Genomic DNA, 72,089 nt, shown 5'->3' with positions numbered 1-72,089 from the left:
CTACATCAGGGGGCACCACACGAGTGTACTCGTGAAGACCCAAGCAGTCAATGAATACAATGCTGTGCACGAGTACATGTACACTCATTGCTACTAAAGACTGGCGTATAGTGCTACATTCACTCTGGCATATAGTGAACACTAACTTGGAGTTGCAGCTGCTGTTGAATTTCACTCGTCTGTTGCACAGGTCTGTGCGGTTTTTTTTTTTTAGAAAAAACTGGGATGCATGTGCTGAATTATTTTGCATATTTTATGCATGAAAAATTGGCAGTGGTGTTGCCACCGAGTTGAGCATGTATTTTGAATAACTCTAATACCCAATGTGTAAGCTGGTGCCACTATTCACTTACACTCACTGTGTGTACTTTAGACAAGCCACTTAACACTTCCCCTCACTTTGTGTGCGCCTGCCTCTATACGCTTACACCCATTGTGTGTACTGCTGCTGCTTGACACTGTCACGCGTGCCTTCCAGTAGTGTCTTCCACCTAACAAAAGATATTCTGCCATTTGTATATACAAAGGACGGCTCCTAGTTAATACTGTCCTCGTCCTCTACAAGCAGGGGAACTACAAGTGACAGTCCTGCCGCCAAGGAGACATTGGGCAGTGTAAAGACACTGTGGGAGTGTAGTGTATCTGGGACACCTTATACACCATGGTCTCAGTCAGTGACGGGGAAGTGTCGACGCGCAACGGAATATTACGTGAAGTGCAAGCAGCGGGTTTAACACTTAATGTGTGGCGTTGTCACCTAGTGCAGAGAGGAGGGTGGTGCTGCGTGGTTGCAACCTATTTCTCTGCATGCATGTTCTGCACTCGGGGAGTTACCAGTGTGCATTCTGATGCAAGGTTGCCTGAAGAGCAAGCAGCAGCAGCAGTGTTAACTCATACTGTGAAGAGTAGGGTGACGTCCTAATTATTTTAGAACTGTGTTGAAGTTAAACATTATCTGCTTTATTGTTACTTACCTTATTGAGAGGTAATCACTGTGGGGAGTGAACTGGTGCGCGGGAGAGGCTAATATTGTTATATGTTGAGAGCGTGGCTTTGTTAAGTGTTCTGAAGTGTCTGGTGGCTTTGTTAAGTGTTCTGAAGTATCTGGTGGCTTTGATAAGTGTTCTGAAGTATTTGGTGGCTTTGTTAAGTGTTCTGAAGTATCTGGTGGCTTTGTTAAGTGTTCTGAAGTATTTGGTGGCTTTGTTAAGTGTTCTGAAGTATTTGGTGGCTTTGTTAAGTGTTCTGAAGTATCTGGTGGCTTTGTTAAGTGTTCTGAAGTATCTGGTGGCTTTGTTAAGTGTTCTGAAGTATCTGGTGGCTTTGTTAAGTGTTCTGAAGTGTCTGGTGGCTTTGTTAAGTGTTCTGAAGTATCTGGTGGCTTTGTTAAGTGCTCTGAAGTATCTGGTGGCTTTGTTAAGTGTTCTGAAGTGTCTGGTGGCTTTGTTAAGTGTTCTGAAGTATTTGGTGGCTTTGTTAAGTGTTCTGAAGTATCTGGTGGCTTTGTTAAGTGTTCTGATGTATCTGGTGGCTTTGTTAAGTGCTCTGAAGTATCTGGTGGCTTTCCTAAGTGTTCTGAAGTATCTGGTGGCTTTGTTAAGTGCTCTGAAGTATCTGGTGGCTTTGTTAAGTGCTCTGAAGTATCTGGTGGCTTTGTTAAGTGCTCTGAAGTATCTGGTGGCTTTGTTAAGTGTTCTGAAGTATCTGGTGGCTTTGTTAAGTGTTCTGAAGTATCTGGTGGCTTTGTTAAGTGCTCTTATGTATCTGGTGGCTTTGTTAAGTGCTCTGATGTATCTGGTGGCTTTGTTAAGTGCTCTGAAATATCTGGTGGCTTTGTTAAGTGTTCTGAAGTATCTGGTGGCTTTGTTAAGTGCTCTGAGGTATCTGGTGGCTTTGTTAAGTGCTCTGATGTATCTGGTGGCTTTGTTAAGTGCTCTGAAGTATCTGGTGGCTTTGTTAAGTGCTCTGAAATATCTGGTGGCTTTGTTAAGTGTTCTGAAGTATCTGGTGGCTTTGTTAAGTGTTCTGAAGTATCTGGTGGCTTTGTTAAGTGCTCTGAAGTATCTGGTGGCTTTGTTAAGTGCTCTGAAATATCTGGTGGCTTTGTTAAGTGTTCTGAAGTATCTGGTGGCTTTGTTAAGTGCTCTGAAGTATCTGGCGGCTTTGTTAAGTGCTCTGAAATATCTGGTGGCTTTGTTAAGTGTTCTGAAGTATCTGGTGGCTTTGCTAAGTGTTCTGAAGTATCTGGTGGCTTTGTTAATTGCTCTAAAGTATCTGGTGGCTTTGTTAAGTGCTCTGAAATATCTGGTGGCTTTGTTACGTGTTCTGAAATATCTGGTGGCTTTGTTAAGTACTCTGAAGTATCTGGTCGCATGCCAAAACACTGGACAAAATGGCCAGGTGTTCAGGACAAAATGGCCAAGTGTACAGTGTAACAAACTAGGTTTGTTGTAAGAATTATCCAGAAGGTTCCAGAAGTCTCGTGTAGGGACCTGACCTCAACAACGCGCATTCCTCTGGGGATTAGCAAATCTGAGTCACAAAATGGCTGGCATCTTTGTTCATAGTTTCGTATAATGAATCATATTATTGTATTCACTTATTTAGAGAAATTAGCCTTTATTCATTTTGTATTCAAATTGTATTGTGTAGTATTACTGTTTATAATATCAAGAGTATTCTAATTATTAGGATTTTGAGTTAAGTCACCATCAGTGACGTCACGAGCCAGAACTAGAATGCATCGTGGAGTGACCTGGCGGTCATAGGTCAACAGTTTCCACATTCAATAATTCTCAAAGGTCAAATAGCCATTTTGTGATCGGGAATAGCTCTTCCTTGAGATGCTTGAGTAATTTAACTTCAGTTAAAATTATTCAACCAATCTGGATCATTCAGTGCAACAGAGGTTAGTTGTTAAACTTAAGCCTTGCTAGTAACTTGGTAAAACTTAGTCTATGCGGAAGGATACACTGTTCTGGTCTGGGTAGGACTAGCCAAGCAGGGATCAGTGTGGTTTTAGTAGCAGCTCGGGCAGGTGGCCTTCCATCATCGGCCCCAAGACAGCACCAACAGCTAGCTGGTCGCCCAAGGTAAAGTTGCTCAGAGGTTATAGTTGGGGAATAGTTCAACTCATTGCCATTCAGGGAGTGTTCAGTCAGGGAGTGCCAACTATTTAGATTTTGCTTAGTTTTGAATAAATTAATTAGCTAGTAATTTGTCTTTTCATTAATTTCCATTTTTGTATATTTATGTGGATTTGTCCGTGTCACGTGGGGACCACGAGGCCGAGTTGAATTGGGCGCCGATTCTAACACCGAGTCATAATTCAGTATTCCCATTGATTTTTAATTCCACACTTAAGATCCAAGGTTATATGTTACTAGTGGGGATCAAGCCCCAAAGTTATTGATTAGCATGATCGATCCAGACCTCGATCATTGCTCAGTGTAACTGGTCTGGTGGCGGCGGCAGAAAGGCGACCCTAGGGTTTTGCTAGAAGCCTAGTCCACGTCATACGGGCTGTAGAATCTCAAGTCGGTAAATCGTCTTGAGACCACGTGGCGCGGGGTCGGCTCAAGTGAAAGTTTTGGGGTCCCTTGGTAGAGAACAAAAGTAAGAATACGGGTAGAGGGAGAGTAAAGGGAGAAAAGAACATTCCAGAACCCCCCCCCCCCGTGTTACAGCAGGACAAAATGGCCAAGTGTACAGGACAAAATGGCCAAGTGTACAGGACAAAATGGCCAAGTGTACAGGACAAAATGGCCAAGTGTACAGAACAAAATGGCCAAGTGTACAGGACAAAATGGCCAAGTGTACAGGACAAAATGGCCAAGTGTACAGGACAAAATGGCCAAGTGTACAGGACAAAATGGCCAAGTGTACAGGACAAAATGGCCAAGTGTACAGGACAAAATGGCCACAGTCAGGAGCGTGCAACTGTGTCCCACGGAGCCACTACTGTGGCTCTTAGCAGCCTTCACATACTGGTAAGAGGTGTAGTGAGGAGGTCTCTCTAACTCCTCCTGCTCCTCCTCAGGTAACTGGTGGAGTAAAAGCACCACACACAGTTCACAGTAAGTATGAGATCGTGGGCAGTGAGCGTGGGAGTCACAGTACCTCACCGTAGAAAGTGGAGGCTCCTGATTCGCGATCCAGTGTGGTTGTTGGTAGCCGGAAGTGTTGTGTCGTGAGGAGGTCTGGGACCATGACACAGGTGTGTGTATGGTCTGGGACCATGACACAGGTGTGTATGGTCTGGGACCATGACACAGGTGTGTGTATGGTCTGGGACCATGACACAGGTGTGTGCGTGGTCTAGGAACATGACACAAGTGTGTGTATGGTCTGGGAACATGACACAAGTGTGTGTATGGTCTGGGAACATGACACAAGTGTGTGTATGGTCTGGGAACATGACACAAGTGTGTGTATGGTCTGGGAACATGACACAAGTGTGTGTATGGTCTGGGAACATGACACGAGTGTGTGTGTGGTCTGGGAACATGACACAAGTGTGTGTATGGTCTGGGAACATGACTCAAGTGTGTGTATGGTCTGGGAACATGACACAAGTGTGTGTATGGTCTGGGAACATGACACGAGTGTGTGTATGGTCTGGGAACATGACACAAGTGTGTGTATGGTCTGGGAACATGACACGAGTGTGTGTATGGTCTGGGAACATGACACAAGTGTGTGTGTGGTCTGGGAACATGACACAAGTGTGTGTATGGTCTGGGAACATGACACGAGTGTGTGTATGGTCTGGGAACATGACACAAGTGTGTGTATGGTCTGGGAACATGACACAGGTGTGTGTATGGTCTGGGAACATGACACAAGTGTGTGTGTGGTCTGGGAACATGACACAAGTGCGTGTATGGTCTGGGAACATTACTCAAGTGTGTGTATGGTCTGGGAACATGACACAGGTGTGTGTATGGTCTGGGAACATGACACAAGTGTGTGTGTGGTCTGGGAACATGACACAAGTGCGTGTATGGTCTGGGAACATTACTCAAGTGTGTGTATGGTCTGGGAACATGACACAGGTGTGTGTATGGTCTGGGAACATGACACAAGTGTGTGTATGGTCTGGGAACATGACACAAGTGTGTGTATGGTCTGGGAACATGACACGAGTGTGTGTATGGTCTGGGAACATGACACCAGCTCACAAGCCTGTCATAAGAATATTTATCGATGCCAAGAAACGTTACCTGACAGGGCGGACATCGTCACAAGAATTTTGTGGCATAAAATCTAGTGAATGTTTAACACACTGAAGGAAGAGTCTGAGGCCGGTACTTAACACAGAGAAGATGGCCTTCTTGGAAGGACGCCAATAACACTTTACAGGACGTTAATCACCACCATAAGAGGAGAACTTAGCAGCTAAAGCCTGGAGAACTGGTAGATTAGCAGCGAACTCAAGAGGACTGAAGACAAGGGAAGAAAGCTTGTAGAACGTAAGGTAAACAACGCCATCATAAAGAACAGAAGGTTAACAAAGACAGTCTGGGGAACAAAATAATAACACGGAACACGAGGATAACTGATACCACAGAGGCGGAAGAAAGGTTGATAGAGAGATCGCGTGTAGAGAAGACATTCCCAGAGTGTTGGGATGTGTTCTGGATGTTTGGTGTCCATGTTTTAGCTTCAGTTACTCGGAACAAGAGGTTGCAAGTAGCACGGGTTATGGTGAGCCCGTAATGGACTTACCTGGCACAGGAGCTGGGCAAGTAGCACGGGCTATGGTGAGCCCGTAGTGGACTTACCTGGCACAGGAGCAGGCAAGTGGCACGGGCTATGGTGAGCCCCGTAGTGGACTTCAGTGGATTGCTGAGTCCACCAGCCCTCTGGCTAGCACACTCCCACAGAGGAGTGCCAAGGTCGACCCATGTACAGTACTTCCCTGCCGCCTGTTACCAGTCACCAGTACCTCATCACCTCCCAGAACAGCAGACGACAAGATGGGTAACTAATATTAATGCGAGGGTCAACTATTATGACTTGGAACCTGGATCATAGATGGCGCCGAGGTCCGTCATAACTTTACATAACAATTCAGCCAGAAAATCAGTAGGAGCCATTATGTGGATTCGAACCACCGCACTGGGAGCTCCAAAGCACTTGGCTTTAAACCTCATTGATACCTCAGGATAATGTGATTTCTTTGCGCGTATTTCCAATAGTATCGTGCCATACTCCGGGGTATAACATGCCGACCAACACCCCGTCATTTCAACGATTGAGACTTAAACAGGAAAAATATGACCATCATTTCATAATATCTTTCGATTTTTATTTACAGAGAGACACGCGAGGCAAGAGTCGCGTCGTAAAGGTACTTTATGTCTTCACAAACTGCTGCCCCGTCTTGAAGGATGTGTGTATAGCCGCCCTGATGTGTGGTGGTAGGGGTGGTGTGGTGGTGTGGTGGTGGTGGTGGTGGTGGTGTGGTGGTGTAGTGGTGGTGGTGGTGTGGTAGTGGTGGTGTGGTGGTGTGGTGTTACGGTGCCCTCTCCTATCTCTTTCGTTTGCCGGCTTAAAGAGTCATATCAGCTCTCCCTACTGATTCTCTGAGGTTCAGGGAGTCCAATGATATATGTGGCGACCAGACCGGCTGCCAGTAAAGGAAAGGAAGTTACATTATAAGTTGCAAATAAAGAGAAATTGGCGCCCTGTTATAAAATGAAAGAGTATCCCCTAATGCAGATATGACCTTTTGGAAGGGACACTAGCTGATCGCGGATTGGCCGACTTAGGTCGCGGGCGACAAATCAGGGCCCGCCATGACGTCACTGAGTGCCCCGGGCGGCGCCAACGTCAGAGTTGATCCGACCTTGGAAGCGACAGGACGCGCCTCGGTCTGCTCTCAAGGATTAGAGGCTCTACAAGCCTTATTCAGTGGATTAAACTAGCCATCGCAGCCCACCATAAGTGATTGGAGACCCTGCGCTTCTGGGAAGCAAAAAGGAACCAGGTTCATTGAGCAGAGAAGTGCCAAACTTGGAAAATAGTCGGCGACGACTCTGGGGCGGCGCCGCTGGACGTTGAGGTCTGGAAGGTGCGGCGGGCAGGCCTAGCTGTGACCGGGTCACATCCACTGAGGGTCTTGGAAGGACGACACCGTGCCTAGGACAAGGAGCAACGCCTTGTGGAAGGAGCGAGTGTGGGAAAAATAGTGATTAGCTCAGCGCCCATCGATGAACCAGGATTGGGGCAGCTGAATCTTAGGGATTGGAACGGCGACGACGCGAAGGCTCCACGACACCTGAGGACCTGTGGAACGTCCTGGATCGTCAAGGATCGACCCAAGGAAGCGTGGGAACCTCACACCATCGAGGGACAGGCGTCGTGAGCCAGGAATGTAAGGTAGATCATTTTCCCTCCCATTACCCCTTGTGTGAGTAGGCTAGTTAGGCCACAATAGTTACTTATGTATGTAGCAGCAGGACTTTAATACTTTAATAGTAGAATAGGCTGCAGGGCAGCTTGTGTCCAGGACTGTCAGAGGGGACAGTGTGTATGGATGGCAGGACAGTGAAGGAGAGGCGCCGACGTGGTGAAGAGGCCCTCCTGTGAGAGTGTGGGACTCCTGTCTTTCTGCTCAGTTGAAGGAGTGTTGGAGGTCGTGGAAGAAGAGGCTGACGATCTCCAGACTTATTATCCATATTTCCATATTCATGTATTACTTGTGATTGTGTGTGTGTTCATGTAATTTGCATCAGTAAATTCACACATTTTATCACTGTGTTAAAGTATGCCTCCATTTATGATAATTCTCTATGAGCATACACGAAGGTTATCATAGTACCACCTAGGGGACACAACGTTCTCTATAGAAGTTCTTATTGCCTGGAGGGTGGTAAAGACAGCACAGACTTACATAAAAGCGTACCCTTAGCCATCCGATCAGTATCGGTGCCTGAATGGTGGCAACTATTAACGTAGTGGCTAGAGAGAGGTAAAGCCACACAGACCTTCCTGGGAGAGTACCCTGGGCCAACAGTCTAGTAGCAGTTCTATGGGAGTAGCAATCTTCTGGCTACAAACAATATATAATACACCCACTGAACTGCATTGCTGGGGTGTAGATATAATAACCCAGCTGGCGACCTTGCTAAGAAGAAGATAGAGAAGACAGGCGGGAAAGGAGTTCCTGCAACCTTTTTTGTCTGGCAGGCAAGACTCAGGGAGGTTATGGTTATAAGGTAAGCCTGAGTCTTCCTTCACTCCCCCACGGGTCTAGGCCGGAACTGTTAACAGCAGTTTCCCCGTGTTTGACTGAAGGGCTTCCAGGGTGAATCAGTGGCACCCCTTTTGTGGTGGAAGCAAAGACCTGCGGAGGTGGGCATTGTTGGTCCTCTCTTGTGTGACCAAGGAGACTCCGGTGAATCCCGGGAGTCGGAGGGGCTGAGTATTTGGGCCTTTTGAGCCCCTAGCAGCCGAGTGTTAGCAGAGCCCCGGCCCACCACCCACCCCCACGTGACAGTGGTGGTGGTGGTGGTGGTGTGGTGGTGGTGGTGAAGGTGGTGTAACAAACTAGGTTTGTTGTAGGGAATTATTCAGTATAGATTCTCATAGACATGGGGACCGCGTAGTTTTGAAAGTTTGGAGTCAGACGGTAGTCGACCTGACTCAAGCAGAGAAAGGTCATCCCTCTAGGGATTAGTGGTTAAATTAAGATTACAAGATGGCCGCCGCCTTTGTCTTAAAGCAACATATATGAATTGTTTAACAAAATTCGGTAATTTGGAGAAATTCAAGTCTTCATTCAAAATGTAGTCAATAATATTCCTGTTCAAGTATCAAGAGTTCTCAATTGTCGGAATAATGAGTAAGCCATCGTCAGTGACGTCAATAGGAGAGGACTAGCCTCTGATGCGATGAATCTTGACGACCCTGGGTCAAGGGTCACCAAAGACCTCCATACTTAGTAATTCACAAATTTCAAATAGCCATATTGTAATTGGAAATAGCCTTTCCCTAAGATGCCTGTACGACTACCATCAGTTTATTAGAGTTCAACCATCTGGGTTGTTCAGTACAACAGAGATTAGTTGTTCAATTTAAACCCTGCCTAGTAAACTAATAACCTGGCTGATTGATACTCCTGATAGGAAGGAGAAGGAGAAGGACTGATAGGAAGGAGAACACGCTGGACCTCATTTTCACTAATAATGATGAATTGATCAGGAACATAATGATTACAAATACCTGTTACTCAGATCACAACTTAATTGAAGTTATGACAACCATGGGGAGTAGACCTTCAAAACCAGTCCAGATTCCCGGTGGAGGAGATTTCAGCAAATTCAACTTCAATAATAAACAGATAAACTGGGAGCAAATAAACCAGGACTTCACAGAAATAAACTGGGAAGAACAGCTAGGAAATGCAAACCTGAACCAGTGCCTGGAAAAAATAAGCTCAGTAGCACTAGAAATATGTTCAAACCACATACCTCTAAGAAAAAAGAGGAAGAGATGCAGATTGGAACGGGAACGTCGTTCACTATATAGGCGAAGAAAACGAATCGCGGAACAACTTGAGAGTCGCACCCTATCTCAAGAACGGCGAAGACGGTTAGGTAGAGAAATAGAAACAATTGACCGGAAGCTACAAGAATCATACAGAACCCAGGAGAGGCAAAGAGAGCAAAAGGCCATCAGTGAAATAGAAAGAAATCCGAAATATTTTTTCTCCTATGCAAAATCAAGATAAAAAACCACATCTAGTATCGGGCCCCTGCGAAAGGGAGATGGAACTTTCACCGATGACAACAAAGAAATGAGCGAGCTACTGAGGACGCAGTACGACTCTGTTTTCAGCGAGCCATTAAACACACTAAAGATTGATAACCCAAATGAATTTTTCATGGATACGATACCAACATCAAATCATATATCAGACGTTACCCTATCCCCACTGGATTTTGAAGAAGCCATAAACAGTATGCCTATGCACTCTGCACCAGGCCCGGATTCTTGGAACTCCATATTCATAAAGCACTGTAAAAAAAACACTATCGCAGGCCCTCCGCATTCTGTGGAGACAAAGCCTAGATACTGGCGCTATTCCTGATATACTAAAAACAGCAGAGATAGCACCACTTCATAAAGGAGGAAATAAGGCAGAGGCAAAAAATTACAGACCGATAGCGCTAACATCGCACATCATAAAAAATTTTGAGAGAGTGCTAAGAAGGAAAAATCACAAAATACATGGAATCACAGCAACTCCATAACCCCGGACAACATGGTTTCAGAACAGGGCGCTCTTGCCTGTCGCAGTTGCTGGACCATTATGATATGGCATTAGATGCTATGGAAGACAAACATAACGCGGATGTAATTTACACAGATTTTGCAAAAGCTTTTGATAAATGTCACCATGGTGTTATTGCGCATAAAATGCGTTCAAAAGGAATTACCGGAAAAATAGGCAGATGGATCTACAATTTCTTGACCAACAGAACCCAATGTGTAATAGTCAACAAAATAAAATCCAGCCCATGAACCGTGAAGAGCTCAGTCCCCCAGGGTACTGTGCTTGCTCCAGTACTTTTTCTCATCCTCATTTCGGACATAGACAAGAACACAACCTATAGCACTGTATCATCCTTTGCAGATGACACTAGGATCTTCATGAGAGTAGGCAACATAGAGGACACGGCGAACCTCCAGTCAGATGTAGATCAGGTCTTTCTATGGGCTACAAAAAATAATATGGTGTTTAACGAAGATAAGTTCCAGCTCATGCGCTATGGAAAAATGAAAATATAAAAACGGAAACCACGTACCAAACTCAGGCAAATCATAACATAGAACGAAAAGGCAATGTAAAGGATCTGGGTGTACTCATGTCGGAAGACCTTACCTTTAAAGAACACAATAAAGTAGCCGTCACAACTGCAAGAAGAAATGACAGGTTGGATAACAAGAACTTTTCACACTAGAGATGCTATACCGATGATGATACTTTTCAAAACGCTTGTGCTCTCTAGAGTGGAGTACTGCAGCACAATGACAGCACCTTTCAAAGCTGGAGAAATTGCTGACCTGGAGAGCGTGCAGAGATCCTTTACTGCTAGAATCCACTCAGTAAAACATCTAAACTATTGGGACCGACTAAAGAGCCTAAAACTGTACTCCCTTGAGCGCAGGCGGGAGAGGTACATAATAATTTACACGTGGAAAATATTAGAGGGGCTGGTCCCAAACCTGCACACAGAAATAACATCACATGAGACCAGAAGACATGGCAGGATGTACAGAATACCCCCGTTGAAAAACAGAGGTGCAACTGGTACTCTGAGAGAGAACTCTATCAACATCAGAGGTCCGAGACTGTTCAACACGCTTCCACTACACATAAGGGGCATAACTGGCCGACCCCTCACAGTGTTCAAGAGAGAACTGGATAAACACCTCCAAAGGATACCTGATCAACCAGGCTGTGACTCGTACGTCAGGCTGCGAGCAGCCGCGTCCAACAGCCTGGTTGATCAGTCCGGCAACCAGGAGGCCTGGTCGACGACCGGGCCGCGGGGACGCTAAGCCCCGGAAGCACCTCAAGGTAACCTCAAGGTAGCTCTCGCTAGTGATGAGGGAGCTAGGTAGACAGTGTGGACTAGGCAGCGACTGGGGGAGGGCAGCCATCTTCACCTCTCCAGAAGATCAGTACTCCATCAGCTGGTTGCATAAGGCAAGGTGCAGTTGCTAAGAGTTGTTATAGGTAAATAGTTCATTTCATGCCTCAACAGGAAGTGTTCAGTTAGGGAGTGATTTTATTTAGTTTTCGCGTAGATTTTGCATAAATAAATAATTAGGTTGTTCTCTGTATTTTATTATTTCCATGTATAATTTTGCATGTCCTTGTCACGTGGTCTCCACGAGTCAGAGTTTACTTGGGTCGTAAGCGTAGCAAAGTAAGAGCTAATATATATCCCCTTGTTTCTGTAATTCCCACACTGAACGTAGATTCATCCCTCCTTTCCGAGTAATTTGGGGGATCAAGCCCCAAGGTTTTAATGATTGATTAATCGGTCCAGACCCCGATTAATTGACGCTTCAGGTTAATAGTCTGGTGGTGGCAGCAGAAGGAGATCCTTGAGTTTGCTAGAAGTGTAGTACAGCGTCACGGGGACTGTAGAATCTTGGCCGATCGAATGGTTAAGACCACGTGGCGTGGGGCTCGGCTAGAGTAATTCTGGGGTCCCTTGGAATTAGGTTGAAGTAAATATAATACGGGTGGGTAAAGGACGGAGGTAGAGCCGATACCGCCCCCCCCCCCCGGGTTATAATGGTGGCAGCGGTGGGATACGAACCCACGCCTCCGAAGAGACTGGTGCCTCAAACCAGAGCATTTCAACTTTCAGCCTTTCAATCCAAACTAGAGTTTCACATCCTTCTGACCATGCCGTAGCTCAGTCGATTAGGGCAGCGTCTTGGATGTTCTCGGACACAGGTTCGAATCATCGTCATGGCCCTTGTGGATTTGTTCATTTGATGCATCACACAATTGTGATTTCTGTGTGTAATCCTACTAATTTGTAGAATTAACATAAATTAATATTTTCCTATCTGCACGTCATTTACCAAATTCTTCCCACATAGAGGGACAGTATTGCGTCAGATAATACCCAGCAGAGGTATATATATTGCCAACATGCCAGAGAATTTAATAATATTCTCGCCTTTTGTCAGTATTCTTTACCAGAATTAATACCTGACAATATAACAACTAGTGATCTAATAACAATGAGTTATCAACTAAAGGATCACTATATAACAGTTTATCTGTTATCTTAAACTAACATGGAGGAAGCAGAAATTCTCTCCATTTCTCGATTAATAAGAACACTGTTCATATTGATTATTATTTGACGAGAATATAAATAATATAACTATCTATAATTGCAACCCTATTCTCATTAATTTATTAAGTAGAGCAATTACAAGGAAAAGAATTTTCCGTTTCTACTGAAATATGTTTGTGCGTGAGACGGGTTGAGGGAGGAGCAGGGAAGCTTGGCCACGAGACACTGAGAAGGCCACAAGTACAGAGAGAGAGGTGACGTTGTCGCAAGCTACGCGATCGGCCATTGTTATTAATCGGCCCCGGAGTGCATAATTACTCCATCAGCGATCCAAGGATTACGTCGACGGACAACATTTACGTTAAGTGGTTTAGTTTGATTGTTCTGAGCTCTCAACATGTAAACGTTACCCTTAGTTCGTCGTAACACCACGCTCCCTCCTCTAAACACAAGTACGTTCCCAGTGAACCTAATTTACCCCTTCTATTAACCCATAGTGACAATCTACTGTGTGTAAACAAGTTTTACACCATATTGAGTTTCCAGAGTGTGTTGAAGCAGCCTGAGGCGAGACAAATTCCCACGCCACGCTAGCAGGTCCTGTGTTCCAGCAGGTTGTAGATGACGCCGTCGCCCAACCACACTACCATTTACTGTCACAGCTAGGCAGCCGATATTTCGTTAATTTACTAATTAACTTCTCATAAATTGTTGCGATTTAATAGTATCTCAAATTTATATTTCATTTACGTGAGCTAGGAATATAATCCTATTTCTTATAGCATCAAGAGCCTTTAGATAGGAACAATTTTCTTGTCTACCATTTATTACTATATGATGTTGTCATTAACCAAATTATTGAATACTTATACAAATTATATTTCTTAGTAAACTTTACGAACCCCTTCCGAGGAGGAACCAGCCTCAACTAAGTGTACTAGGAGTAATTCAGCTTCTAGTATTAACCCCCACTTGTGAAGTTTGGGAATGTTCAACTCTTGAATAATAATTATTCTTACAGTCCATTAATGTCCAACAAATAATTCTGGATGATTATATTATCCACAGACACTGGTATCTCAGTCCATTTTATTACACTAGTTATCTGTTTCCCTCTTCAGTAAAAATAAGGTGGTCCTTCGAGTAATTGGATTCAATCAAGTAAATATCATTATATTAAGAGCTAGCTTTCCTTCACGACAGGTGGTGTGGTGGTGGTGCTGCTGGTAGTGGTGGTGAAGGTAGTGTGGTGGTGGTGGTGGTGGTAGTGTGGTGGTGGTGGTGGTGCTGCTGGTAGTAGTGGTGAAGGTAGTGTGGTGGAGGTGGTGGTGGTAGGTTGTGGTGGTGGTGGTGGTGAAGGTAGCGTGGTGGTGGTGGTGGTAGTGTGGTGGTGAAGGTGGTGTGGTGGTGGTGAAGGTAATATGGTGGTGGTGGTGGAGGTGCTGGTAGTGGTCGTGAAGGTGGTGTGGTGGTGGTGGTGAAGGTAGTGTGGTGGTGAAGGTAGTGTGGTGGTGAAGGTGGTGTGGTGGTGGTGGTGCTGGTGCTGGTAGTGGTGGTGGTGAAGGTAGTGTGGTGGTGGTGGTGGTGCTGCTGGTAGTGGTGGTGAAGGTAGTGTGGTGGTGGTGGTAGTGTGGTGGTGGTAGTGTGGTGGTGGTGGTGGTGATGCTGGTAGTGGTGGTGAAGGTAGTGTGGTGGTGGTGGTGGTGCTGCTGGTAGTGGTGGTGAAGGTAGTGTGGTGGTGGTGGTGGTGGTGCTGCTGGAAGTGGTGGTGAAGGTAGTGTGGTGGTGGTGGTAGTGTGGTGGTGGTAGTGTGGTGGTGGTGGTGGTGGTGAAGGTAGCGTGGTGGTGGTGGTAGTGTGGTGGTGAAGGTAGTGTGGTGGTGGTGAAGGTAATATGGTGGTGGTGGTGGAGGTGCTGGTAGTGGTGGTGGTGGTGAAGGTATTGTGGTGGAGAAGGTGGTGTGGTGGTGAAGGTAGTGTGGTGGTGAAGGTGGTGCTGTGGTGGTGGTGGTGCTGGTGCTGGTGGTGGTGCTGGTGCTGGTGGTGGTGCTGGTAGTGGTGGTGGTGAAGGTAGTGTGGTGGTGGTGGTGGTGAAGGTAGTATGGTGATGGTGGTCTTGGTAGTGGTGGTGAAGGTGGTGTGGTGGTGGTGGTGGTGAAGGTAGTGTGGTGGTCGTGGTAGTGGTGGTGAAGGTGGTGTGGTGGTTGTGGTGGTGAAGGTAGTGTGGTGGTGGTGGTAGTGGTGGTGAAGGTGGTGTGGTGGTGGTGAAGGTGGTGTGGTGATGAAGGTAGTATGGTGATGGTGAAGGTAGTGTGGAGGTGGTGGTAGTGTGTTGGTGAAGGTAGTGTGGTGGTGGTGGTATTGTGGTGGCGGTGAAGGTTATGTGGTGGTGGTGGTGAAGGTTGTGTGGTGGTGGTGGTGAAGGTTGTGTGGTGGTGGTGAAGGTAGTGTGGTGGTGGTGGTGAAGGTAGTGTGGTGAAGGTGGTGTTGTGGTGGTGGTGAAGGTTGTGTGGTGGTGGTGAAGGTAGTGTGGTGGTGGTGGTGAAGGTAGTGTGGTGGTGGTGGTGGTGGTGAAGGTAGTGTGGTGGTGGTGGTGAAGGTAGTGTGATGGTGGTGGTGGTGGTGGTGGTGAAGGTAGTGTGGTGGTGGTGAAGGTAGTGTGGTGGTGGTGGTGAAGGTAGTGTGGTGGTGGTGAAAGTAGTGTGGTGGTGGTGGTGGTGAAAGTAGTGTGGTGATGGTGGTGGTGAAGGTAGTGTGGTGGTGGTGGTGAAGCTAGTGTGGTGGTGGTGGTGGTGGTGGTGAACCTAATGTGGTGGTGGTGAAGGTAGTGTGGTGGTGGTGGTGAAGGTAGTGTGGTGGTGGTGTTGCTGGTGCTGGTGATCGTAGTGTGGTGGTGGTGAAGGTAGTGTGGTGGTGGTGGTGATGAAGGTAGTGTGGTGGTGAAGGTAGTGTGGTGGTGGAGGTGAAGGTAGTGTGTTGGTGGTGGTGGTGAAGGTAGTGTGGTGGTGGTGGTGGTGAAAGTAGTGTGGTGGTGGTGGTGGTGAAGGTAGTGTGGTGGTGGTGAAGGTAGTGTGGTTGTGGTGGTGGTGGTGAAGGTAGTGTGGTGGTGGTGGTGAAGGTAGTGTGGTGGTGGTGGTGAAGGTAGTGTGGTGGTGGTGGTGGTGGTGAAGGTAGTGTGGTGGTGGTGGTGGTGGTGAAGGCAGTGTGGTGGTGGTAGTGGTGGTGAAGGTAGTGTGGTGGTGGTGGTGGTGAAGGTTGTGTGGTGGTGGTGGTGGTGGTGAAGGTAGTGTGGTGGAGGTGGTGGTGAAGGTAGTGTGGTGGTGGTGGTGGTGGTGGTGAAGGTAGTGTGGTGGTGGTGATGGTAGTGTGATGGTGGTGGTGGTGAAGGTAGTGTGGTGGTGGTGGTGAAGGTAGTGTGGTGGTGGTATTGGTGAAGGTAGTGTGGTGGTGGTGGTGGTGAAGGTAGTGTGATGGTGGTGGTGAAGGTAGTGTGGTGGTGGTGAAGGTATTGTGGTGGTGGTGGTGAAGGTAGTGTGGTGGTGGTGGTGAAGGTAGTGTGGTGGTGGTGGTGGTGAAGGTAGTGTGGTGGTGGTGGTGGTAAAGGTAGTGTGGTGGTGGTTGTGGTGGTGAAGGCAGTGTGGTGGTGGTGGTGAAGGTAGTGTGGTGGTGGTTGTGGGACATTTGGGGCTTGAATCTAATTATTTAAATATTAATATAGTAAATTAAATTACGAAGGACCACCCGCTTTTATAGTAAAGAGGGAAACTGAGAAATTATGATCATTTGATAATTCCTAGATGAACCAGTAACTATGGATAAAATACTAGAGAATATGATCATAGAAATAATTAATGGGCTGTATAATTAAATGAATCAAACCTCAAACACCTACATTGGGGGGTTATTACTGGAACTCAGTACGTCCAGGAACTAGTGTGGTTCCTTCACTAATCCAAGATATAATAATCTAATCCTATGAATAATGCTGAAATCAATGTCATTATCATTAATGGGAACATAGATTATGAATATAATAATGATAATCATAATAAACACATGTCAATCCAAAAATAGAGTTCTGCATGTAAATAATTCCAGATAATAAATTAGAGGAAAACAAAGGAATCTTAGCTTAATGACGATTCCTTAAAGTAAGTCACGACGCTTCCTCTGATTCTCTTGGGCTCGGCTGGATGACGAGTGGGATTCGATTAACATGGGAGAGGGCAGCTAGGAGAATTCTTCTCACATGCTGCAAAATAAATATTTACAGTAGCAACTAATTAAACTACTGGATTTCTATGTCCAACAAAGTAATATTAATAGTAGGTAAGGGATAATGACCTGTGATTTGGTGTTGGTATACGTCGTCACGACAAATCACCCAGCTACTATTCTACACCCTATCAGATGCATCAAATAAGGATAAGATACTTAGCTAATATGGGCACTGTGTAAGTTTTAAGTTTGCCGAAATTCGCGTCCCAGGCTCTGGCTTCACCTATCCTGGATAATGACGCGCTTCACTGGCCGGTCACGTGGAATCACAAAGAACCAGATTTGATAGTTCCTTATATGACACTGACACCAGGTGAAGATATTGTCTGCAAGGCTTTTCACGCCTCACAGTGGCGACTTTCTTCGGGAGAATGAATAGCGTTTACCCTGATGGTTGGGTAATGGCGTCTCCTCGTGAGCACTACGTGAACAGGTCCGCTCGGGAGCGTCTCAACACGTGCACTGGCTTGCTCTCCTTCCCCGCTCCGCGTCTCGCGTTCATTAGACAAGTTATTATCATGAATATTAGTATTTCTCGCTGTTGTGCTTTGAAATGCTCGAGTCAGGACGGGTTTATTATTTAGAAGAGTTAAATATTATTATTTGCCAGTTCAGTGAGAGTAAACATATAATGGAGAAGAATTAATGTCTCTCCATGGCATTCACTTGTGACGTTAATTTTTATTACTAGATAACTGCTATGACTCTAACGCTCTATTCGGCTTTAGTTGGAGGTCAATTTATCTGTAATTAATTATCACACAGAACACCTTTGGTTATAGAGAATCGAATTCAATTCTCAGGCACATTGGATATAATGTGTTTATTACAATGAAATCTGACGCAATACTGGCGTCGGGTGACGTGAGAATTCTAGCCTATTGCACAGATGAAATTATTAGTACATGTGAATTCTACGTGGTGTTAATTTTACTTACTACAATGATTAGTAGAATTAGTAATAATTAATGAGAAAACAACAGTGTTGTATTCGGTGTTGGAAATTTCCAACAGTGGTGGTGAGAATATGAAGTGTTAGGCTGGTCTATTAGCCTCCACTAGCAAAATCTGGTTACAGCACAAGAATATCTTCCAATATTCCTGAGTGTATGAAATAATTACAGAGCTCAAAGTACTTTATACCATATGGTCTGAAGTCACTTATAACAGGGCAATCACAGATACAGTGTTGGAGAGTATGTCCCAGCTCTTATTCACATAGTTTACAATTGGAATGTTCACCATTGGGGGATTCATTACCTGCAGCCACCTTCCACAGATATCGATACCCCAGCCTAATTCTGGCAATTACAATATCACACTGTCTAGTGGATGGTTTGTCCTGAAGTGCATTGGACATCACCTGTGATCTTATGACCATTTTGATGAGTCAATATATTCTCCCTTGCATTCATGAAGTTGATTTAAAAGGGAATTCCATTCACCCAGTAAGTATTAAAAGATTAAAGTTCCCTCACACTCGGTATTATTTGACTGATCTCCTCATGAGTCAATTAGCCTAATTATCATTCTTCCAGGAGTGGTGGCAGCATTATATGTTTATGAGTAAACTGATCTTCCATCTGATGTGTAAGAATTGCAAAGATATGTTTAACATCTTGGACATTTCTCTCCCCTCCCCCCCCCCCCGATAACTGGTTTGGGCATTTTCTGATGCGAGGGCAGACTATCACCCCAGAGAACTGGCAAAATACAATTATTACAGCCTAAAGTTTTACCAGTTTTTGTTTAGCAACCATTACGGTGAGTTTTTGTGGGAAGTGTTACAATGGGGACATGTATGTAACGTTACAATTGGTAGCAGCAGTGCTTGTTGCCCACGTAACAATAACAATAACACCATAACAAAATAGCATCATCAACATCAACAATTAGCAACGGTAATGTCTTCTCACACACATAATAACATAGGGTAAAAAAAAAGACCACACTTGTGAATTTATGAAACTCATGTAAGGAATTTACACCAAGTCTTTCACACACACTCAGAAGAGTGCGAAAGACTGTAAATTCCTTACATAAGTTTCACAAATAGACAAGTGTGGGTTTTTTATCCAGTAATAATAACCTTAATAACCCTCCGGAGACTGATAGATCCCAAGCCAACACCAAACCAATATCAAGTTATAATCACAAATATGTTTGGTCCCCACACAGACAAACATTGTCTATTGCACCAGATAATTATATCCCACAGGCCTTTAGATTATCTTCTAGGCATTTTACTGGTACAGTTTCCTCGTCATTTGGGACCTGGAAAAAAGAGATAAGCTTAGTACTAACATCCAATAAAAGTCATTTATCATTATATATTTATGCTTCTTGTTTAATGTTGTTTAAGATTCTCTACCTGGAACAAAAAGTTCCATGCAGCACGGGCTATGGTGAGCCCGTAGTACATATTTATGCTATTTCTATCCAATTTCATACATATTTTTATGCTTACTTGTACCAAAGTTGGGAGAAATTATAAGATTTTCAATCGAGAAAATAATCCAAATTTGTTTAAGCGTAATTGTAATGTTTAACTGTATATATGTGGTTAATGATGCAATACAGAAAGTTAAATACTTTGGAAATAAATAAACAATTATGTTTAAACAATATTATAATGATCAGACTAAAAATATAACCAGGTATAGCCAAGCCTAACTTATTCTAACCAGTTATAGCTTAGCCTAACTTATTCTAACCAGTTATAGCTTAGCCTAACTTATTCTAACCAGTTATAGCTTAGCCTAACTTATTCTAACCAGTTATAGCTTAGCCTAACTTATTCTAACCAGTTATAGCTTAGCCTAACTTAATCTAACCAGTTATAGCTTAGCCTAACTTATTCTAACCAGTTATAGCTTAGCCTAACTTATTCTAACCAGTTATAGCTTAGCCTAACTTATTCTAACCAGTTATTGCTTAGCCTAACTTATTCTATCCAGTTATAGCTTAGCCTAACTTATTCTAACCAGTTATAGCTTAGCCTAACTTATTCTATCCAGTTATAGCTTAGCCTAACTTATTCTAACCAGTTATAGCTTAGCCTAACTTATTCTAACCAGTTATAGCTTAGCCTAACTTAATCTAACCAGTTTGCCAAAGCTAAGGGTGACTCGATCAACGTTACCACTGACCACAACTCTGAGAGCTTGATCAAGGTCTTTGATGAGGTCGTGAGCCGGCTCTAAGCCACACGACACACGGACGAGGCCATCTGTGATGCCCAAGTTCTCTCTAGTCTCTGCTGGCAGACACTTGTGGCTCATCACACACCTGTTGAAAATACATAAACGAAAAGTTGCAAGACTGGTATGTAATTTCTAGTTTATATTTTTATTAATCTAAATGTTTTGTTTTTTATTTAAACATCAGTTTTTGTTAGATTTTTGCCAATTTTAATTTATATGTTTCATTTGCTAGTGTGACAGTATGTTAAGTTGGGTAAGAAAGGGAGAATTTAACTCTAAGAGAAATGAACAAGGGCCGTGATGAGGATTCGAACATGCGTCCAAGAGCATCCCAGACGCTGCCTTAATCGACTGAACTACGACATGGTTAAGAGAACCCTCGTCACGGCCCTTTGAAATTCGAAATTTCATTTCAAATTCTGTCCACTTTTGGCCATAGCGCGCATACGAGCCAAAAGCGACGTTATTTTTAAGAGGACGGGTTGTTAGCATGCATATAACATGCTGTCAGCTGGCTTACAGTTCGATTCCTCACAGTGGATGTGCATTTATATTTGAGTTAACTTTAAATGTCAGTTTTTTTATTTTTTTATTCATTACGTCTAACATACCCATACTGTGGGAGGTAGTGGAAAAGGTTACAGAGGCACACATGGGGGCTCAGGAACTCTGAATTACTCTAAAAATAATCCAATTCAATGCTCAATTAAAAAACAAATATTAACCAAAACCCTTCATTAACTCACGGAGGTTGACAGAAAGACTCAGCCCCTCCCAAGCTAGTTGCGAAAGTAAACATCTTTAACTGCTTGCAAAAGTGAGTCGATGCTTTTAAACTGTTTCCCTTGATGCAGAAGGAGAACATGCCGGAGTGGCCGTAACACTGACGCTTCGACAGCTGTAAACACCATCAACACAGTTTAGTGCCATGTATATACCAAGGACATTGAAATTGAAATAAGTTTATTGAGGTAAAATACACACAAAGGGATGAGGTAGCTCAAGCTATTCTCACCCCGTTCGTGTTAATATTCTCACCCCGTTAATCGTGTTCCATCGTGTTAATACATACATATAAACACATCCCAAGCAATAAACATATTACCAAACGTTCTGAGAGCTAAACCTCTACATTTCCTCATATACCAAGGAGGAATAGTTGTATTAATTACAGTACTTTGTAAGTATTTTCACAGTAAGAGATCACTAGTAATCACAATAATAAATGTTTAAAGATATGCAAGTAGTGAAGTTGAGGACTAGAACCGTCCCAACCCTGAGGAGAACCTCAGGGATCGAACTCGGTCATAGTCAAAAGTGGTGTGGGAGTCCGTAGAATGGGACGGGTTGCGTCCAGGGGGACGTTTTGGGTCACAGGGGTAAAATGTAAGGGATGTTGTGGGTCATGTAGGTAAGAGGGGAAGATAAGTATGTGGGCATGTGTACATCATCTCAAAGGTTTCCCCGGATGTTATGATGCGTGGCATCCGACCAGGCGTCACTTGAGAGAGTGTCATGTTGGGTAGGGGCTGGAAGCTAAGTGGTTGGTATGCAGTCATGTAGGGAGGAAGAGGAGGAGTATGTAGGTTATGTTGTGTAGGGAGAGGAGAGCCCCCATACCTGAGAGGATAACATTGACGTCCATTAGCTTCCCCTACAGGAAGCCGTAAGTGTTGAGGGGGGTAAGAGAGAGCAGCCTCTTGCGGATGTGGTCCATTTGCTTTAATGGTTTTTCGATGTCTTCAGAGTTGTGTGGAGATGTTGACCCCAGCATGGCTCTCCCTCCACTGCGGATTCGTTAAGGAGGGGCGAGGGTCTTACTTCCGCTGGCAGGTCCTCACCTGCCAACCATCAATCACTTCTCATTTGACCGGGATCGTTTCCCTCCCCTCACACACAAACGCGCCGTTAGTTCACTGCGAGTCTTCATTCGCTACACACACTCACCATACAGCTCCGCGTCATGGAAAGATGAACCTCAACAGCCTGCATGAAATGCGGATTGTTTTATATTCCATCACCAAATCAACTATGTCGGCTGCAATGTGCAAGCTGTGAAAAACCGCCCCTAGGCCATTACGACATCAAATGCAAGCGATGTCAGCAGATTTTCTGTGATAACCGTGAGTGTTATTCTTATTTAGTTCATTTTATGGCATCCACAGGTGAAATATCGCGTGTGTAAACTATTATCTCTCTTATAGTGTGAGAATATTTACTCTTTCGGGCTATTACATTCCACACAGTTAAATATGTTCTTTCCACTTTCAGTTTACAAAACCGTGAAGTGTCCTTATTGCTCACCTGCCCCGCGAGGAGGTCATCGCCGGAATGAAACTTCACATAAATTTAGGTATCATATATAAATATACTTCTCGTATCTGTATTACATCCAGTTGCAAGCGAACACACATGCATAATAAACATATTTTCCCCATTCACCCGTGCTGAATATCATTTTGTTCCATTTCAGGTTATAATCCATACCTCAATCGACGGAGGGAACAGATAGACGTCATCGAGTCTGTATCCCATCCGTCCCACACTGAGCTAAGGAGAGCACATCTCACTCGTGGGCACCCCCCGTCCCTTCAACAAGGGCGGCAACGCCAGCAGCAGATGGACGGCTACGAGACAATATCACGCCCAGTTAACACAATGTTAAGGATTCATACCCTCGCACCTGCTCAACCCACTCACCAGGACATAAGTAAGTTAATACTGTCTTATTTTAATCTATTTCCTAAACATATTAATTCCCCCTAATCTGTTCCCTCACCTCAAATATATATATATATATATATATATATATATATATATATATATATATATATATATATATATATATATATATATATATATATATATATATATATATATATATATATATATATGTATGTATATCACGAAAATAAACACTTGATTAAGAATGTGACAATGTCAGACCACGGAGGAAAATGAAACAGGAATTTCCGTAAGTACTTTCGTATATTAAATACATCTTCAGAAGGAACCTACATCTTCCTTCAGAAGGAAATAGTAAGTAAGTCAACAAATTCCTTTGGAAACTTCAGGCTGAAGGCGCAAGGAACATAAGGAGTCAGCAGGCCGTTGAGTCGCTTCGCCAGTCTGTACGTGGGTGTGGGTATCTGGTTAATGATTGGCCGAAGTGGGTTTCCAGGCTTGTGTGTCTTGACATTTCCATGCGCATATCCAGGTTTATATTCCCCAATGATCTTTGGCAGGTGGAGTCCGGATTTCTTGGCGTTCACAGTTTCGATCAGTTTGTTGACCTTTGCTTTCAATTCGGCTGTAGTGTCCTTCGTTACCCTTTGGAACTTAGTTTGGTCAGAGAGTATGAGGTTCATTTTCGCCAGATATTCGTCTTTTTTAAGAATGACATATATTGGCGACTTGTCACCTCTCCTGACAACTATCTCCTTGTTCTCACGAAGGCTTTTAGCTGCCGCTTTGAGCTCGGGGAACAGTATGGTGCTTCTGTAATTGCCTCGATTCTTTCCTCCTTCTGCAATAAGTTCTGCTTGTAAGGTATCTTTGGTAGTGACCTTCTTTTGTGTCTCGAGGTCGAATATGTCGTCCAACAGAATTTCCAACTCTACTTTCCGAGCCATCTCACTCGGTCTGGACATAACGTGACAGTTTATGCCCAGATTTAGGAGAGTGACTTGGTCCTCAGTGAGGTTAATTCCTGCAAGGTTCAGGAAGCCATCTGTTGGTCGTGGAATTGCCATAGGTCCTCCATATAATGTTGTTAGTTTCTTGATAATCCTTGTTTCAGTGCTGAGGTGATGTCGGTCTGTGAGGATGTCGAGGTGTTGTTCAATGCGGGTACGGATACTTTCGTCGATGTTGCTATTTCTCCACTCGTTTGTAGCATGAACTAGTTGCGTTTTGTGGTCTTTGATTTCATTCTCTGCCTTGTATATCTGATCACGAATCAGATCCTGGCGATATTTTATCGTGAAGGCTTGATTCCTTGCTGCTGGGTCGTGCGCTTTAATATTAGTATATTTTGGTAGCAGTCTTTCCTGTAGACATATATTATTAAATATGACCGAAAAAGTAAGATTAATAATTCTAACACGAATTTTCTCAATCTTTCGTACATTTCTTTTCACTGTTGGAGGTAATTCAAAAATCAATTCTCCAAAATTCATTTTTATTTCTAGTCTGACGCGACACTTGAGCGCGTTTCGTAAAACTTATTACATTTTCAAAGACTTTACACATACACAACTGAATAGAACTTACATATCTCCGATTTGTTTATATCTACATTTGAGTGAGGTGGATGGGGTGAGGTGGTATTTAATAGGGTATTAATATCATCAACACAAGACAGAACACGAAACAATGGGTATTGAAATGGAAGTGATTGTAGAAAGCCTATTGGTCCATATTTCTTGATGCTTCTATATTGGAGCGGAGTCTTGAAGTGGGTAGAATATAGTTGTGCATTATTTGACTGTTGATTGCTGGTGTTGACTTCTTAATGTGCAGTGCCTCGCAAACGTCAAGCCGCCTGCTATCGCTGTATCTATCGATGATTTCTGTGTTGTTTACTAGGATTTCTCTGGCGATGGTTTGGTTGTGGGAAGAGATTATATGTTCCTTAATGGAGCCCTGTTGCATATGCATCGTTAAACGCCTAGAAAGAGATGTTGTTGTCTTGCCTATATACTGGGTTTTTGGGAGCTTACAGTCCCCAAGTGGGCATTTGAAGGCATAAACGACGTTGGTCTCTTTTAAAGCGTTCTGCTTTGTGTCTGGAGAGTTTCTCATGAGTAGGCTGGCCGTTTTTCTGGTTTTATAGTAAATCGTCAGTTGTATCCTCTGATTTTTGTCTGTAGGGATAACGTTTCTATTAAAAATATCTTTCAGGACCCTTTCCTCCGTTTTATGAGCTGTGGAAAAGAAGTTCCTGTAAAATAGTCTAATAGAAGGTATAGGTGTTGTGTTAGTTGTCTCTTCAGAGGTTGCATGGAGTTTCACTTTCCTTCTTATGATGTCTTCGACGAAACCATTGGAGAAGCCGTTGTTGACTAGGACCTGCCTTACCCTTCAGAGTTCTTCGTCGACTTGCTTCCATTCTGAGCTGTGGCTGAGAGCACGGTCGACATATGCGTTAACAACACTCCTCTTGGACCTGTCTGGGCAGTCGCTATTGGCATTTAGGCACATTCCTATGTTCGTTTCCTTAGTGTAGACTGCAGTGGGGAAACCTCCGCTCTTTTCCATGACTGTTACATCTAGAAAGGGCAGCTTGCCATCCTTTTCCATCTCGTAAGTGAAACGCAGCACGGAACTCTGCTCAAATGCCTCCTTCAGCTCCTGCAGATGTCTGACATCAGGTACCTGTGTAAAAATGTCGTCAACATACCTGCAGTATATGGCCGGTTTCAAGTTCATGTCGACTAAGACTCTTTGCTCGATGGTACCCATGTAGAAGTTTGCAAACAGGACACCTAGGGGAGAACCCATGGCGACCCCATCTACTTGCTTATACATGTGCCCATCCGGGCTCAAGAAGGGTGCCTCTTTAGTAAAAGCTTGGAGTAATTTCCTCAGAATATTTTATGGTATGTCAAGAGGAGTACAGGCTGGATCACGATACACTCTGTCGGCTATCATCCCGATTGTCTCGTCCACAGGTACGTTGGTAAACAGCGATTCTACGTCCAACGAGGCTCTTATCCCTGTGGCCTGTGTGCCCCGCAGTAAGTCAACAAATTCCTTTGGAGACTTCAGGCTGAAGGCGCAAGGAACATAAGGAGTCAGCAGGCCGTTGAGTCGCTTCGCCAGTCTGTACGTGGGTGTGGGTATCTGGCTAATGATTGGCCGAAGTGGGTTTCCAGGCTTGTGTGTCTTGACATTTCCATGCGCATATCCAGGTTTATATTCCCCAATGATCTTTGGCAGGTGGAGTCCGGATTTCTTGGCGTTCACAGTTTCGATCAGTTTGTTGACCTTTGCTTTCAATTCGGCTGTAGTGTCCTTCGTTACCCTTTGGAACTTAGTTTGGTCAGAGAGTATGAGGTTCATTTTCGCCAGATATTCGTCTTTTTTAAGAATGACATATATTGGCGACTTGTCACCTCTCCTGACAACTATCTCCTTGTTTTCACGAAGGCTTTTAGCTGCCGCTTTGAGCTCGGGGGACAGTATGGTGCTTCTGTAATTGCCTCGATTCTTTCCAACTTCTGCAATAAGTTCTGCTTGGAAGGTATCTTTGGTAGTGACATTCTTTTGTGTCTCGAGGTCGAATATATCGTCCAACAGAATTTCCAACTCTACTTTCAGGGCCATCTCACTCTGGACATAACGTGACAGTTTATGCCCAGATTTAGGAGAGTGACTTGGTCTTCAGTGAGGTTAATTCCTGCAAGGTTCAGGAAGCCATCTCTTGGTCGTGGAATTGCCATAGGTCCTCCATATAATGTTGTTAGTTTCTTGATAATCCTTGTTTCAGTGCTGAGGTGATGTAGGTCTGTGAGGATGTCGAGGTGTTGTTCAATGCGGGTACGGATACTTTCGTCGATGTTGCTATTTCTCCACTCGTTTGTAGCATGAAGTAGTTGCGTTTTGTGGTCTTTGATTTCATTCTCTGCCTTGTATATCTGATCACGAATCAGATCCTGGCGATATTTTATCGTGAAGGCTTGATTCCTTGCTGCTGGGTCGTGCGCTTTAATATTAGTGTATTTTGGTAGCAGTCTTTCCTGTAGACATATATTATTAAATATGACCGAAAAAGTAAGATTAATAATTCTAACACGAATTTTCTCAATCTTTCGTACATTTCTTTTCACTGTTGGAGGTAATTCAAAAATCAATTCTCCAAAATTCATTTTTATTTCTAGTCTGACGCGACACTTGAGCGCGTTTCGTAAAACTTATTACATTTTCAAAGACTTTACACATACACAACTGAATAGAACTTACATATCTCCGATTTGTTTATATCTACATTTGAGTGAGGTGGATGGGGTGAGGTGGTATTTAATAGGGTATTAATTTCATCAACACAAGACAGAACACGAAGCAATGGGTATTGAAATGGAAGTGATTGTAGAAAGCCTATTGGTCCATATTTCTTGATGCTTCTATATTGGAGCGGAGTCTTGAAGTGGGTAGAATATAGTTGTGCATTATTTGGCTGTTGATTGCTGGTGTTGACTTCTTAATGTGCAGTGCCTCACAAACGTCAAGCCGTCTGCTATCGCTGTATCTATCGATGATTTCTGTGTTGTTTACTAGGATTTCTCTGGCGATGGTTTGGTTGTGGGAAGAGATTATATGTTCCTCAATGGAGCCCTGTTGCTTATGCATCGTTAAACGCCTAGAAAGAGATGTTGTTGTCTTGCCTATATACTGGGTTTTTTTGAGCTTACAGTCCCCAAGTGGGCATTTGAAGGCATAGACGACGTTGGTCTCTTTTAAAGCGTTCTGCTTTGTGTGTGGAGAGTTTCTCATGAGTAGGCTGGCCGTTTTTCTGGTTTTATAGTAAATCGTCAGTTGTATCCTCTGATTTTTGTCTGTAGGGATAACGTTTCTATTAAAAATATCTTTCAGGACCCTTTCCTCCGTTTTATGAGCTGTGGAAAAGAAGATCCTGTAAAATAGTCTAATAGGGGGTATAGGTGTTGTGTTAGTTGTCTCTTCAGAGGTTACATGGCGTTTCACTTTCCTTCTTATGATGTCTTCGACGAAACCATTGGAGAAGCCGTTGTTGACTAGGACCTGCCTTACCCTACAGAGTTCTTCTTCGACTTGCTTCCGTTCTGAGCTGTGGCTGAAAGCACGGTCGACATATGCGTTAACAACACTCCTCTTGTACCTGTCTGGGCATTTGCTGTTGGCATTTAGGCACATTCCTATGTTCGTTTCCTTAGTGTAGACTGCAGTGTGGAAACCTCCGCTCTTTTCCATGACTGTTACATCTAGAAAGGGCAGCTTCCCATCCTTTTCCATCTCGTAAGTGAAACGCAGCACGGAACTCTGCTCAAATGCCTCCTTCAGCTCCTGCAGATGTCTGACATCAGGTACCTGTGTAAAAATGTCGTCATGCTACCGAAGATACCTTACAAGCAGAACTTATTGCAGAAGGAGGAAAGAATCGAGGCAATTACAGAAGCACCATACTGTCCCCCGAGCTCAAAGCGGCAGCTAAAAGCCTTCGTGAGAACAAGGAGATAGTTGTCAGGAGAGGTGACAAGTCGCCAATATATGTCATTCTTAAAAAAGACGAATATCTGGCGAAAATGAGCAACGTTGCTAGGCACGTTGTTGTGCATGGTTACTAGGCACGTTGTTGTGCATGGTTGCTAGGCACGTTGTTGTGCATGGTTGCTAGGCACGTTGTTGTGCATGGTTGCTAGGCACGTTGTTGTGCATGGTTGCTAGGCACGTTGTTGTGCATGGTTGTTAGGCACGTTGTTGTGCATGGTTGTTAGGCACGGTGTTGTGCATGGTTGCTAGGCACGGTGTTGTGCATGGTTGCTAGGCACGTTGTTGTGCATGGTTGCCAGGCACGTTGTTGTGCATGGTTGCTAGGCACGTTGTTGTGCATGGTTGCTAGGCACGTTGTTGTGCATGGTTGCTAGGCACGGTGTTGTGCATGGTTGCTAGGCACGGTGTTGTGCATGGTTGCTAGGCACGTTGTTGTGCATGGTTGCTAGGCACGGTGTTGTGCATGGTTGCTAGGCACGTTGCAACAGAGGGTTGGGAGAGGAGGAAGTCTGCACATCACCACGGGGAGTTGCACGATGGCGCCACACAATTGATTTTGAACATTATCATTTTATGTATTAACAACGGACTCCAAGAGCTGAAGATCAAGCTGGTGTTTCAATTATGGCAGTGAAATGTTATGCCGGTACACTTGCACCATCCCTCACAACAGATCACCATCTTCTATGCCAGCACATCATTAGCTGATATAATTTTACGTACCAACTCCCATCACAGCATCAGAATCACCCAAAAAAGGAAAACTGGTTGAGGCACTACCCAGTACACTACTCCTCTTTACCTTATCTCCCAGTTCTTTTCCTGACTCTTCCATCTCCTGCTTATCATGTTGTTGTTGTTAAAGATTCCCTACCTGGAACAAAAAGTTCCAAGTAGCACGGGCTATGGTGAGCCCGTAGTGCCTTTTAAGCTCTATGGGTATATATATGCTCTCACCTCCCTGCATTACCACGAGGACAAAAATATAATGCAATGGTAAAGTTTCTAACAGTTTAATGAACCAATATCCTTAATGTGTTAAGTATGCTTTTATATAATGTATTTTTTTATATAAGGCATTATATTGGGTCAAAAAAACCTGAAAATATGATGATAATAATTATCTAAAATTAGAATTTAGAAAATTCACACTGAGCCTAATCATTTCTGCTTTCAGTTGCAAGATTTTGTTAAAAAAAATATTAAAATGTAAATTGTTCAAGCTTGAAGCGACGGTTAAAGTGGAAAATGCACTTCCTTACCTCATGCTGAGGGTGAGATGGTAACCCAGGGTGAATGACCTTCTCCACACAAGGGTGAGTCTCCAAAAACTTGGCCACTGCTAAACCATTCTTCATGTGTTGTTCCATTCTCAGTGCCAAGGTTTTGAGTGACCGATTAACCAAGTAACAATCAAGTGGGGAAGGAACAGATCCAATAGCATTTTGGAAGAAACGAAGTTCATCATGAAGGTCATCCCTGTAAGTGACAATGGTATTTAAAATACACAAGTTTTGACGAAACTTACTCAAACTTTAATTTACATTTTATAATAGAAAATATGTTACCTGTAACTTAAATAAGTTCACAAGCTATATAATATTATAAATACAACAAATAAGAATCAACGTAAAGAATATTGTTTTTCAAATACTTTTTCATGTATATATTTCTTATAAATATAAAGAGTGCTTTTGTTAAGGCGTCACTTAGCCAGTAACCGGGTTCTTTACTTATCAAACTGTATATGGGGCCTTATAGTGCCTCTTCTTACTCGATCCCACCCCGAGTCATAGGTAAGTAATTAAGAACTAGCAGTAATAATCTAAAGGAAAAGGGCAAATGATCACTAAACTGAACTATCACCAGGTGTACTTCTCAACTATACATGTGTACATGACATAACACTGCTGGTGTCACTCTCGCACACCACACAATAACTAATAATTACACAATAATACTGTAATATTCTATCCCGGCGAGTTCACCTTTCTCAGTAAATCATGGGCCAGACCTCTACAGTATTGTTACAGTGCCCAAACTCCGCTCCTCTTCCAGCAACACTGGCAGGGGTCTCCAGCAACACTGGCAGGGGTCTCCAGCAACACTGGCAGGGGTCTCCAGCAACACTGGCAGAGGTCTCCAGCAACACTGGCAGGGGTCTCCAGCAACACTGGCAGGGGTCTCCAGCAACACTGGCAGGGGTCTCCAGCAACACTGGCAGGGGTCTCCAGCAACACACTGGCAGAGGTCTCCAGCAACACTGGCAGGGGTCTCCAGCAACACTGGCAGGGGTCTCCAGCAACACTGGCAGGGGTCTCCAGCAACACTGGCAGGGGTCTCCAGCAACACTGGCAGGGGTCTCCAGCAACACTGGCAGGGGTCTCCAGCAACACTGGCAGGGGTCTCCAGCAACACTGGCAGGGGTCTCCAGCAACACACTGGCAGAGGTCTCCAGCAACACTGGCAGAGGTCTCCAGCAACACTGGCAGGGGTCTCCAGCAACACTGGCAGGGGTCTCCAGCAACACTGGCAGGGGTCTCCAGCAACACTGGCAGGGGTCTCCAGCAACACACTGGCAGGGGTCTCCAGCAACACTGGCAGGGGTCTCCAGCAACACTGGCAGAGGTCTCCAGTAACACTGGCAGGGGTCTCCAGCAACACTGGCAGGGGTCTCCAGCAACACACTGGCAGAGGTCTCCAGCAACACTGGCAGAGGTCTCCAGCAACACTGGCAGAGGTCTCCAGCAACACTGGCAGGGGTCTCCAGCAACACTGGCAGGGGTCTCCAGCAACACTGGCAGGGGTCTCCAGCAACACTGGCAGGGGTCTCCAGCAACACTGGCAGGGGTCTCCAGCAACACTGGCAGGGGTCTCCAGCAACACTGGCAGGGGTCTCCAGCAACACTGGCAGGGGTCTCCAGCAACACACTGGCAGGGGTCTCCAGCAACACTGGCAGGGGTCTCCAGCAACACTGGCAGAGGTCTCAAGTAACACTGGCAGGGGTCTCCAGCAACACTGGCAGGGGTCTCCAGCAACACTGGCAGGGGTCTCAGGCAACACTGGCAGGGGTCTCCAGCAACACACTGGCAGGAGTCTCCGGCAACACACTGGCAGAGGTCTCCAGCAACACTGGCAGAGGTCTCCAGCAACACTGGCAGGGGTCTCCAGCAACACTGGCAGAGGTCTCCAGCAACACTGGCAGGGGTTTCCAGCAACACTGGCAGGGGTCTCCGGCAACACACTGGCAGAGGTCTCCAGCAACACACTGGCAGGGGTCTCCAGCAACACACTGGCAGAGGTCTCCAGCAACACACTGGCAGGGGTCTCCGGCAACACACTGTCAGAGGTCTCCAGCAACACACTGGCAGGGGTCTCCAGCAACACACTGGCAGGGGTCTCAGGCAACACACTGGCAGAGGTCTCCAGCAACACTGGCAGGGGTCTCCAGCAACACACTGGCAGAGGTATCCAGCAACACACTGGCAGAGGTCTCCAGCAATACTGGCAGGTGTCTTCAGCAACACACTGGCAGAGGTTCCCCAGCAACACACTGGCAGGGGTCTCCAGCAACACTGGCAGGGGTCTCTAGCAACACACTGGCAGAGGTCTCCAGCAACACACTGGCAGGGGTCTCCAGCAACACTGGCAGGGGTCTCCAGCAACACTGGCAGAGGTCTCCAGTAACACTGGCAGGGGTCTCCAGCAACACGGGCAGGGGTCTCCAGCAACACTGGCAGGGGTCTCCAGCAACACACTGGCAGGGGTCTCCGGCAATACACTGGCAGAGGTCTCCCGCAACACTGGCAGAGGTCTCCAACAACACTGGCAGGGGTCTCCAGCAACACTGGCAGACGTCTCCAGCAACACTGGCAGGGGTTTCCAGCAACACTGGCAGGGGTCTCCAGCAACACACTGGCAGAGGTCTCCAGCAACACACTGGCAGGTGTCTCCAGCAACACACTGGCAGAGGTCTCCAGCAACACAATGGCAGGGGTCTCCAGCAACACTGGCAGGGGTCTCCAGCAACACACTGGCAGGGGTCTCCGGCAACACACTGGCAGAGGTCTCCAGCAACACACTGGCAGAGGTCTCCAGCAACACTGGCAGGGGTCTCCAGCAACACACTGGCAGGGGTCTCCGGCAACACACTGGCAGAGGTCTCCAGCAACACACTGGCAGAGGTTTCCAGCAACACTCTGGCAGAGGTCTCCAGCAACACACTGGCAGAGGTCTTCTGCAAAATACTGGCAGAGGTCTCCAGCAACACACTGGCAGGGGTCTCCAGCAACACTGGCAGGGGTCTCCAGCAACACACTGGCAGGGGTCTCCGGCAACACACTGGCAGAGGTCTCCAGCAACACTGGCAGGGGTCTCCAGCAGCACACTGGCAGAGGTCTGCAGCAACACACTGGCAGAGGTCTCCAGCAACACACTGGCAGAAATCTCCAGCAGCACACTGGCAGAGGTCTCCAGCAACACTGGCAGAGGTCTCCAGCAATACTGGCAGGTGTCTCCAGCAACACACTGGCAGGTGTCTCCAGCAACACACTGGCAGAGGTCTCCAACAATACTGGCAGGTGTCTCCAGCAACACACTGGCAGGGGTCTCCAGCAACACTGGCAGGGGTCTCCAGCAACACTGGCAGGGGTCTCCAGCAACACTGGCAGGGGTCTCCAGCAACACACTGGCAGAGGTCTCCAGCAACACTGGCAGGGGTCTCCAGCAACACTGGCAGGGGTCTCCAGCAACACTGGCAGGGGTCTCCAGCAACACTGGCAGGGGTCTCCAGCAACACTGGCAGGGGTCTCCAGCAACACTGGCAGGGGTCTCCAGCAACACTGGCAGGGGTCTCCAGCAACACTGGCAGGGGTCTCCAGCAACACTGGCAGGGGTCTCCAGCAACACTGGCAGGGGTCTCCAGCAACACACTGGCAGAGGTCTCCAGCAACACTGGCAGAGGTCTCCAGCAACACTGGCAGGGGTCTCCAGCAACACTGGCAGGGGTCTCCAGCAACACTGGCAGGGGTCTCCAGCAACACTGGCAGGGGTCTCCAGCAACACACTGGCAGGGGTCTCCAGCAACACTGGCAGGGGTCTCCAGCAACACTGGCAGAGGTCTCCAGTAACACTGGCAGGGGTCTCCAGCAACACTGGCAGGGGTCTCCAGCAACACACTGGCAGAGGTCTCCAGCAACACTGGCAGAGGTCTCCAGCAACACTGGCAGAGGTCTCCAGCAACACTAGCAGGGGTCTCCAGCAACACTGGCAGGGGTCTCCAGCAACACTGGCAGGGGTCTCCAGCAACACTGGCAGGGGTCTCCAGCAACACTGGCAGGGGTCTCCAGCAACACTGGCAGGGGTCTCCAGCAACACTGGCAGGGGTCTCCAGCAACACTGGCAGGGGTCTCCAGCAACACACTGGCAGGGGTCTCCAGCAACACTGGCAGGGGTCTCCAGCAACACTGGCAGAGGTCTCAAGTAACACTGGCAGGGGTCTCCAGCAACACTGGCAGGGGTCTCAGGCAACACTGGCAGGGGTCTCCAGCAACACACTGGCAGGAGTCTCCGGCAACACACTGGCAGAGGTCTCCAGCAACACTGGCAGAGGTCTCCAGCAACACTGGCAGGGGTCTCCAGCAACACTGGCAGAGGTCTCCAGCAACACTGGCAGGGGTTTCCAGCAACACTGGCAGGGGTCTCCGGCAACACACTGGCAGAGGTCTCCAGCAACACACTGGCAGGGGTCTCCAGCAACACACTGGCAGAGGTCTCCAGCAACACACTGGCAGGGGTCTCCGGCAACACACTGTCAGAGGTCTCCAGCAACACACTGGCAGGGGTCTCCATCAACACACTGGCAGGGGTCTCAGGCAACACACTGGCAGAGGTCTCCAGCAACACTGGCAGGGGTCTCCAGCAACACACTGGCAGAGGTATCCAGCAACACACTAGCAGAGGTCTCCAGCAACACTGGCAGAGGTCTCCAGCAATACTGGCAGGTGTCTTCAGCAACACACTGGCAGAGGTTCCCCAGCAACACACTGGCAGGGGTCTCCAGCAACACTGGCAGGGGTCTCTAGCAACACACTGGCAGAGGTCTCCAGCAACACACTGGCAGGGGTCTCCAGCAACACTGGCAGGGGTCTCCAGCAACACTGGCAGAGGTCTCCAGTAACACTGGCAGGGGTCTCCAGCAACACGGGCAGGGGTCTCCAGCAACACTGGCAGGGGTCTCCAGCAACACACTGGCAGGGGTCTCCGGCAATACACTGGCAGAGGTCTCCCGCAACACTGGCAGAGGTCTCCAGCAACACTGGCAGGGGTCTCCAGCAACACTGGCAGACGTCTCCAGCAACACTGGCAGGGGTTTCCAGCAACACTGGCAGGGGTCTCCAGCAACACACTGGCAGAGGTCTCCAGCAACACACTGGCAGGTGTCTCCAGCAACACACTGGCAGAGGTCTCCAGCAACACACTGGCAGGGGTCTCCAGCAACACTGGCAGGGGTCTCCAGCAACACACTGGCAGGGGTCTCCGGCAACACACTGGCAGAGGTCTCCAGCAACACACTGGCAGAGGTCTCCAGCAACACTGGCAGGGGTCTCCAGCAACACACTGGCAGGGGTCTCCGGCAACACACTGGCAGAGGTCTCCAGCAACACACTGGCAGAGGTTTCCAGCAACACACTGGCAGGGGTCTCCAGCAACACTGGAAGGGGTCTCCAGCAACACACTGGCAGGGGTCTCCGGCAACACTCTGGCAGAGGTCTCCAGCAACACACTGGCAGAGGTCTCCTGCAACATACTGGCAGAGGTCTCCAGCAACACACTGGCAGGGGTCTCCAGCAACACTGGCAGGGGTCTCCAGCAACACACTGGCAGGGGTCTCCGGCAACACACTGGCAGAGGTCTCCAGCAGCACACTGGCAGAGGTCTGCAGCAACACACTGGCAGAGGTCTCCAGCAACACACTGGCAGAAATCTCCAGCAGCACACTGGCAGAGGTCTCCAGCAACACTGGCAGAGGTCTCCAGCAATACTGGCAGGTGTCTCCAGCAACACACTGGCAGGTGTCTCCAGCAACACACTGGCAGAGGTCTCCAGCAACACTGGCAGAGGTCTCCAGCAATACTGGCAGGGGTCTCCAGCAACACACTGGCAGGGGTCTCCGGCAACACACTGGCAGAGGTCTCCAGCAACACTGGCAGGGGTCTCCAGCAACACTGGCAGACGTCTCCAGCAACACACTGGCAGAGGTCTCCAGCAACACACTGGCAGGGTTCTCCAGCAACACTGGCAGACGTCTCCAGCAACACACTGGCAGAGGTCTCCAGCAACACACTGGCAGGGGTCTGTCACGAATCTTATTACGATTCTGTCAATTCTCCCGAACCTCGTATTATGTTATTGTTTTCTCTACGTAAATATTGCTGTCAATTGTATAAGATTTGTGTATATAGATATATATATATATATATATATATAACATAGATAGCTGGGTGGTGTGTGTAAGGTTGTTTTGGTGGTGGATGTCACGTGAAATTAGCCGTGTGGGCGGTTGACAATATTTGGGAATGGCCAGGGCGATTGTTGGCAAATCAATTGCCTATAGTTTTATATTTATTTATTCCCATATGTGGTAGCCGTAATATTTCAAGGAATGTGAGACCGGTATTTAGTTAATAATGTTGGAGTTTAGGGCTGACCTTTGTAAATAGAATGTTCACAATGTTCATGCGAACGTTAATTGGTGTTTGGGTAGACGGTTAGTCGACGTTGGGCCTGCGGACCACGTCCTGGGCAGTAGAGTGGCGGCTGCGGTCGAGTGCGGTTGTGTTTAAGCTAAGTTCTTGTTTTTTTGTTTATTTTAAGCCCATATACATATTAATTTATCTGGATAGACGATTTTAGTGTATTTATGGCTTACTCCATATTCTGGTGATAGTGCTCAGGTCTCAAATTATTACTTGCATTCTATAGTGTTACATGCTGATGAATATTTCTGGCTACTATTTATTTAATGGTTGTTAAGTTGTCACCCTTAGCAAAATATATTGTTCTCCCGTTTTTATACAGTGATTAATTATACCCCTAGACACCTATTGGCATGGCAGTTTTATTTGTTCTTTACACTGTGGGGAGAAGAACATTATTATGTCTCAAGGGTCGTGACAGGGTCTCCGGCAACACACTGGCAGGGGTCTCCGGCAACACACTGGCAGGGGTCTCCGGCAACACACTGGCAGGGGTCTCCAGCAACACTGGCAGGGGGTCTTCAGCAACACACTGGCAGAGGTCTCCAGCAACACTGGCAGGGGTCTCCAGCAACACACTGGCAGGGGTCTCCAGTAACACTGGCAGGCTTCCACACAGGCTTCAACTATAGACGGACAGAACGTCCATCTCGTAACTCAACTTGGCCATCCCGGGATACGTCGGTTCAATCACCAATACCTCACTAAGTATCACAGAGAGAGAGAGAGAGAGAGAGAGAGAGAGAGAGAGAGAGAGAGAGAAAGGGGTTGTTGGAAGAAAGAGGAGTGTGTGGAGAGGGGGAGGGAAGGTGTGAAGGAGAGGAGAGGGGGGGGGTGGGGTCAACAGGAATGGATGAGAGGTGAGGGGTTGGAGGGGGAATGGGAGAGAGGGCAATAGAGAGGTGAGGGGTTGGAGGGGGAGTGGGAGAGAGGGCAATAGTGAGGTGAGGGGTTGGAGGGGGAGTGGGAGAGAGGGCAATAGAGAGGTGAGGGGCAGAGAGAAGAACCCGCCGCAGCCGCCTACACCATCTAGTGTGTAAACGCAAGTGATGACGTTTGGGTTCCTCCGGGACATAAAGGTCCATGACTGGCCACTTCGAGCAACCCGTCCTCCTGATAGCACGTCACATTTAAACGTGTACTTTACATACGACCAAAAACTGATGTACTAAAAATGGCTCGCGAAATTGACATACTGTCCCGTTTTCTGTTTTGGATCATCTGGTAGGTTAGGATAAGGGCACTTCAGCACGGCAATTTCTTGACGTTTGGAAATCTTAGGAGGACGGGCTGCATGCTTAAATTTTGGCACGTCAGTGCTGTATTACTTGTACCATTATGTGAATAAAAGTTATCAGAAATATTGTAAAGAATTGTTTGTATCTTTTGAACTTGCTAACATCGTTTTGGTAACCACTTATTAGAGAAAGTCCTTAACCTAGATCTGGTAATGTTTAAACTCGGTTGGCTGTGTGATTTCACAGTGTGTGTGTAAGGCTGTCTTCAATTATTAGCCTAAAATTTCCGGCTAATAATTGGATAATTACCTTTTAATCTCTGTTCAGGTTAGGTTTAATATACCAGGCATGTTACTAATTATTACTGATTGATACTATGATATTTTTGTGGAGTGATTTTTCACTCTTATAATATACTCCCAACGGTCATAATTTAAAGGGATCCTGCAGGTTGGCTTAGTATTTTTATGAAGATTTTTAACGTCATTGCTGTGTAAGTTACTGGAGAACCTTAATTTTGTTTTTGTACTATTTGCAACAGTAATTAATGGGCGATCCAGTGAAATAGCTGGTCATGTTATACTGCTAGATAAATGTTGAAGTGCCTTTGTTATCATTCTAGCCTAATCTGGAGTATTAATTTAGTGGCACTTTTGTAAATTAAGTTTGTTATAACGTGTATAATTTATTCTGCACCTGTGAAATATATTAGTTACCAAATTTGAGCTGGCATTTTAGTTATCCTAAACGTTTGTGTACACAGGCTATAATTCCGTTCTTCAGTCTAGTACAGAGGTGAGTGCTTATTCATGTATTGAATTATGGAAACCCTTGTGGACAACGAACCTCATTGTCCGCAGGTGTTAAACAGCTTGGAACATGTGTTGAACACTGAATTGGTCAATTCCATCAAAATCAAATAGAATGTAACAAAAAATATAATTAGTAATATAAATAGAACACAAAAACTATTCAAAGAACACCATTACTTTGCATTACCGATTAGTGCAGATAGCTCCCATGATAACGTCAGTGTGTCCGTTGATATACTTCGTTATCGAATGCATCACTAAATCTGCTCCAAGATCAAGAGGTCGTTGAAAATATGGGGACATAAATGTGTTATCCACAACCAGGAATGATGTGGTATGCTTTTTCACTATGGCTGCCACAGCTGCAATGTCAACAATCTTCATTGTAGGATTGGTTGGAGATTCAATCCAAACCATCTTCGTGTTGGATTTAAATGCTGCTTCCACATTCTTTAAATCAACAGCATCAACAAAATCCACCTCAATTCCCATCCTGAAAAGGATCATTATGAAATTATAAATAAAATTCCCTAAACATAAATGAAATAATATAGTATTGTACTGACATTATTGCACAAGTATTGAGCAGTATACACAATAATGATTTTATAGAAAAGGGAATGCAGGTGCGGAGACGTTGCCAGAAGGAATGAGGTTATCTTGAGATGATTTCGGGGCTTTAGTGTCCCTGGTCACTATTATAGTGGCAATGTGCCAGGGGATTGGAGAAGAAAACAGTGAGTATACCACTGCTGCTATACCATTAAGTAGAAAAAAAGGTGCAAGTGCAGTAGTGACAAAAAATTAAGAGGCATTAGTTTAGAAAGTGTAGTGGGCATAAAGTGGCAGGATAGTGATCAAAAGAGTACAGGAAATTACAGAGAAATTTATCATTGATGAACAAAGAGGGCTCAGTGGAGAAAGAAGGCTTATAGATTAGTTATTTGCAATACAACATCTTACACAGAAGGCATGCAAGATTTAAGGTGTATGTGGTATTTATGGACTTAAAAAAATACAATAAAGTTATTAAAGTAGAACAAGAAGTGATGAGTATATACAGTTATTAGATGTCTGTTAAAGGTGCAGGTAGCAATACATGTGTAACTTAATGATGTACTTCATGGAGTATTAACTATTGGTGTAATAACTGTGTAATAATTAATGGTGTAATAATAATCTCGGTTCCCAATCTGAAAATTATTATTATCAAATGTACAAATTATCAATTTATATAGCATTGACATCATCGTATAGTACTCCGATTATTAAAAATAATATATGCAAAAAAAATAATATACAATAACTTCCGCAATGCAAGTTGTGATGTGACAATTTAGATAATTTTTGCACATTTCGAAACATTTTGCACATGAACGATTGACAAGAAAATACAAGTTTCCTAAGCTACATACTTGAACAGAGAAAATAATGACGGATGGAAAATAAGGGTCAGGAATGTTGTAAAGAGACTAGGATATGAGTGGAGTAATATGTAGGATAGTACCAGTAGGCTAGATTGTGGGGCCTCTATGCTTTGTAGTAGTTGCACTATAGTAGCGTACTCTACACGATAAAACTAATCTCGAACTGCATTCTTAAATGCATGGATGAGAAAGAGCTACATACTAGTACAAAGTAACGAGGACACAGTTTCCACTGACAAACTCATACAAGGGGTAGAAATAGCTTAAGCTACTCTATCCCTTTGAGATGTATTTTTTTCTTGTCTCAATAAACATACTTGAACTCATACAAGTAGTCAAAATGACTTAAGATAAAACTTCCACCATGTAGGGACACAACAATCCTCGGTACAGTAAAAGTACTTGGTTGAAAATACCGAATTGCTCTACTCTTGAGCCATGCCTCACTGCTCCCTAAAGTAGCTCAGCAAGATGCCAACCCGTTCTCGCAAATTTAATAAGTCAATATTGACTTATTAAATATGTGCATAGGTGACATACTTAACATAATAGTTTCCCTTGAAAAGCTTCATAGAAAACACCAACCTTACCTAACCTACTTAGTATGTTAAGATAAGCATCTTATTGCTTCATAATTACAATTATTACCTAACCTATACCTATAATAGGTTAAGTAACAATTGTAATTACGAAGCTATAAGATGCTTATTTTAACATACTAAGTAGGTTAGGTAAGGTCGGTGATTTCTATGAAGCTTTTCAAGGGAAACTATTATGTTTAGTATGTCACCTATGCACGCAACTAATAAGTCAATATTGATTTAATAAATTTGCGAGAACGGGTTGAAGATGCAGAACCAACCCACTACAAACTACGTCTCCAAATGTACTTTTGTATGCAAGGGTAAAAAAACGATCATACGGTTCAAGAAAACATTAACGTGATACCAACTGAACCATTGTATGGAAGCATGGAAGACCATCTTGAGGATGCCACCACGTAACAGCCCACCACCGTAGCATGCTGATGAAAATAGTCCCGGGGCAAAGTTACGAAGAATATCAGGATGGTGAGGTAATAAACACAGCAAAACAAGGAAGATCTCATGAAATTCTAAAATATGGCATACGTGAACGCTAAGGCCTGTTAACTTCTTCAATATATCTATTACTATACATACGAGAGCACACAATTTCAACTTGGTAAATCATCCTAAATAAGCAACAAAATACAATATACTTTACCTTGAGGCCACGTTATTGAAGTATATGTTGGTACCATTATTGATATCGTCCGTGGCGATGATGTGCTCCCCAGCAGAGATGAGGTGAGTTATTGCGGTCACGGCTGCCATACCTGAAGATGTTACTAAGCCTGCCAATGGAAAGGTCATTCATTAGGAAATACTGATGAGAAATGAAGACTAACAGCAAGAATTCGTAACAAATTATTACAATTACTGTACTTACAAGACAAGCCACACTACCCACTAAACATTACAATTACTGTACTTACAAGACAAGCCACACTACCCACTAAACATTACAATTACTGTATTTACTAGACAAGCCACACTACCCACTAAACATTACAATTACTGTACTTACAAGACAAGCCACACTACCCACTAAACATTACAATTACTGTATTTACAAGACAAGCCACACTACCCCCCAAACATTACAATTACTGTACTTACAAGACAAGCCACACTACCCACTAAACATTACAATTACTGTACTTACAAGACAAGCCACACTACCCACTAAACATTACAATTACTGTATTTACTAGACAAGCCACACTACCCACTAAACATTACAATTACTGTACTTACAAGACAAGCCACACTACCCACTAAACATTACAATTACTGTATTTACAAGACAAGCCACACTACCCCCCAAACATTACAATTACTGTACTTACAAGACAAGCCACACTACCCACCAAACATTACAGTGGGAAATTTTACCCACCATAACTAATAATCATCTAAGAAATGTACTATTTCTGTATCATATCTAAATCGTATCAAAATCATATCAAATCATATCAAAATCATATTAGAATCATAATAGATTCATTATACATCTTGATCCTAGATGACGATACCACTATGATCACGTTCACCATAGGGCCCTATAGATGCCTACGTGACTTTGTGCATGATCTCTCAAGGATCCAGAAGTTTCTAGAAGGATTTGTTAATTAAAAAACTATTGGAACATTAATTGTTTTCGGTAGGGATTATAAATCGAATCCTTAATAATAATCAGTAGTACTACCAAGTACTACTTACAATCTTTATATCCTATATCTAATTATATTATAATCACATCTTATCTCAATCATAAGTCTAGACAGTAAAAATAATCAATCAATATTCATTGAAAGCTACCCTCTCAAGGGAGAGGGAGGAGCATCTCGGGAACAAGAAGCACCCACCACACCCAGCGGCACTACGCGTTTGTTTACAACACAGTGAACAAGTGTGACGGATCCATAGTGAACATTACTAGCTCAGGACATCTTATCTAATTATCTTTATCACCAGTGAACACTCTCTAGAACTGGGGGAGTACTGGACAATATATCTACAAGGAAAATCCCTAGAACATTTATATCTATAAGTGTAGAGTGGAGCACACAGTGACTTGTCTCCACCTTCACCATCAACTATCATCCTTCTGCAACGCAGTTTAAAGTAAAATCATGCAGCAATGCTACAACAACAATCTACAGCAAAGCTGTTATATAAAATATCGTGCCTAAACTCGCGACAAGAGAGTTATCAAGTCTGGCACTCAGTCAGACAGGCATTCCGACAGTCAGAGAAGTATATTGATATTATTGAGTATTAATTGGCCAATTGTATGCTTGTATGACTTTAATATCTTATAAGTCTGTCTGTCGGTTATAAAGCGAGGCAACGCCTCATATTTCAGTAAGTTTATTAATATTGTAGTGCAGTAGTTGAATCTTTAAGCACCAAACTTCATGAGTGTCTATTGTGTGAGAAAAGATTCAGTCGCAATAAGTGAACAAAATCTCATGAGTGTCCATTGTGTGGGAAAGGATTCAATCAAGCTGACTATACCTCATCATATAAAGTGAATATAAATGTATGTGTATATATACTTGAATATATAAATTAAGTTAACAATTGCTTGCTTAGTTATTTTTAAGTTATCATATAAGTTCATTTAATTTAATATAATTTCTTGTACTTAGTAACAGTACTTAGACTACATTTAAAGTCATTTATCATACTTTTACAATTTAAATTGTTGTTTATAGTATAAGAACATTTTGGCTGTTAATAGTTATGGTGCTAGGCTAGACTATGTACATGTTAAAATCTCTGATTTAAACAGCGCCAGTGTTCAATCATATAACTGAATTTATTAAATCTTATCCTTGTATAAAATAAAAGCTGATGTGAGATACCTGTTGGCAGGTGGACTGTGGATCTTCAATCAACCTATCAATTCATTCACCCCACCTGCCCCTTAAACAGCCCACAATCTGTCATTAGGAAAAGAGGAGCTAGGATTTACAACCCTAGCTAGAGATTTTAGTTGAATTAATTTGCAGACAGTAATTTCTAATTTAGTTCAGTACAAGTCCCTGGTAGTCCTCCTCTCATATCAATCCCAGCAGGTTTTTCCCACAATTGCATATTTCTTAAATAACACATGTAAGCAACATTATACACACCAATCATACATACTTGACTACAATAATGATACATCTGTTGAAATAATTACTATAACGCAGTTATATTAAAAGTTGTTATACCTAGACTAAAATTAAAGTTTTTATGATAAAATCTTGAGCAACACAGTGTAAACAATGGTTGACTTACAGTGCTTGGCGTTTTCAGCTGATGCCAGGCACTTCTCGAGGCAATGTCTGGTTGGGTTGCCTGAGCGACCGTACTTATACAACTGCAATATATGTATAGATTAAACACAACTTTACAACTACTGCTACCATATTCTTGACTAGAAAACATGTTTTCATTAAATGTTCAATCCAGACATTATTGTAACTGTAAAGTTTCTTATTCTAATTTTAAATATAGTTTATTCGTTTACTTATTCGATTACATGGAATAAATACGGCTAGGAATCCCTATCCTTTAATAGTCTTCCGATCCAACTATCACTGCTATCCTTCAATAGCCTTCCAGTCCAACTATTACCATTATCCTTCAATACCTAACTATTGCCCCTTATCTTTAATAGTCTTCCGGTCCAACTATTACCATTACCTCTATCCTTATCTTCTTGAGGTTGTATCTTGAGATGATTCCGGGGCTTAGCGTCCCCGCGGCCCGGTCCTCGACCAAGCCTCCTTTCTGTTACACACCCCCAGGAAGCAGTCCGTAGCAGCTGTCTAACTCCCAGGTACCTATTTACTGCTAGGTGAACAGGTGCATCAGGGTGAAAGAAACTATGCCCATTTGTTTCCGCCTACACTGGGGATCGAACCCTGAACCTCAGGACTACGAATCCGAAGTGCTGTCCACTCAGCTGTCCGGCCCCTACTTTATAAATCCTTCAATAATCTTACGGTCTAACTATTACCCCTATCCTTCAATAAACTGCATCACATATTAAATTTGAAAGATATTGTCATACCCTACAATGGGTGTTGCGTTATTTCAGGAAAACTTTATAACACTTCAACAAATTTCAAAGGTTCCTAGGTGTAGTAATGAGCCAGACCTAGAAACCTTAGACTGAATGATAATACCATTAGTTAGTGTACTGTCATTCGAAAATTATTGGTTTTGTATAGGCCTCAATCAGGCGTATACAAAACCAATAGCACTTGAAAAGAAAGTTTTCTATATTGCATCATAAATCCAAGAAATTGACAAGTCCAGTGTTGTTAATGGTAAAATTCGAAACCTACCGCTGTCCCATCACAACATGCCATATGTTAGCACAGTATCGATACATTTGGAAAGCCAGACAAGTTAAAACATTCAACACTAACTTTAAACTCAGAAGGACCTTCTCGCTTATACGTTGTTGACAAGGAAATTAGCGGAACAAGTGCTAAATGGTTCCACTGTTCAGGTTCGTTGCCTTCATGGATGGCCCGGTAGCAGAAGGTGGGATCGTTCTTCTTGTAGCCTAACTCAGACATTATGCTTCAGGACGATGGTCAATATTCTGCAACCAAGACAATTATATTGGTTATAATTCCTTAAGTCAATAGCAGTTTAGACAGTCAATGCTGAAGTGCACAAATATATACAAGAACAAAGTTGATGAAAGAGTTGCTAGGAGTTAGTGGGAGAGATAATAAGAGTTTATATATTATATAAAGATATTAAGATACTAAGCTGGGAGAGACACTAAAAGTGTTGCTGGGAGAGATACTAAGAGAGCTGCTGGGAGAGACACTAAAAGTATTGCTGGGAGAGATACTAAGAGAGCTGCTGGGAGAGATACTAAAAGTGTTGCTGGGAGAGATACTAAGAGAGCTGCTGGGAGAGATACTAAAAGTGTTGCTGGGAGAGATACTAAGAGAGCTGCTGGGAGAGATACTAAAAGTGTTGCTGGGAGAGATACTAAGAGAGCTGCTGGGAGAGATACTAAAAGTGTTGCTGGAAGAGATACTAAGAGAGCTGCTGGGAGAGATGAATAAACAGGATGAAACAAGTACATAACACAGACGAGTGCACGGAATACTGAGCCAGAACTCGTCACCCATTTACACAACCACTTACGAAGCCTGTAAATCTTTATTTAATGATGCTGGCTTTGTTTTTATTTGTTAAATACTCTACAAACCTAGAAACTTATCAACCCAAATGTTTTATTGTTATAATAAACTGAAATGTACAGTGTTAGAGCCTCTTGTATAATGTTTGAGTCTCTTGTACAGTGTTAGAGCCTCTTGTATAATGTTTGAGTCTCTTGTACAATGTTAGAGCCTCTTGTATAATGTTTGAGTCTCTTGTACAATGTTAGAGCCTCTTGTATAATGTTTGAGTCTCTTGTACAGTGTTAGAGCCTCTTGTATAATGTTTGAGTCTCTTGTACAATGTTAGAGCCTTTTGTATAATGTATGAGTCTCTTGTACAATGTTAGAGCCTCTTGTATAATGTTTGAGTCTCTTGTACAATGTTAGAGCCTCTTGTATAATGTTTGAATCTCTTGTACAGTGTTAGAGCCTCTTGTATAATGTTTGAATCTCTTGTATAGTGTTAGAGCCTCTTGTATAATGTTTGAATCTCTTGTACAGTGTTAGAGCTTCTTGTATAATGTTTGAATCTCTTGTACAGTGTTAGAGCCTCTTGTATAATGTTTGAATCTCTTGTACAGTGTTAGAGCCTCTTGTATAATGTTTGAGTCTCTTGTACAGTGTTAGAGCCTCTTGTATAACGTTTGAGTCTCTTGAACAGTGTTAGAGCCTCTTGTATAACGTTTGAGTCTCTTGTAGTGTTAGAGCCTCTTGTATAACGTTTGAGTCTCTTGTAGTGTTAGAGCCTCTTGTATCGAGCCTTTTGTATAGTGTCTGCGCTTCTTGTACAGTGTTACAGTCTTGTCCAGTGTTAGAAGCTTTTGTACAGTGTTTGAGTCTCTTGTAGAATGTTAGAGCGTCCTTTACAGTGTTAGAGCCTCTTATGCGGTGTTAGAGTCTTGTGCAGTGTCTATTGTGGTATTAGAGACTCTTATACAGCGTTAGAGCCTCTTGTGCAGCATTAGATGTTCTTGTACAGTGTTAGAGCCACATACACAACGTTAGAGCTTCTTGTACATTGTTTGTAAAGGAGGTGTTGTTTTAATTTTGCCGGCTGTGGCGGGTAGGAACTCAACCCCCCCCCCCCCACCCCGTCCTAGGCTGAGGGTGAGGCAAAACAAACTAATTATATTTTCACACAGAAATCACAATAGCGTGATGCATCAAATGTTGCATGGTCGAGCAAGGCTCCTAACCCCGCCTTCTGAACCTTCATAGAATAATCCAATGATTTATTTCTCACGCTATTATCATATTTACATTTACAAATTTTAATCTACAGGGTGTCAGTGACTTCTGCATCTAACATAATCAATTAATTGAGTGCTCTAACACTGAAAAAGTTATTCCTGATGTATCTATGACTCATTTGCGTCTCCAGTTTCCATCTATGACCCCTCGTTCTGTGTGTTCCTAGCTCTGAACAACATTGCTTTGTCAATTTCCCTTAGAATCTTATATATTGATATCATGTCCCCACTATCTTTCCTTTCCTTTCTTCCAGTGTAGTAAGGTCCAGTTCGCTCAGTCTTTCCTCATAGCTCAATCCCCTCAGCTCCGGAACGAGTCTCGTTGTATATCTTTGGACCTTTTGTAGTTTTTCCTTGTCATTTTTTAGGTAAGGGTTCCATGCTGGGGACGCATTTTCAAGAGTGGGTCTCACTTTTGCTGTATATAGAGCCTGGAAAGCTCCTTTGTCCAAGTTTATAAAGGAGACACGAATGTTGGCCACTATGCCATACGCAGCGTTTGTTATTTTACTAATGTGGGGTTTCTGTCATCTAATTTGGGGTTATGTCAACTCCCAGGTCTCTCTTCTTTTCTGATTGAAGAATTTGTCTTCCCTTCATCCTATACTGTTGTATTGATCTTTGCATTCCTGTTCCAATCCTCATAACTTTGCATTTGACTGGGTTAAATTCTAGCAGCCATTTTTCAGAGCACTTCTGGAATGTGTCCAAATCCTTTTCAAATCCATGACAATCTAACGCTGGTCTGATTCTTCTCATTAGTTTTGTATTGTCTGCAAACATTGATATGAAGAAGACAGTTTCCTCTTCAATTGTGTAAGAACTGATGTGCAAGGTGAAATGTATTGTTTGATGCTGGTATAAAAGTTTGTACTGTAAGCGTTTTCATAGTTTGTACTGTAAGCGTTTTCAAAGTTTGTACTGTAAGTGTTTTCAAAGTTTGTACTGTAAGTGTTTTCAAAGTTTGTACTGTAAGCGTTTTCAAAGTTTGTACTGTAAGCGTTTTCAAAGTTTGTACTGTAAGCGTTTTCAAAGTTTGTACTGTAAGCGTTTTCAAAGTTTGTACTGTAAGCGTTTTCAAAGTTTGTACTGTAAGCGTTTTCAAAGTTTGTACTGTAAGCGTTTTCATAGTTTGTACTGTAAGCGTTTTCAAAGTTTGTACTGTAAGCGTTTTCATAGTTTGTACTGTAAGCATTTTCAAAGTTTGTACTGTAAGCGTTTTCAAAGTTTGTACTGTAAGCGTTTTCAAAGTTTGTACTGTAAGCGTTTTCAAAGTTTGTACTGTAAGCGTTTTCAAAGTTTGTACTGTAAGCGTTTTCAAAGTTTGTACTGTAAGCATTTTCAAAGTTTGTACTGTAAGCGTTTTCAAAGTTTGTACTGTAAGCGTTTTCAAAGTTTCTGACTGATGTTGTGTATTGCTGAGCAATATGTTTTAATGTAATTTGGAGAATATGTTAGGTAAATAAATTCAATATATAATACATTATAAATTTTATTTTAGTTCGTTGTAGTTGCATTTATTCAAGTCCTCGGTTATGTTAGTGTTCTCCTGTTCCCTAGTAATTATCACTTTTTAGTTATCTTTAACCATCCCATGCTTTCTCTCCAGTTATCAATTTGCCCAGTGGTCCACGTTCCAAGTGGTTATCAATTATATTGCATGTGTTGTGATTCCATCTTTTAAGGTAGAGGTCATTGATAAATTTGTGTATTAATTTAATTTATAGAGTAAACAACTAATTCAGTACCCTACCCCCGCTACAATGGGTATGTGTATGTTTTGGGTAAGATGAAGTGCAAAGAGTGAGAGAAGATATTAATTGGTATCTAGATGAAGTAAAGTGTAAAGTGTGTGGACAAAGACAGGGACACACAACTCACGTTGTATGATATGGCAACCTATCTTATTACTAAGGATAAAATATCTGAAATCCTTGCACTATATCTATATTTAGCTTCTAGTAGATAAACGACATATGAGATTAAGAAACAAGTAGTGTATTGTGAAGACTAATAATAAACAACAGCTCCCCTATGACTGTAATATCTCCAACAACTCTGTAATATCTCAAACAATTATGTATTAGCGATAAGACCTACCATTAATGTAAAATGACTTAATGTAAATATATAGCTCTTGAAATAGAACATTCTCTGTAACTAGCTAACATTGTAATAATAAGGTGTGAAGTATGGATGAAATTGTTTATGTAATAGTCTAAGTTGAGGTCTGATAAAGACCTTTTGTGCCCTCTGTAATGGTTTTTGCGCTACTGCTCACAGGATGAGTATGGGGTGCACAATAAACTAGCCGGCGGCAACAATCAAATCAATGGTACATAGCAACTAGTGTCAGTATTTCATTTAATTAGGTTATCAGCACTGTAATCAGGCTGATAGCGTGTTGATGTTGGTATTACTGCCTGCCTAGTGGCATCAACAGATAGTATATCTCCCAGGAGAGTTCGTGATAGTGAGTGTTTTTATGATATTAAGAAGCCTCATCCACGCTTCTTCATGATGATTCTTGCACATCTGGTGGGGGGGGGGGGGCAGCAACATCCATTCTCTAGTATTCTGTTAGTATATGGTTTCTAGTTTTTCAGCCTCATACTGGGTAAATTAATTATTTGTAAATTGTGGAAGTCAAGTAAGAGTCTTACAACATTGTTAGTATAAGCTCGCATACCTGACATTGATACCAAAGTTTATATAAGTTATATTTTCAAAGTTTCAAATTAAACTATTTTACTTTTGTACCCACTTCAAGGTATATATATTATCTCCCTTTTAATGTGTTGATTAGACACTTTGACATCATGAAGGACGCTTTTGATATGTTTAGGATATCAATTCTAGTTTCTTGAGGAAATGATAAGGCTGCGTTAGACCAAGAGCCAGTACCAAGGGCGTCAGGTAGAGCTGGCAAGCCACAAAACCAAAAAGTACCTAATTTCATCTTCATAGTTTCCTACCTAGTGCTTAAAACTCGCACTGTATCTAGTGCTACCTCATCCCCCAATATATGTACCTAAGCCATACAGCTTTACCATTGTGATCATTGCTGTCATCTTATGTGTGCTATCAATCTGCTTTATTGTGCCTACTAATCTTTGTCAAATTATCAATCAAGCTATCAATGCTATTAATCAAGCTATCAATGTGCTTTAATATACCTACTAATCTTTGTCAAATTTTCTTACAATGTACTTGTTAACATTTTATAAATTTTGCTAGAATTTACCTACTTAATATTATCTGTTAGATTAAGGATCTGCCCGAAACGCTGTGCGGCTTTACAAGAACGTAAACACATCATGCTATGTACTCTCACAAACCCAATGAATTGTAAGTGACTCCTTATCATCCTTAAATGCTCTTAACTGTTTAAGACATAACTGTAACATGCTCGTGTCCGAAGCTAGACACAAATACAACAAAATTATTAAGGATGGTAACAGAGTCCATTTCATGTGGTCTCCATCTCATGTTGGCCTCCGAATGCATGATAGAGCTGATAAGTTAGCCAAAGAATCTGCCTTTAAAGGAGCCGTTGAGTGTAACCTTGGATTGTCAATGAGCAATCTGAGAGCAGCAGTACACCGAGAACTTCAACAAGATCTTGTAGATCTGAGGCAAAGTGAAATTGACACCAGTAATTCCATCTATCATCATACTATCATGCAAGAGGAGCCACACATCTATGGATCATCCAATAAAATCAGCAGACTTCTAGATGTTACTACTGCTCGGCTTAGACTCGGTTACAAGTATCTCTGGGAATTCTCATTATCTGCTGATGTAGACCTGACCAAATGTAAACTGTGTCAACAAAATTATTCGCACATCCTCCGTCACTATGTGATGGAGTGCGAAAAGATACGTGAATTTAGAGAGAATTCTATAACCAATGTTCCAACGATGTGTAAATATTTCATTCAAAATGATCTGCTACCAGAAATTTTAGCAAAATATCCCCAGTTTGCTAACTGTAGGTAGTAACTAAGTGATTGTAACCTATCCACCGCTGCCCACTGGATGGGGGCGGTGTGCAGGACAAACATATCAATTGTGACACTAGCTCTCCACATATGTCAGTTGCTTAATTTAGAACCTGTACTTGAGGTCGATCTCGAACCCATTGTTGATGTGACGACTTATATTGAATTTTGTAACTAGCTCATCAAGATTGTAACTTGCTTAGCTAAATGAATTGTGGGGTTCAGTCCAATTCAATTTCTTTCTTTATTATGCACCCCATACCCATCCCGTGGGCGGTGGTGTAAAGGATTACAGAGGCACATAATCGGTTCAGGAACTGAACCCTCAAGTTCATTTAGCTAAGCAAATAACAATGTTTGACGCTAGTTACAAAATTATTAATGTCCCTGAGCCCATTATGTGCCTCTGTAACCCTTTCCACTACCGCCAACAAGATGGGTATGGGGTGCATAATAAATGAACTAAACTAAAACCTCCTTGTATATAAATAAATAAATAAATAAATAAATAAATAAATAAATAAATAAATAAATAAAAATAAGTTACAGAGAATGTTCCATTTCTATAGCTATGTATTTACAGTTAATTATTATACATTAATGGTAGGTCTTATCGCTAATACATAATTGTTAGAGCTATGGAGATATATTACCGTTGTAAGGAGTGGGGTATGGCCTGGGCGTACGGGTAGGCTGCTGCTGCTGTCGTCAGACACCAGCAGCTGGTCCTGGCGCCCGTAGTGTGGTGGGGGAAGATGGCGGGTGAACTGTGCTTGAGGCAGGGAACACGGAGAGGATACTCAGATGTGCTTGTAGGGTCGAGCTAGGAACAAATCCTAGCTGTAATGTGTGTAGCGTCGAGCAAGGCGCTACAAGGCGCTACGGTGGACGAGGGAGGCGGCGGTTACACTTATTATTAACTCCAATACTCGAGAATGCACTGGTGCACTTTTATCTCAACACTACACTACAGCCTCGCCGCATCTGATTGGGAACGCACTGACAACGCTTGTCTGCTGAGCTCAATACAGGCTGCTTGAGCACCTCCCCCTTGACTCCATCTTCCCCCACGCCCCCTTCCCACCAGGGGGCCTGATGTGTGTGGTGGCAGTGGACAACCCTCACCCTCACCCATGCACCTTCCGTGCCGCAACACCCATAATGCCAAAGTAACGCGCCTTTTAATGTTGATTCAGTTGGAATGTTGCAAACACAGTCCTTCTTCGTGTAACCCCCGGGGTCTTGAGCAGGCATCCACACCGACCTGGTCAAGTCTTGGCTGGCTCAGGCACTGTCGTCCTCGTTAAAGTAGGGGGAAGTGTTAGACCCGAGGTTACCTCCCTGGGTGGATGACCCAAGCAGGATTATCATCAATGAGATGGCAACGATAAAGTCCACCATGATAACTCAAGAAATGAGTCACAATTATCTTGAGGAAATCTATAAAAAAGCCGGAAATGAATTAGATCAAATCTACACTGATGGGTCATCTAACCCTGTCAATGGCAGGGCTGGTGCAGCATACACTGTAATTAGGAATAATGCCTTTCAACGCGGAAAATTAGGACAATCGCGTATTGAGAATTCTGCCTCTTCAACGTAAGCGGAGCTAACTGCCATTGTTATGCCGTTAAGATTCCTTGAGCGGAACACTAATGGTGCAGTGATCTGCATTAATTCTAAAGCAGCACTACAAAGCGTGGTGTAGTGGTAAGACACTCGCCTGGCGTTCCGCGAGCGCTATGTCATGGGTTCGTATCCTGGCCGGGGAGGATTTACTGGGCGCAATTCCTTAACTGTAGCCTCTGTTTAACGCAACAGTAAAATGTGTACTTAGATGAAAAAACGATTCTTCGCGGCAGGGGATCGTATTCCAGGGACCATAGGATTAAGGACTTGCCCGAAACGCTACGCGTACTAGTGGCTGTACAAGAATGTAACAACTCTTGTATATATCTCAAAAAATCTTACGATAGTCGCTGAAATCAAGAGAGCTGTGAGAGTACTAACCAATCAGGGAAGAGTCGACAAATTTCTGTGGATCCCCTCCCATGTTGGAATATGTGGAAATGAACGACAGATATACTGGCTGCTGAAGGAGACCATATTGAATACTTCATACCCAAGACTTTTACAAATTAGAGGTTTGTCAAGCAACATCACCGTGACAAGGTTACTGAGGAAAGGAGGATAGAAGCACAAATCAGTGAATCTGTACGATGGTACAATATGGTTGCAGCTGGCAATCCCAATCATTATGGACGAAGAGGAGGTGGCCGCAGAAGAGAATTAGTAATAGCAAGAATCCGTCTTGGATACAAATATCCATGGAGATTCGGAATGGAAACAACAGTTGAGCAGAGGAGTTGCAGAATCTGTAGTGAGAGTGATGGACATCACCTTGACCACTACCTGAGAGAGTGTGAATATCTAAGAGTCATTAGAAATATGTGTATATTAATAACCCCACATTAAGTTAGGAAAATACTATTTGTCAAATATAGATACTGTTACTAAAATATTCCTCTATTTTACACCAGCAAGATAACGTAAGATTTTAAAGGTTGACAAATGTAATCTTCTTGTTTGAGAAGCTGTACACTTGAGACAGTTAAGCAAGTCCCAGCTGTGTCTGGGTACAAGTGACAGGATGAACAACCCAGCGGGTTTTCTTCTTATTGGGGAGTGTTGTCCATGCTGCTACGGCGGTGTGTCCACTCACAGCATGAGTGATGCTGCACAATAAACTCGCCCCTCGGGGCAAAATTAAAAATTAATTAAAAGTAAACCGAGTAAAAAGTAAACAAATACGACACACAACCAGTAACAAATACGACACACAACCAGTAACAAATACGACACACAACCAGTAACAAATACGACACACAACCAGTAACAAATACGACACACAACCAGTAACAAATACGACACACAACCAGTAACAAATACGACACACAACCAGTAACAAATACGACACACAACCAGTAACAAATACGACACACAACCAGTAACAAATACGACACACAACCAGTAACAAATACGACACACAACCAGTAACAAATACGACACACAACCAGTAACAAATACGACACACAACCAGTAACAAATACGACACACAACCAGTAACAAATACGACACACAACCAGTAACAAATACGACACACAACCAGTAACAAATACGACACACAACCAGTAACAAATACGACACACAACCAGTAACAAATACGACACACAACCAGTAACAAATACGACACACAACCAGTAACAAATACGACACACAACCAGTAACAAATACGACACACAACCAGTAACAAATACGACACACAACCAGTAACAAATACGACACACAACCAGTAACAAATACGACACACAACCAGTAACAAATACGACACACAACCAGTAACAAATACGACACACAACTCAAAAATCAAGATATTTATGATGGCCGAGCGCCACAAGGCTGAGAAGTCAGCCATAATGGTAAGCTCACGCTAGGCGCCCTCACGGTCTCTACGAAAACATTTTTAATGATTTTATTGGTAATGTCGATAACCATAATGAATACCGTTCAGAATATTCTTGGGTGTTGGAAGAGTTGCAGGTGTGGGGGTGAGTGTACACCTGTGTATTAGGGCCACTCACAGCACCTGCTCCACAAGTGTCAACACTCACTGCTTATCACTGATAAAGCTTTACAAATGTCTGAAAATAGCGAAGGCAAATAAGCACTCACCAGAATAACAACACATTTATAAGGCAACATTTCAATTACACAACAATAAGAGCAAAAGTTTTAGTTAATCACAAGAGCCAGATGATTTAGAAGATCATCTGGAGAGGATGAAGAAAATAAGGAATATTCAGAGAAGACCTTGTGGATTCTCACTGAACACTTTGATATTTTCTTCTCCTACCACCTCCATTCTTTTGTATGTACACATATATATATTTGTTTTATTTAAGCTTTGTTACAGAAAAGGAGTTACATATAGGGTACAAAGATGATTACCATAAGGTGTTGAGTTCCTCCAGCTCCTCAGATGGCGGGCAGGAACCCTGGATGCAGTGAGCATTTCCCCTCTGTATCGCCACGCTGAGGCGCTGGAAAAGGAAGCTGGCAGCTCTAGGGAATCTTGTTCTTTCAGTTAGCCTAGAACCCAGTTCTATGGCTTGCGTGTTCCTGCAGCTTTCTCTCGCACACTCACACTACTAATAAGGATAGTCCAGGTCACAATATTAGTGATGGTGAAGGTATGGTTTTGGCAGTGGTAGTGATGGTGGGTGTGGTGATGGTTGTGGTAGTATATAGTGGTGGTTGAAGCTCTGTATAGTGATGGTGGTTGTTCTGGTGATGGTTTTGGCAGTAAATAGGGATGGTGATGGTTGTAGCAGTATATAGTGATGGTGGTGGCTGTGTGGTAATACAAATTATCGCCAACAGAACCTAAACACACAACCTACGCCTAACTGTACACACAACTTTAAAATATAACAATATTAACTTGTATATGAGAATAAACAATTTTTAGTATACAGTACAGTATTTTTAGAATGGATGAATGCGACATGGAGGACTACTGGTGCATTAACATGCCTGGCCTGAGGACAGGTGCTCCATCACCTGTCACACTAACCAAAATCAGACCACAACCCAACAACAGTCGATCTCTTGTCTCATACAATCCCACTCTAACAACAGACTGAGCCCAGTCTCAGGACAGTCTGTCTAACAACAGACTGTCCTCACAGGTGTTAGGAATTATTTAGAATTTTGTATACCACATATGTAAGATCAATCCTGGAGTATGCAGCCCCAGCATGGAGCCCGTATCTTGTCAAGCACAATACGAATCTGGGAAAAGTTCAGAGGTATGCCACTAGGTTAGTCCCAGAACTAAGAGGAATGAATTACAAGGAAAGGCTGCGTGAAATGCACCTCACGACACTGGAAGACAGAAGAGTAAGGGGGATACATGATCACTACCTACAAAATTCTCAGAGGAATTGACAGGGTTCAAATGGATAACTGTTTAACACGGGTTGTACGCAAACAAGGGGACACAGGTGGAAACCGAGTGCCCACATGAGCCACAGGGACGTTAGAAGGAACTTTTTCAGTGTCAGAGTAGTTAACAGATGGAATGCAATAGGAAGTGATGTGGTGGAAACTGACTCCATACACAGTTTCAAATGTAGATAAGATAGAACCAAGTAGGCTCAAGAATCTGTACACCAGTTGATTGACGGTTGAGAGGCGGGACCAAAGAACCAGAGCACAACCCCCGCAAGCACAACTAGGTGAGTACAGACACATGTACACCCCAACCCATAAATTAAGCCACCTCCCTTGACCACACCGCTCATGTTACAAATACCTATATACATTCCCTCCCATGAAGTCCTCACGTCCAGGGTCATATTACATACAAACAGCGGCACTCTATGTAGATGGTAATACAAATTCCTTGCAAAGTATATATCAGGAATTGTAAAATTCAAATACCTACCAGCCATTACATCTCCGGTTCGGTCTTTAGCAACGTCATTATTTCTAGAACATTTTAAAATTGAAGCTAATCAAATATAATAATATGTTAGATATTAGTCCTGGAGAGTATAAAATAGATCCACTTACGGCTGCAAACATTCCTTCAAAGATGGTGTAAATTAAAGGTTTTCATAGTCACCCGCCAACCTTGTTGGAGAAGGATTGGATCTAAATAATGTTTAGTTTCCCAACTACTTGGGCTGGACGGTAGAGCGACGGTCTTGCTTCATGCAGGTCGGCGTTCAATCCCCGACCGTCCAAGTGGTTGGGAGATAGAAGGTAGTGTGGTGGTGTTGGTGGTGGTGAAGGTAGTGTGGTGGTGGTGGTGGTGAAGGTAGTGTGGTGGTGGTGGTGGTGGTGAAGGTAGTGTGGTGGTGGTGGTGGTGAAGGTAGTGTGGTGGTGGTGGTGAAGGTAGTGTGGTGGTGGTGGTGAAGGTAGTGTGGTGGTGGTGGTGGTGGTGAAGGTAGTGTGGTGGTGTTGGTGGTGGTGAAGGTAGTGTGGTGGTGGTGGTGGTGAAGGTAGTGTGGTGGTGGTGGTGGTGGTGAAGGTAGTGTGGTGGTGGTGGTGGTGAAGGTAGTGTGGTGGTGGTGGTGAAGGTAGTGTGGTGGTGGTGGTGGTGAAGGTAGTGGTGTTGAAGGTAGTGTGGTGGTGGTGGTGGTGTGGTGGTGGTGTTGAAGGTAGTGTGGTGGTGGTGTGGTGGTGGTGGTGAAGGTAGTGTGGTGGTGGTGGTGAAGGTAGTGTGGTGGTGGTGGTGGTGAAGGTAGTGTGGTGGTGGTGGTGGTGGTGGTGGTGGTGGTGGTGGTGGTGGTGGTGGTGAAGGTAGTGTGGTGGTGGTGGTGGTGGTGAAGGTAGTGTGGTGGTGGTGGTGGTGAAGGTAGTGTGGTGGTGGTGGTGGTGAGGGTAGTGTGGTGGTGGTGGTGAAGGTAGTGTGGTGGTGGTGGTGGTGAAGGTAGTGTGGTGGTGGTGGTGGTGGTGAAGGTAGTGTGGTGGTGGTGGTGAAGGTAGTGTGGTGGTGGTGATGGTGAAGGTAGTGTGGTGGTGGTGGTGAAGGTAGTGTGGTGGTGGTGGTGGTGAAGGTAGTGTGGTGGTGGTGAAGGTAGTGTGGTGGTGGTGGTGGTGGTGAAGGTAGTGTGGTGGTGGTGGTGGTGAAGGTAGTGTGGTGGTGGTGAAGGTAGTGTGGTGGTGGTGGTGGTGGTGAAGGTAGTGTGGTGGTGGTGAAGGTAGTGTGGTGGTGGTGAAGGTAGTGTGGTGGTGGTGGTGAAGGTAGTGTGGTGGTGGTGGTGGTGAAGGTAGTGTGGTGGTGGTGGTGAAGGTAGTGTGGTGGTGGTGGTGAAGGTAGTGTGGTGGTGGTGGTGAAGGTAGTGTGGTGGTGGTGGTGGTGGTGAAGGTAGTGTGGTGGTGGTGAAGGTAGTGTGGTGGTGGTGGTGAAGGTAGTGTGGTGGTGGTGAAGGTAGTGTGGTGGTGGTGGTGGTGAAGGAATGTGTGGTGGTGGTGGTGAAGGTAGTGTGGTGGTGGGGGTGAAGGTAGTGTGTTGGTGGTGGTGGTGGTGGTGAAGGTAGTGTGGTGGTGGTGGTGGTGAAGGTAGTGTGGTGGTGGTGGTGGTGGTGGTGGTGGTGGTGGTGAAGGTAGTGTGGTGGTGGTGGTGGTGAAGGTAGTGTGGTGGTGGTGGTGGTGAAGGTAGTGTGGTGGTGGTGGTGGTGAGGGTAGTGTGGTGGTGGTGGTGAAGGTAGTGTGGTGGTGGTGGTGGTGAAGGTAGTGTGGTGGTGGTGGTGGTGGTGAAGGTAGTGTGGTGGTGGTGGTGAAGGTAGTGTGGTGGTGGTGATGGTGAAGGTAGTGTGGTGGTGGTGGTGAAGGTAGTGTGGTGGTGGTGGTGGTGAAGGTAGTGTGGTGGTGGTGAAGGTAGTGTGGTGGTGGTGGTGGTGGTGAAGGTAGTGTGGTGGTGGTGGTGGTGAAGGTAGTGTGGTGGTGGTGAAGGTAGTGTGGTGGTGGTGGTGGTGAAGGTAGTGTGGTGGTGGTGAAGGTAGTGTGGTGGTGGTGAAGGTAGTGTGGTGGTGGTGGTGAAGGTAGTGTGGTGGTGGTGGTGGTGAAGGTAGTGTGGTGGTGGTGGTGAAGGTAGTGTGGTGGTGGTGGTGAAGGTAGTGTGGTGGTGGTGGTGAAGGTAGTGTGGTGGTGGTGGTGGTGGTGAAGGTAGTGTGGTGGTGGTGAAGGTAGTGTGGTGGTGGTGAAGGTAGTGTGGTGGTGGTGGTGGTGAAGGAATGTGTGGTGGTGGTGGTGAAGGTAGTGTGGTGGTGGGGGTGAAGGTAGTGTGTTGGTGGTGGTGGTGGTGGTGAAGGTAGTGTGGTGGTGGTGGTGGTGAAGGTAGTGTGGTGGTGGTGGGGAAGGTAGTGTGGTGGTGGTGGTGAAGGTAGTGTGGTGGTGGTGGTGGTGGTGAAGGTAGTGTGGTGGTGGTGAAGGTAGTGTGGTGGTGGTGAAGGTAGTGTGGTGGTGGTGAAGGTAGTGTGGTGGTGGTGGTGGTGAAGGAATGTGTGGTGGTGAAGGTAGTGTGGTGGTGGTGGTGAAGGTAGTGTGGTGGTGGTGGTGAAGGTAGTGTGGTGGTGGTGGTGAAGGTAGTGTGGTGGTGGTGGTGAAGGTAGTGTGGTGGTGGTGGTGGTAGTGAAGGTAGTGTGGTGGTGGTGGTGGTGAAGGTAGTGTGGTGGTGGTGGTGAAGGTAGTGTGGTGGTGGTGGTGAAGGTAGTGTGGTGGTGGTGAAGGTAGTGTGGTGGTGGTGGTGAAGGTAGTGTGGTGGTGGTGAAGGTAGTGTGGTGGTGGTGGTGGTGAAGGAATGTGTGGTGGTGGTGGTGAAGGTAGTGTGTTGGTGGGGGTGAAGGTAGTGTGTTGGTGGTGGTGGTGGTGGTGAAGGTAGTGTGGTGGTGGTGGTGGTGAAGGTAGTGTGGTGGTGGTGGGGAAGGTAGTGTGGTGGTGGTGGTGAAGGTAGTGTGGTGGTGGTGGTGGTGGTGGTGAAGGAATGTGTGGTGGTGAAGGTAGTGTGGTGGTGGTGGTGAAGGTAGTGTGGTGGTGGTGGTGAAGGTAGTGTGGTGGTGGTGGTGAAGGTAGTGTGGTGGTGGTGGTGAAGGTAGTGTGGTGGTGGTGGTGGTGTGAAGGTAGTGTGGTGGTGGTGGTGGTGAAGGTAGTGTGGTGGTGGTGAAGGTAGTGTGGTGGTGGTGGTGAAGGTAGTGTGGTGGTGGTGAAGGTAGTGTGGTGGTGGTGGTGGTGAAGGAATGTGTGGTGGTGAAGGTAGTGTGGTGGTGGTGGTGAAGGTAGTGTGGTGGTGGTGGTGAAGGTAGTGTGGTGGTGGTGGTGAAGGTAGTGTGGTGGTGGTGGTGAAGGTAGTGTGGTGGTGGTGGTGGTAGTGAAGGTAGTGTGGTGGTGGTGGTGGTGAAGGTAGTGTGGTGGTGGTGGTGAAGGTAGTGTGGTGGTGGTGGTGAAGGTAGTGTGGTGGTGGTGAAGGTAGTGTGGTGGTGGTGGTGAAGGTAGTGTGGTGGTGGTGAAGGTAGTGTGGTGGTGGTGGTGGTGAAGGAATGTGTGGTGGTGGTGGTGAAGGTAGTGTGGTGGTGGGGGTGAAGGTAGTGTGTTGGTGGTGGTGGTGGTGGTGAAGGTAGTGTGGTGGTGGTGGTGGTGAAGGTAGTGTGGTGGTGGTGGGGAAGGTAGTGTGGTGGTGGTGGTGAAGGTAGTGTGGTGGTGGTGGTGGTGGTGGTGAAGGAATGTGTGGTGGTGAAGGTAGTGTGGTGGTGGTGGTGAAGGTAGTGTGGTGGTGGTGGTGAAGGTAGTGTGGTGGTGGTGGTGAAGGTAGTGTGGTGGTGGTGGTGAAGGTAGTGTGGTGGTGGTGGTGGTAGTGAAGGTAGTGTGGTGGTGGTGGTGGTGAAGGTAGTGTGGTGGTGGTGGTGAAGGTAGTGTATTCGTTCGCCTTGTTCGGGTAGAATGTAGACACAGTAGTCGCTTCTGTATATATTTATTGACCAAGACAACAAGGTATATATCTGCCTAGTCGAGGTTCTTCTACTCTGAGTCTGTGAGGATAACTGAGGCTGCTGGGAGCATGGCTTGGTGCTCCTCTGTCTGGCATGATGTCAGAGGCCTACTTGCCTGTGATTGGTTACATTTCAACTGACATAGAATTTGAGTATAACACCGCTCGGACACGCTACCAAGTCGACGTCCCTTGTCGACAAGCTCTGGCTAGCTATATAGTTACAATGGTACTGAAAGGACCTCGGTGGCATTCAATAATGGCTTACATGTGAAATTTGCATAATAAAACATTGAAAGAAGATCAGGTGTGCGTAATACAAACAACTCGGCATATATGCACCAAAAGAAAAAAGTTCATCATAATAGGTGAAAATCATGGTAACAATGCTTTGATTAAACCAGAGTATTAAGAACATGTGTATGTCTACTGATCAGATATGAACAATACAACTCAAGGTATTGCCTAAACAAAAATTATTAACATGTGTCAATGGCATGTGCTTGAAAACCATACAAAATTAAACAATTATTACATTAATGGAACAAAGTTCTGACCTAACAACCACAAATGAATTTCAAGATAGATAATGATTTTCTTTTTTTCTCTCTTTTTTTTTTCTCTGAAATATACAATATATTTACACGGCCAATTTACAATATATTTAATGTTCAATATATTTACAAGCTATATACAAGACCTGGAGCAAGAAGACTAACATCTGCGTGATAGCAGTCAGGATTCACTGGCCACAATGTGGTTGCTAGAACAATAATAACTCTTATGACAAGCACTGTAAAAATACAAATGGTAGTAGACTTAACAATGGCATCTAATTTATAACAAAATAAAGTTGAGAAACATCATACTATATTTATATATATTGGTAATAATAAGACACATGTGGTAGAAATACTGCAAATGTTTTTTTTTTTTCTTCAAAACAAACAGAATAACTGCAGAGTGCACTCAATTATAAATTCTGCGGATATCTACACCTAGCTCATCCAGAGTACAATACAACTCTGGCTCTGACTGAAGGTCCGGAACAGATGAAACTTCATGTGACAAACTATCAACTTGAGAGATATCCTCGTTAGCATCTAGCCAATGGACATGTGGTGAGTGCACGGTTGAAACGAGAGGTCTAGATCTAAGATTATAGTTGCTAGTATGGGGTTGCTGAACATCAAGTGGTCTGTCTACTACAGAAGGTGGTGTCCGAGTAGGAGTATCTGTCTGGGTGAGTTCATTGTCATCTTCCTCATCAGTCTCGTCAACAGTCATTTTAGCTAACTTCATGTGGTCTAAATGCTCATTTATATACTCTCCTGTTAACAAGTTCTTAAGTCTGTATTTGTTACCTTTAATAAGCTCGATTACCTTATATGGACCCAAAAATTTCTTAGTTAACTTATACATAGGACCAGACCTGTGTTGGTTAAGTATCATTACTACAGATCCAATAGTTATTTTACTGGGTTTAGCTCGTGCATTCCTTGCTAGAGTGAACTCGGCTGTAGCTTTGGACAGTTGTTCTCGTATTTTCTTGAATACTAATTGCATCTGTCTACGCTTCACTTGAACAAAATCATCTACGTTATATAAGGGAGTAGGAGGTACGTTAATCAATTCATTAGGGAGGATCTTATCTGTACCATAAAGAATAGCGTGAGGTGTGTCACCTGTAGAAACATTAATTGAAAAATTTATAGCACACTGAATTAAGGGTATAAAATCATCCCAATTGTTGTTATCAAAATTCAACATTACTCTCAAGGCATCTAACACTTTCCTGTTAGTACGTTCGGCTAGTTCATTACTTGCCGGATGATAAGGCATGATGCTACATTTTTTGATGTTATATAAATCACACAAGCTAGTTAAAATACTATTACTGAATTCTGGACCATTATCTGAAAGGATTACTTTAGGCATACTATATCTACAAATTATTTGGTCATGGAATGCACTGGCTATGGTTTCTGCTGTTTTGTTCGGGATAGGAACTAGTTCGCAAAACCGTGAAAAATTATCGACCATTACAAGCAAATGTTTGTTCCCTCTCTCTGTTTCCGCAAAATTTGTCAATAAATCCATCGATATTCGTTCCCAAGGAGCTTTAGTTGCTGGGTACACCTGAATTGGATTAGGTCCTGAAACATGTCCCTTGTGCTGTAAACAAGTTAAACATCTGTCAACATAATGAGCAATCTCCTTAGCCATTTTTGGCCAAAAATACTTCAATCGACCTTGTTGGAGTGTACGATCCTTTCCTGGATGTGCACTTGCAGGAGCATCATGGATAATTTTTAACACAATTGGTACCAAGACAGCTGGAACAACTAACTGACAACATTTCCTCGGGGCTGTCCCTAGCTTTACTACTCTACACAGTAAATTGTCCAACATAACTAATTCTTTCAATGGTACTGGCGGTTTATGAATAGGGCGAGTGTCTTGCTTAGTCAAAAATTTAATGACGGGTGCCCATATGGGGTCTTGTCTTTGTTCCGTTTCTACTACTGTAGCATCTAATGCTGGGTAATTTAACTGAATCGCAGCTACGTGTCGAGAAAACGCATCGGCTACAACATTTTGATTTCCTGGAATATATCCAAATGTGGGATTGAATTCTTGAATTGTGAGCAAATATCTAGCAAACTTTCCAACTGGATTCTTATTTTTGAACAAGGGAATTAATGGTTGGTGATCTGAAAGAACATGAACTGGGTAATTATAAATTGTATCCTTGAAATGTTTAAGTGCCCAGACAACTGCCAAGGCTTCTCGTTCTGTTGCACTATAATTTTTCTCTTCTTTGGATAAAGTACGGCTAGTATAAGCTATTGTGTGATCTCTGTGACCTTCTGTTTGAAGTAATGCAGCACCTAGACCTATGTCACTAGCATCTGTAACCAACGTAAAAGGTTTAGAAAAATCTAGGTACCTAAGGACAGGTGACGAAATCAAGGCTGCTTTGAGTTTTTTGAATGACTGATCCTGGGCCTCTCCCCAAACAAAGGGTTCATCTTTTCTTTGCAACTTGTAAAGCGGAGCGGCTATAATAGAGAATCCAGCAATAAATGAACGATAAAATCCTACAAGACCTGTGAACTGTTTTATGGCTTCTGCGGTACGAGGTGTTGGAAAATCACAGGCAGCAATAATTTTTGATTCATTCAATGTAATACCTGAAGGTGTAACTGTATGACCTAGGAAATTAATCTTCTGCTTTAAAAATGAATATTTTGCAAGTTTTATTTTTAAATTAGCTTCAGCAAGCTTTGCAAGTACTTTCTCAAGGTTCTGAAAATGAGTCTGAACATCTTGCGATATGATTATGAGATCGTCAAGGTAAACTAGAAGCGTACTTCCTATCAATCTACGAAATAGATTTATCATGAGCCGTGAAAAGGTTATTGGACTACTACGCAAACCAAACGGCATTCTTTTGAAATGAAAATGACCATTGGTAGTACTAAAGGCTGTCAATTGTTTACTTTCCTCATCAAGGGGGATTTGCCAGAATCCCTGCAACAAATCTAACGTTGAGAATACTTTGTTTCGACCAATACTTTGCAACAAATCATTTAGAACTGGAAGTGGGAAACGATCAGGTATTGTTACTCTGTTAAGCTTGCAATAATCGATTACAGGTCTCCAAGTCCCATCTCGCTTTGGTACAAGAATCAATGGAGCGTTCCATGGCGAATTACTCGATTCAGTTACATCACTCTGTAACATTTCCTCTACAAGTCTATCTGCTTCTGCTCTCTGAGAATGGGGAAGACCGTAAGCTGGTACATAAATAGGCGTAGTTCCTTGTTCAAGGGGAATTTTATGTGTAATATGAGGAGTGAGACCTAATTTTTCTCCTGGTAGAGCAACAACAGCTCTATTCCTGTTCAAAATTTCCAAAAGCTGATCCACAGAGTCAGGAAAATCAGTAGGACTGAGGTGTTGCGCTTGCACCTCTGGCTGAGATCCCTGTTCTCCTGGTGTGAGTGTACAAACAGTATGATCCATGGAGACATCATCCACAACTCGCACCGGTAACGAGTAATGGGCAAAATCTACAACATGGGTACCAGACTGGAGATGGATGTCGGCATTACTAGTGTTTGCAATAAATAATGTAACAGTACCATCCTGCACTGTGTGCCAGGAGGGTTCAACAAATGTACCATTCACTTTACATGTTTCACTTTCCGCAATCACATCCGACAACTCAGGCACTCCCTGAACCTTAACTTTTATTCTGGTGAGAGAATGAGGGTGTAGCACAGTGTCAGTAGCCGTGGAACCACTGACTTCAGAGATGGAAGCTACCAGGCAAGCGAGACAACGAGAATCCGTTAGGGTGTCCCCTTCCAGGAAGCCCCGATACTTATTCTCCTTAACAACTGCACAACTACTATGCTTCAATCGAGTGCCTGTTTTCTCGGGTATGCTACCACGACAATGATCTGACAAACCTACGCTTGCAAGGCGGGTGTCAACAAAATTAACGTAATCTGATTGAAGGTTGAACTCGTGGCCCTGTCGATACATGCTACACAAGGGTATGACGTGGTCTTTAATACTTATGTTCCAACGATGGGGAAACAATGCAATATTTTCATCAATCATGGTGTACAGACCTAAGAGAATGTCTCCAGGAAAATGAATAATGTCAACAACTAAACATGTTATAGACAATGTGACATCATTGAACTTGAGTGGGAGGTCAATCTCACCCTGAACTTTTACTTTATTTCCTGAAATACCACTTAGAAAAGGTATGTGTGACTGTTTTAAAGTAGTAGGGTGCTTACTCTCAATGTCTCTAAGAGCTGATGGCTTGACAATATTAATTTTTGCACCTGAGTCAAGAAAAACTTTTAAAACTCTACCATGTACAATGGCTGAGACAAGGGGACCATCACTTGAGACTGGACAAGTTACTACTTTTGACTTATGCTGTCTGGGATATCTGCGTCTTGTTTTTGTCAAATTTACTGTGGATCCGTCAACATCTACAACTGGTCTAGAGTCAGTGTCCTCCTCTGTCAAGTGTCCAAATCTATTTTGGGTAGCTACTGAATACACAGGGAGGGCACTAGGATTGGCTAGCTGGAATTGGTTAGCGGATGGCCTTGGGGGTTTCCCGACGACATGGAGTGAACATTCTGAGCTCCAGCATTCTGTGACTGAGCATTATAATTTGAAGTTGCATTATAGCTGGGCTGGGAGTTGTAATTACGAGAGTTCTGATAATGTCTTGGATGCTGTGAGCCTCGCCAAGACTGACCATGGGAGTTACGAGGTGGGGATGCCCTTTGCCTAGCTCTACAATCCGCAGTGTGGTGACCAACTTGTTTATGGTATTTGCAATATGGGAGCCTAGAATGATTAGATTGACGAGGGGACCGAGAGAATTGTCTAGGAGGTGATGATCTAGGGGCGGACCAACAGTCCCTTGCGAGGTGGTTACTCTTACCACAATGCCAACATGAGGGAGTGGATGGTTGTGGACTATGGCGTTTCGGCAATTTATGAGGCGGCGAATTTGACTGGGGGCTACGAGCATGGGTACGCTTCTGCGACCAAGAGTTTTGAGAGTTTGTGGGAGGATGCTGAGAGCTTGTTACTACATTTACAGTATCAGAGTGTGGCAACAGTTGAGCACTTCGGGGAGCTAGTTTATCGGCGGCATTGTTAATAGCCTCAAACACTTCACCAATTTCATGTTTAACACCAAAATTTTGTTGCTCAACGATTGGTTTAGTATGCTCTGGGGCGAAATGCATTAACGTACCAAATGCTATAATTTTGGCCATAGCCTCAGGGGACAGAGTATTGTCTTTATCTAACCAAGTCGAATTATTCATAGCAGACACTAAGGCATACAGATACTGATCGAGACGGCTAGTAAACGCATTAAAAGACTCACCAGGCTGCATGGTGGCATTTGCAATTTTCTTAACTAACCTATACGGGTCAAGGTCTCCTTTATTAACAAAATGCCGGCGAAAGAAATCCTTAAAATCAGACCATGACTGGAGGCTAACAATGGCTTTCTCGTCAACAACAAAACGTGCATCACCTTTGGTTGTGTCCACAGCTGACCGTGCAATTGCTAAGTATTCGGCATCAGTAGGCTTAGAAAAACGTGCAACTGTTTTCGCTTCAACCTTACTAAACCATGATTCTAATAAGCGCGATTCCCCAGCAAAAAGAGGAATAGCCATTTCCTGAGCTCATCTCTGGCCATTGGGACGAGCAACTGTTCCTGTTGATTCTGAAGGGGTTTCAACAGTGGTAGGCATTGTCACAGCCGTGGAAGTAATATTTGAACGCAGATTATAATTAAGTGCACCTGGCATCAGAAATAGTATACACAAAAATAAACACACAAAAAAATATCAACTTGGCTAAGTAAAAATGGCAGAAATAAAATTATTAAACTGGGCTAGGCAAGAAAATAATTAAGAACAAGCAATTGTAAACTAAATTTAGCAATCTTTCATTAAAAAATGACTGGAATTAGAAGTATGTAAATTAATTAAACCCAGACTAAGCACAGCAATTTAGAATAAAAACTGGGAAATGCAATTGCAAAATTCCATTAAAAAGATTCAACACAACAAGTGGCAATGCAAGAAATATGTATGTAGCACATAAACTGGACACAGGAATGTATATAACTGCTATGGTAAAAATTATAATATGCAATGTTGAAGGAATAAATTTCAATTTTAGGCCTGGAGGAATTAAAAAAAGTTATATTGCACAAATCCTTAACTGCTACTAAAACAAGGATTTCTTACTTCACTGGAATTTGAATTTACCAATAACACTCTAGGAGAACAATTAAAATTCAATGAAATTACTGTAAGAAGCAGGAATGTTGAAATCACACAAGAAAACTGTGGGGAATGGAGTACTGAACCAGCTCCAATATTTAACAAGTCACTGAATGGTTAATTCACAGGATATTATGGATATTATTATGTAAGTCACTTTTTAGCACTTCGCACGTTGTTCTCAACTAGCAATTACTTATCTCAGGGTTGTAATTTATGAGGATCACCAGTAGCCAAAGTAGGAGGAACGTCGTGAAGATCTGAAGAGGCACATGTGAGGCGTGTTTACAAACTGGTGCGATGGCAGCGCTCCTGGCGGTGGTGGCGCGAGACTCAGGGAGGACCCCACACACTGTTGATGCTGGAAGCGCGAAGATAAATTCTGACGACGACGATATTGCGACGATGTCGGTGGGGAAACACGATAGGGAGATAGGAGTTCACACAAACGATGGAGCAGGGGCTGGTGGCGAGGTGTGAGCTTGAGAGGGAGGCGAGGTGTGTGAGCTTGGGGAGGCGACACTAGTCAAACAATTGCAGTCCACCAAATATTCTCAAGGAACAATACAGTACATACGATGATCAGTTGATAGTTGTGACGATGATTGACCACGATTGCAATAGCTTGAACACTCACAAAGCTTAGATGCTGTCAGCTTGGGTGGCGGTGGTGGTGGTGGGTGTAGGTTCCCACGTGGTGGCGCGAGATTCAAAAATGGCTGGCGTGGAAGCTTCCTTCCTCCTCACTGATGAATTAGCGTTCTCACAGGAAAATATTGACCCTTACTGCTGAGACGTTGGCCTGGAGCAGTGGTTGATGGCAGGACCCTGGTCTGGCACAATATTTGATGCGTGGGTGGCAGGATGGTGGCTATGAAGGCGGCTGATGGCGGTGGAGGTGGCGGTAGCAGCTGGAACACGAGGCAATGTTGGGTACTTGAATTTTCGTTTCCAGAAAAAAAATGTCTGGGTCCCACTGCTGCTACCAGTATTCGTTTGCCTTGTTCGGGTAGAATGTAGACACAGTAGTCGCTTCTGTATATATTTATTGACCAAGACAACAAGGTATATATCTGCCTAGCCGAGGTCCTTCTACTCTGAGTCTGTGAGGATAACTGAGACTGCTGGGAGCATGACTTGATGCTCCTCTGTCTGGCATGATGTCAGAGGCCTACTTGCCTGTGATTGGTTACATTTCAACTGACATAGAATTTGAGTATAACAAGTGTGGTGGTGGTGGTGAAGGTAGTGTGGTGGTGGTGGTGAAGGTAGTGTGGTGGTGGTGGTGAAGGTAGTGTGGTGGTGGTGGTGGTGAAGGTAGTGTGGTGGTGGTGGTGAAGGTAGTGTGGTGGTGGTGGTGAAGGTAGTGTGGTGGTGGTGAAGGTAGTGTGGTGGTGGTGGTGAAGGTAGTGTGGTGGTGGTGAAGGTAGTGTGGTGGTGGTGAAGGTAGTGTGGTGGTAGTGTTGGTGAAGGTAGTGTGGTGGTTTTGGTGGTGGTGAAGATAGTGTGGTGGTGGTGGTGAAGGTTGTGGGAAATTTTTACCCACTACATCTATATTATTATCTAAGAAATATATTATTTCTATATCATATCTAAATCATATCAATATCATATCAAAATCATATTAGAATCATATCAGAATCATTATACAGCTAGATCTTACATGGCAATGCCTATGATCACGTAGACCATATGGCCCTATAGGTGCCTACGTGACTTTGTGCATGATCTCTCAAGGATCCAGAAGCATCTAGAAAGATTTCTTAATTAAAAAACTATTGGAACAATTGAATTGATTTCTTGTAAGGATTAAATTAAATCCTTAATATTAATCAATAGTACTAACCAGTACCCCTTATAATCTTTATATCCTATATCTAATTATGTTATAATCACATCTTATCTCAATCATATGTCTAGACAGTAAAAATAATCAATCAATATTCATTGAAGGCTACCGTGCTCAGGGAGTATGGGGGGGGGGGGGGGGTGCGATGGCGGGGAGAGAAGCGCCCACCACACCCCGGGCCAGAACGCGTGTGTTTACAAACAGTGAACATGTGTCATGGTGCTTAGCAAACATTAATCGACTTAGGACACCTTATCCAATTATCTTTATCATCAGTGATTACTCTCTAGAACTGGGGGAGTACCTGGACAATATATCTACAAGGAAAAATTCCTAAAATATATCTAATAAGTGTAGAGTGGAGCACACTAAATGCCACTGTCTCTACCTCCACCATCATACCTGCCATCCTTCTGCAAATGCAATAACCCTTTAACTGCGCAAGGCGCCTGCAGGCCCAGACCTCGGGTGCACAACGCACCTACAGGTGTTTTTTTCTCACTTACGGTGTTCTGAATGTGTTGATGGTGAATGTATATAGTGTGTGACAGTGTATAGTATGTAAATAGATTGTATATATATACATAAATTAATATGATACATGGTAAATATGTGCAACATATGTGTACACAAGTGTCATGCACATAACACAGTGTCCTTGGACAGTACGGATGTTTTACTGCCATAATATAGTGTACGTGTTCATTATACATAGGATTAGCACGTAAAAACAAATAAAATGTATTTGGGACTGTGCGCAAAAAATGAACAAAAATATATTCGCGGCAACTCGCACGCCCCGCCCCGGGAACTTACAGCACAGGCGCACGGGGAATGAAGACGTCACGTGCCACCTTACGGACCCCATAGCAGCCAAAGTAAGTATAATTTCGAAATTCTGTTGCTATACCCATATACAGGGAGGGGTTTTTGACACTTTCAGAACAAAAAAATATTTTTTTTCCCGAGAATTTATTTCTTGCGCACTGGAGGGGGGGGTGTCATATTTATAGGCCGTGCAGTTAAAGAGTTAAGGAAATAATCACATAGCAATGCTACCAGAACAATCTACAGCAAAGCTGTGATATAAAATATCATTCCTAAACTCAACACGAGAGTTACAAAGTCTGGCATACTTGTCAGACAGGCACCCGGCATTCAGAGAAGTATATTGAATGTTATTAGTATATTAACTGGCCAATTGTATGCTTGTGTAACTTTAATATATCCAATAAGTCTGCCTGTTGGTTATAGAATGAGGCAACGCCTCATATTTCAGTGAGTATTCATTAGTAGTGCAGCAACTGAATCTCTATATAAATTGAATATGTCTATATATATATATATATATATATATATATATATATATATATATATATATATATATATATATATATATATATACTTGAACATATAAATTAAATTAACAAATGCTTGCTCAGTTATCTTTAATTTATCATATAAGTTTATCTAATTGAATATAATTTTTAGTACCTAGTTAACAGTACTTAGACCACATTTAAGGTCATTTATCATACTTCTACAATTTAAATTGTTGTATATAGTATAAGAATATTGGCTGTTGATAGTTATGGTCCCATGGACGATCAACAATCAATACCAATTGATTTACGTTAATAACACAATAACATTTACGTTAATAACAAGGTAACATTTACGTTAAATTAACAACTCTTACAACTGTCACCAACTAGTAACGCGGAAATTACACAACACTCTACCCGTCGAGCATTCAGTGAGAAAATCCCATTAATCCCTGTACTTCCAGACAGCTGATTAATCTCTTTACTAGTTACGTTAATTTACGTTAATCGGTTACTAATCACTCAGCGATGGTAAACTCTGATTTACAATGTCCAAAGTGCTAAGAGAACGGTAATCACTCGTGATTACCTTTAGAGTAAATAATTACTATCTTCAAGATCAATAATTAACAATTAAAATACGCAACCTTTCACACTGGCTCAGCAATTTACATTAAGGTATGAATTCCGTCTGAGCCTTCCACACTCAGACCAATTCAGGTGGCTAATAACAGTAATTAGCCCCACGTTTACGTTATTCTAAAATGACGTTACTCCTCCCATGAGTCATTCAAGTGCCGGTACTTCCGGGCAGATAACGACGTTACGTTAATGGAACAATGTAGCCTTCGTGTGAGTCGATCAAACAAGGATCGAGATTAATTACTTTGCCTTCCTGAAACACGTCAATTACCCGGCCCACTGACCCTTAATTACGACAGACAATACTCTAATTCTTATCTGGCTGATGGCTAGGCTCCTCGAGACTACCGTAGCTGCTTACAGGAACGTAAATTAACCCAAACGTATTCTACGTTACTCAAATTGTCAAAGAACAAATTCTCTTAAAGCAATGGGCGTTCCCTTGATTACGTTATATTAATGGCCTCGCAATCACCTCACTGAATACTGGACTTCGATGTCCTACCAGATAACAGGAGAACATATGTGTATCCAAGTACTCGTCTACAGCCGAGTTCCCCCCACGACAATGACAAATCACACTAACAAATCACAGAGATTTACGTTACAATCCGGTTGCAATGACAATACTGCAGAACCTACTAAAATAACCTACAGGACATGAACCCTCTAGAACACTGCCCCACAATGGCTTTACTGGACTGCAATCACCCACGGTGATGCTCAACACCAGCAACAATCACCATCAAATAACAACCCCTTTTGCAATAACACACGGCAAGTACTCTAATTTCCAAATATTAAAATACTGCACACACTTACTTACTGTTGCAAATGACCCCAATGCTCTCAATAACCCCTAGAACATAGGTCAATATATATCAATCACCTCACAGTAAATAACACTGGGCACCGTGACACTACGATTATATATATATATATATATATATATATATATATATATATATATATATATATATATATATATATATATATATATATATATATATATATATATATATATATATATATGCGAACAAGCCTGAATGGTCCCCAGG

General features: G+C 43.6%; 2 protein-coding genes across 2 annotated transcripts; both read right to left on the bottom strand.

Moving 5' to 3' along the window:
* Positions 1-1,756: 1,756 nt before the first annotated feature.
* On the bottom strand, positions 1,757-2,374 carry LOC138368799 (uncharacterized). The gene has a single exon (XM_069331500.1). It carries the CDS (start codon positions 2,372-2,374, stop codon positions 1,757-1,759), a length of 618 nt encoding a protein of 205 aa, XP_069187601.1.
* A 15,925-nt stretch (positions 2,375-18,299) lies between these two features.
* Positions 18,300-52,072, bottom strand: LOC123750623 (cystathionine gamma-lyase). Its single transcript, XM_069330154.1, has 9 exons — positions 51,467-52,072; positions 44,807-44,985; positions 43,668-43,749; positions 41,044-41,173; positions 38,559-38,864; positions 29,826-30,042; positions 21,060-21,211; positions 20,260-20,398; positions 18,300-19,384 (listed from the first exon to the last, which is right to left on the bottom strand). Exons 2-9 carry the CDS (start codon positions 44,957-44,959, stop codon positions 19,316-19,318), a joined length of 1,248 nt encoding a protein of 415 aa, XP_069186255.1. The 5' UTR covers positions 44,960-44,985; positions 51,467-52,072; the 3' UTR covers positions 18,300-19,315.
* Between the last annotated feature and the right edge of the window lie 20,017 nt (positions 52,073-72,089).

This window comes from Procambarus clarkii, chromosome 3, assembly GCF_040958095.1.
Source record: "Procambarus clarkii isolate CNS0578487 chromosome 3, FALCON_Pclarkii_2.0, whole genome shotgun sequence".
In the NCBI taxonomy this organism is placed as follows: Eukaryota; Metazoa; Arthropoda; class Malacostraca; order Decapoda; family Cambaridae; genus Procambarus; species Procambarus clarkii.
This window is presented reverse-complemented; position numbering and strand designations above follow the sequence as displayed.

Coding starts and splice junctions, on each gene's coding strand:
- LOC138368799 (XM_069331500.1), bottom strand. CDS start 2,374: ATGCGACCAGATACTTCAGAGTACTTAACAAAGCCACCAGATATTTCA.
- LOC123750623 (XM_069330154.1), bottom strand. CDS start 44,959: ATGTCTGAGTTAGGCTACAAGAAGAACGATCCCACCTTCTGCTACCGG. Junction 30,043..38,558: donor GGAGCTATCTGCACTAATCG/GTAATGCAAAGT, acceptor TGTCACTTACAG/GGATGACCTTCATGATGAAC. Junction 20,399..21,059: donor GAGTCTTTCTGTCAACCTCC/GTGAGTTAATGA, acceptor TATTTTCAACAG/GTGTGTGATGAGCCACAAGT.